This window comes from Urocampus carinirostris, chromosome 13, assembly GCF_059441175.1.
Source record: "Urocampus carinirostris isolate Australia breed hairy pipefish chromosome 13, RoL_Ucar_1.0, whole genome shotgun sequence".
NCBI lineage: Eukaryota > Metazoa > Chordata > Actinopteri > Syngnathiformes > Syngnathidae > Urocampus > Urocampus carinirostris.
This window is the reverse complement of record NC_142361.1, coordinates 34721176-34789431: the sequence shown is the minus strand read 5'-3', so window position 1 is coordinate 34789431 and position 68256 is coordinate 34721176. Positions and strand designations below refer to the sequence as shown.

The window sequence follows — 68256 nt, the reverse complement described above, 5'->3', positions numbered from 1 at the left end:
GGCTTCCTGTTTTCCCTCGCCTGACTTCTTCTTCCCAGTAATGAGTTGAATCGCTGGTGTTTATGTTTCTGCGCATGGCTGCCCCACTCCCGTAAAATACAGCTTGGTGTGAAAACGTTACGCGTGTGGGTCCACTGTTGGTTCGGGTTCTGACAGCTATTACTATGTTGTTAATATGCTATTACCAGAAGCAGGGTCAAAAATACTCAGTTAACCACTAGAAAATCTCACTGATCCAGCACTGGTTAGCTATTTTCAGAACAGGCCTGCAAGCACCTCTGCTGTCCTTGGTGGGACACGCTGGTGCCCAGGAGGACCACATTGGAGACCGCTGCATTAGTGAATAAGTCCATAAAAAATGCGTTCAAAATGTGGTATAATGTAATTCACAGTTAAACATATAATATTAAGGAAAAAACATCCGCAATTAAATTATGGTAAAGATATAGTTTGGAATGATAAACAAGTGTCATGATTACTGATATGCATCACCTGTGCCAACCGCCTCGGACTCTGATTGGCTCACTGTCCCTATTTAAACCCACTCCTATCCGTCCCCTTTTGTCAGTCCATCTGCGAACCTCAGTTAACTCTAGGCAAGCCTTTTTCAAACCTGACTCCCACTTTTTTTGCTCCTGTCTGTCCCCCGGCTTCGACCTGTTTTTGATCCTGACCACGTCTACTCTCCCGTCCGGGCTTCCGACCTCTTTTGTCTCCGACCACGTCTTTTCTCCTTTCCTGGCTTACGACTCGCTTACGACTTCGACCACGTTTTTGCTCTCCTGTCCCGGCCACTGACCCGTTTTTCCGTCCCCGACACCGCCATCGCTCGTCAAGGAAGATCCACTTCTGCGTTCAGAGCGACTTGCTTCCCGCCTCCAGCAACCACCGGATCGTGGGTGCAACCCTTTCTCTTTCTTCCAATAAAACGCAACGCAAGTGGGTCCTGTCTCCGTTCTGGTCCTGACAACAAGATTTAACACATACATATAAAACAGGCATCAAAATAAATTTGACACATAAATAAAAATAATTTTCATTCAGGGCAGCACGGCGGCAAAGTGGTTTGCACATGTGCGGCACAGTTCATGTCTTGGGAACCTCCTGCGTGGGTTCAAATCCAGCTCCAGACTTCCTGTGCGGAGTTTGTATGTTCTCCCCGTGCTTGCGTGGGTTTCCTCCGGGCACTCCGGTTTCCTCCCACATTCCAAAAACATGCATTTCAGGTGAATTGGCCGGTCCAAATTGTCCCTAGGTGCGAATGAGCGAATGAGTTGTCTGTCCCCGTGTGCCCTGCGATTGGCTGGCAACCAGTTCAGGGTGTCCCCTGCCCACTGCCCGATGATTGCTGGGATGGGCTCCAGCACCCCCGCAACCCTACTGAGGAGAAGCGGTGTAGCTAATGAGATGAGAACATTTACACAACACACTCTTCTGTTCAACAGCTTTCACTGGTTTACCCCTGCCGTATCAAACAGGTGCCCTGCCTATCCCTTAGAACACATCTAAAAATCCCATTATCCTTTCACAATACCCCTCCACTCATCCCTATCACCAACAAATGATTTTATAGCATTTCTTTTTATCAACTTTGCCCTCCTGGATTTGAGTCTGTTAAAAGAAGCTCATGATATACATAATTAAAGCCTTAAGTAACAACATTTTTTAAAAACACTACTCCAGACTGTCAGCAGTTAAATGGGTTTAATTTTAATAACACTTTAAGAATGTAATTCAGTCTCTCCCCACTTTATAAAGAAACCTCCCCATTAGACAATCACACTCTATAGCGGGAAGACGGCTGTCAATACATTAACCTGCGTGCAAGTGTTTTATATTCATTATCCTCTTTACGTCGGTAAATCAAGGATTTATATTTGATTGATTTATTTCTTCAACTTCAGCATAGGTAATCCGCCTCTTAATTGATAGTCCTGACGATAAAAATAGCCGACAATTAAATCTTTTTTTTCGGAATGGAAATTTCCGTAATTGTCACAAACCAACCAAATCTCACTTTAGGGTATTCGTAGGAAATAATACTGACTTTTAGCGGCTTATTGTTTAATTTAAAGATATGTAACATGTTTTCTTTTCTAGTGAAATAACAATATTCATGTTTTAAGGTTCTGTTGGTAGTATAGAAAATCATGCATGGACTTGCTCCTATCAGGAGACCAGAACAGACCAGGAAACCCCAGAGCATTCGTTTCAGTTCTTTATTTAAGGAAGCGTTCAGGGCTTGCGGGAGACGTGATGGCCGTCAGACGTCAGCAGCGGAGCCGGAGAGATAGCTTCAGATTAAGTGGCCAATCGGAGTGCGGAAGTCTGGCAGTTTACCGGGGCTGGAGAGGAGATCGAAGCGTGGGACGGAAACAGGTCGGATCGGAGGCAGGCAGAAACAGGTAAGCCGAGTTCTTTGACGAACGGCAAATCAGGAGAGTCACACAGAGTTACAAATGTACACTCTGGAGAGGAGGTCTGGGCGCAGCGCGCTTAAGAGCGAAGTGCCAGCCAATCAGAAGGCGCCCACATGATTGCTCCAGGTGATCAGAGTTAATCATGACAGCTCCCTCATATCTTTCAGATTTAATTTCCCCCTGTGTTCCGGTCCGGAGCCTTCACTCTGAAAATGCTGGTCTACTAGTGATCCCAAGAGCCAAGAAGAGTTCCGCAGGTTCGAGAGCGTTCCCCATCCGGGCCACGGTGCAGTGGAATGCTCTTCCCCCAGAGATTCGATCTGCAACTTCAGTGGAACTGTTTAAATCTGGGCTTAACACACACTTATATTCTATAGCATATGAATAACCTATATTTTATGTTTACAATATCTGTGTATCATTTGTGTCATGATTGCTGATTCGAGGCACCTACGAATGCCCCGTTGGCCCCAACAGCCCCCTGCGCTGATTGGTTCATTGACCCTTTTTAAACCCCCGGCTTGCAAGAGGAAGCCGTCAGACCGTCCTGCGAACCTACACTTTTGCTAGGCAAGCACCGTACCCTCCGACAATCTCCTGCTCGGTTTTCTCCTTCCTGATTACCTGTTGCCGACCTGTTTCTGGACCTGTTTCTGCCCTGCTCTTCCGTCCCAGCCATCAACCTGTTTTGCCCTGTTTCCTGCCTGATAATTGTTGCCGACCTTTTTTTGATTACTGCCCTTGCTCCCCTGTCCCGGCTACCGACGAGCTTTTCTGCCACCCACGACTATCCTCGCGTTCCTGCCATCAGCCACCCGTGTCGGACGATCATCTGATCGTGGAAGCAAGCACTGGTCTCTATTTCAATAAAACTGAGTTTAACGAACGCTTTTGGGTCCAGTCTCCGTTTCTGGCTTGCGACAATTTGCCCTCATGTAAGTTTTAGATCAGGGGATGGTGTCATAATAGTCTGTGGTTTGCAATAATCTGTAGTCTGTGCAGCCCTTTGAGACTCCTTGTGATTAAGGGTGTCTCAAATACACATGACTTGACTGTCCTTATGTTGAAGTTTTTGAGTTTTTCCTTGCCCTTATGTAGGTTTTAGATCAGGGGATGGTGTCATAATAGTCTGTGGTTTGCAATAATCTGTGGTCTGTGCAGCCCTTTGAGACTCCTTGTGATTAAGGGTGTCTAAAATACACATGCCTTGACTGTCCTTATGTTGAAGTTTTTGAGTTTTTCCTTGCCCTCATGTAGGTTTTAGATCAGGGGATGGTGTCATAATAGTCTGTGGTTTGCAATAATCTGTGGTCTGTGCAGCCCTTTGAGACTCCTTGTGATTAAGGGTGTCTCAAATACACATGACTTGACTGTCCTTATGTTGAAGTTTTTGAGTTTTTCCTTGCCCTTATGTAGGTTTTAGATCAGGGGATGGTGTCATAATAGTCTGTGGTTTGCAATAATCTGTGGTCTGTGCAGCCCTTTGAGACTCCTTGTGATTAAGGGTGTCTCAAATACACATGCCTTGACTGTCCTTATGTTGAAGTTTTTGAGTTTTTCCTTGCCCTCATGTAGGTTTTAGATCAGGGGATGGTGTCATAATAGTCTGTGGTTTGCAATAATCTGTGGTCTGTGCAGCCCTTTGAGACTCCTTGTGATTAAGGGTGTCTCAAATACACATGACTTGACTGTCCATATGTTGAAGTTTTTGAGTTTTTCCTTGCCCTGATGTAGGTTTTAGATCAGGGGATGGTGTCATGATAGTCTGTGGTTTGCAATAATCTGTGGTCTGTGCAGCCCTTAGAGACTCCTTGTGATTAAGGCCTATACAAATAAACATGACTTGACTTGACTTGAGGTTTTTGAGCTTTTCCTTGCCCTTATGTAGGTTTTGGATCGGGGATGGTGTCATAATAGTCTGTGGTTTGCAATAATCTGTGGTCTGTGCAGCCCTTTGAGACTCCTGGTGATTTAGGCCTATACAAATAAACATGACTCGACTAGCCTTGTTAAAATTAACTGAATTTGGAGATACAGTGGAACCTCGGTTTTCGAACACCTCTCAGTTCGGACAAATCGGTGTTCGACCCAAAATTTCGAGAAATTTTTGCTTCGCTGTTCGGTCAAAAAATCGGAGTTCGAACGCCGGTACGCTAGGGTGCGATGCTGAGCGGCGTACGGGTGTTTTAGCCCCTAATTATGCCTCCGAAGAAGGTCGGTGCACGCAGGACAGGTGAAAAAAAAACCAAGTTGTTCGTCCAACTATTGCCTTTAAGAAAGACATAATAGCTAAATATGAAAGAGGTGTACGAATTTCCGATCTTGCTCGTGAATACAGCATGGCTAAATCTACTATCAGTACGTTAGTAAAGAATAAGGAAGCTGTGAAATCGAGTGATGCGGCTAAGGAAGTTAGCGCTATAAGCAAGCAACTGCCGCAAGTTTTGGAAGAGGTTGAAAAACTTTTGATGATTTTTCTCTCCCCACTGTCCACCACAAAGGTAAGAAATCCTATTCATAATCCTTTTTTATTTTTACACGTTCATGTTAGCGTAATCTTTCGTACGGAAGATTACGCTAACGCGAACGTACGATTAGCCTGGGTTAGCTTCATGTTTACGTGCATGGTAAGCGTTCAGGGTGTTGGAACGGATTAAAATGATTTTACATTACGTTTAATGGGAAAAACGATTTTCCGTGATCGACCAAATCGGTTTTCGAACAGGGTTCTGGAACGGATTATGGTCGAGAACCGAGGTTCCACTGTATAGGGGTTTGTTTATTTGAAGAAAATGACATTCAATTCACATCACATAGCATCAACATCACATTACATGAGTCTATCCCTAGAATGCATTCACTCTTCCCAAATTGTTTTGAGTGCTTAAGACTTCCCCATCATTCTTCTTTTCCTTTGCAATGATGTCGAGCAACCTTCCACAAACTTCTAAGGTCCGTGTGGCAGGCAAGAATCGGAACAGAACTTTTCGGAATTGTGCGTATAAGTGTGTCCAATGAAGAGCTTGGCTCAAGGAGGGGAAGTTGATAAGAGGTCTTGTAATGGCAAAGAGAGTGCAAGAAAAAGGATATTGAGGGAGGAGGTAAAAGGAAAGGCCGTACAGTTCTGATAGATATTGATAGAGATTGTAATGAATGTGGCGAAGGCACGGCACCCGAAAGCTCTGCAGCGGTAATGCAGGGTGACAGTGTATTTGTACTAATAACCCTTAAAAGTGGTGATAAAATACTCCACTCCCCTACCAGAGCCCCTGATGGATGCGCTGGGAGTAATTAAACTCCATTAGGCTGTGGGACTACTTACCATGCATCTGTGAATGTGTGTATGTGTGAGCTAGCGAGGGGTTTGACCATCTTAAAGCAATACTCCTCTCCTGGATCATGCTTTTTACGGTAGAAGGGCAAGTGCGGGGCTATTGTCTGCAGATTTAAGCTACATATATAACGGGTGTAATAATAACTTTTGTTTTGTTAAAATTCCTGCTGAAATATGTTTGTATAGTTTGTGTATACGTGTCCTGCAATGACCAACAGTGCCACCTGCTGGTATGGGGTAAGGTCAGGGTTGGGTAGGGTTACTTTAACTGGATTACTTTTAATTACTTTTGGATAACTCCAATACCAAATATGCTAATAAAAGACAAAAGAAACTAAATATGAATAAAATGATGACTCACAAAACGTGGTAAGCTTTCTCTCCTGGCTTTGATCTCTTTGATCTCCGGGAAAACTAACATCAAATGCGACAGAAACAAAATGAAAATAAATCCAAACAGCTTGCCGACATCATTTTTGCCGTTCCATGTATTCCGTTACTACCCAAGCCTGCACAAAATGTGGTCATTTTATTCATATTTAGTTTCTTTTGTCTTTTATTAGCATATTTGGTATTGGAGTAATCCAAAAGTCATTGAAAGTAATCCAGTTAAAGTAACCCTACCCAACCCTGCAAACTCCCTGTGACAATAAGTGACTGTCATGGCTTTGACAAGAAAAACTACCGTATTTTCCGCACTACAAGGCGCACCTAAAAGTCTTAATTTTTTTCAAAAGCTGACCATGCGCCTTATAATACAGTGCGCCTTATATATGGCTCAATATTAAATTGCAAGGTCTCGCAACTTACGCAACAGCCGCCGACTCGATTTTCCCCCGAACGTGGAGTAGTCCGCGGTATATGCTGGGATTTATATACCGGCATTTCATTGGCTAACCAATGTGTCAATCATTATTTGAATCAATCGCTATTGGCTAAAGTTATTCGAGCCTCGGATAGGCTAGAGGGCCGAAAAAAACCTTGCAATTGGCCGAAAAAGATGTGTCAATCATCAGTCAAATCGATCGCTATTGGCTGAAGTTATTCGGAGCCTCGGATAGGCTAGAGGACCAAAACAAACCCTGCAATTGGCCGAAAAAGATGTGTCAATCATCCGTTAAATCGATCGCTATTGGCTAAAGTTATTCGGAGCCTCGGATAGGCTAGAGGACCAAAACAAACCCTGCAATTGGCCGAAAAAGATGACTGAATAGCAAGCTTGCTAAACTACGCCATTAAGAAACATGTTCCATTAGTCTGTATTTGTAAACATTTTACTCTCCTGGATTTACTACACTCACGGTTGTAAGAAGACCATGATTGCGTATCATTATTGAACGTGAGAACTTAGGTAAGCTATGCGGCTTTATATTTTCCCGGTATCTTGTTTTAGAACGATCTTGATGTTGCTGTGATGAGTTGAGTGAATTAAACTCAATTCCAAGTGTTTATTGTCATATGATCAGTAAAGTTGCGAGCGAAAAAGAAAATAGAAACTAAGGAATGGTTGGCATTTCTTGAATCCCAAGACTTTAACCTTCCGAATGATGGAACGATGCATTTGAGTGACATCGTACGGACACCGCATCCGCACGTGTTCTCGACACGTACTTGCTCCTTTGCAAGCTTTGGGAATGTTAAGGGGGTAATCAGTTTGACTGAATCATCTGACTGTTTTGTCGACGTTCCCATTGTAGCGCCTTATAATCCGGTGCGCCTTATCTATGGAAGATATAGGACCAAAAACTATTTTTTGGGGGTGCGCCCTATAACCCGGTGCGCCCTATAGTGCCCAAAATACGGTAAACACTCATGATTGAACCTCTAACTTTACATTTGTTTGTTCTTTTATCAACAGTGCGTTTTGGAGTTTGGCAATGCTTTACACATGAGTGCCACATCTGGTGAAAAGTGTAACTACAGCAACATCTGTTTCATGCACCAAGTACAATTGAGGCTCTTGACCTCTCTGCGTCTTTTAGTATTTTTAAACTAAATATTTTGATAAATCCACAATTTTAACTAGGACAAAAAAGTCCGATCACATCACGCCGATTTAAGCTAACCTGCATTGGCTCCCTGTTAGCCTAAGATGTGATTCTAAGGTTCTCTTAGTATTATACAAAATCATACATGGACTTGCTCCCTCATATCTTTCAGATCTGATTTCCCCCTATGTTCCGGTCTGAAGCCTTCGTTCTGAGATCGCCGGTCTTCTGGTGATCCCAAGAACCAAGAAGTGTTCCGCTGGTTCAAGAGCGTTCTCCATCCGGGCACCGGTGCTGTGGAATGCTCTTACTTTTCGCGGCCAATATCTGTATTATTTGTGATTGCAACATCCTTTGCTGTCTGGTCATCTTGGAAGGGCGATACCACATGTGCGGTCCCTTCTCAAGGTTTCTTCATTTTCCTCATGTTGAGGGTTTTGGGTTTTTCCTTGCCCTCATGTTGGGTCCAGATCAGGGGATGGTGTAATAATAGTCTGAAAAAATAGTCTGTGTAATAACCTGTGAAGCCCTTTGAGGCTTTTTGTGATTAAGGGCGATACAAATAGAAATGACTTGATTTGACTTGACTTTACTAAGACTCTCATAGCAGAAGGTCTCTTTGGTAAAACCATTAATTGTTTCTGAGCTCCAGTGGCGCAATCGGTCAGCGCGCGGTACTTATATAACAGTACTCTGTAGAGCAATGCCGAGGTTGTGAGTTCGAGCCTCACCTGGAGCACGGTTTTTATCCTACTTACTAAACAATGTTTACTATCTTATCTCGTAATATAATTCTAATTTAAATTCATATGTGATCAAGATTTTAAATGCCTTTATTCCCGCCCGAATTAACAATTTTCAATTCTTTAATTTTAATAAATCAAAAGAAAATTTCCCACTTATCTGTGCGTTTTTCTTAATGATTGACCAAACGGCGTACGCCAAAAATTTTAACAGTTTTTTTCATCAGCAGGCCGAACAACAATCTTTTTGTTTTGACTTTTTTTGTAGGGTTTAGCACTTTAATTAGGATTTCCAGGTATATAATGTGGACTGAAAGTTTCTCTTTTTTATTTATTTAAAAAAATGAGGACAATAGTCCTGCCATGTAGGCTTTTTTTTAAGAAATGCTGGTTGAACAAAAACATGTGATGCTTAGTTATGAAACTCATCTGGTAAAGGGTTCAGGTTAGTCACATTTTGACAACATTTACATATTTTTCTTGGAAAAATCTAACGATACTCAATCCCCATGCTACAAGAAATAAATTACTGGATTACTTGATTTGCTAATTCTGTCATTATTTCTATTGTTTGGGAATGAGGTGTATGCCAAATCAGAATCCTTTGTTTCATGATCGCCTCAGACATGAGGCAATAGAATTGTGTGCCTCACTCGGCATCTGCAGATGATCAGCACAGTCACTCGTTGCTAATACTAATTGTATGAATAATATTTATAATACAATGTGAAAATTCAGCATTTTTCCAGGAGAGAATACAAAAATAGGGAAGTTCAATAATTAAAAAAAAAAAGTATAAAAACGACAGTTTATACATACATGTTAAAAGGTGAGGCACAGCCTAACCTGCCTACCCTGACTGCAACTGACTGTATGGTAAAATAAATGGCTTTGCTTATTGTTAGGTGTAGCATAGTGAATTTTGAATACTACCAAAACTATTCATTTCTATCAACAATCTATCTATCTATCTATCTATCTATCTATCTATCTATCTATCTATCTATCTATCTATCTATCTATCTATCTATCTATCTATCTATCTATCTATCTATCTATCTATCTATCTATCTATCTATCTATCTATCTATCTATCTATCTATCTATCTATCTATCCATCCATCCATCCATCCATCCATCTATCCATCTATCTATCTATCTATCTATCTATCTATCTATCTATCTATCTATCTATCTATCTATCTATCTATCTATCTATCTATCTATCTATCTATCTATCTATCTATCTATCTATCTATCTATCTATCTATCTATCTATCTATCTATCTATCTATCTATCTATCTCTCTATCGTTATATTTAAAAACAAATGACAATTAGGCCTCAAACTGATTACCTCTCCTCATGAGTAAAAATTACCCTGACTGTAATTATGGTATATGAAATGGCTTTGCTCATTGTTAGCTGTAGCATAGTGAATTTTGAATATTACCAAAACATAAACATATAAACAATCTATTGTTATATTGAAAAATAGATGAGAATCAGGCCTAAAACTGATTACCTCTCCTCATGAGCTAAAATGAATGTTTTTCTCTCTTATTGTTGGTTTTATTCAGAGATGAAAGGTGATTGACCCAACATAATGATGAAAGTAATCAACAAACACGGTTTTAAGGAAATCAACTCATTTCAATGGTCAGGAATTATTTTCCTTGCGTGTAGTCATGGAATATTTGCTTGAAAAAACAAAAACAGTTTGTTGGGTTATCTTTTCTTGCGTTCCTCTGAGAACAAAAGGGAGCCCCTCGGGAGGGTCGTGTGAGATGTAGTACTTGGGGTTCTTATCCCTTTTGGCGGTGGACTTTACAGCGGTTGTTCTCATCCAGACAACAGGAACCGAGAGAACCACAGGCTCTCCAAGCCTCTTGGCTCTCGGTATGCCAGGCCCCAAGCCTGGGGACCTTGGTCGGCCATTTTCCCCCCGATTTGAACACTTTGGGGTTTCAAATCCCTATTATACAGCTGGAGATTCCTGTCACTTCTTGTGAATGGATTGTGGTTTTGCGACGTGTTGGCAGACTCAGTGGTTGGAAAAAGGTTAGGGTAAATTGATTTTTTGCAATGTAACTCCTCTACACAATATAATGTAAGGATCAGTGCTCCCTCTAAGCTGCGCGCGTGCGCAATTGCGCACTGCTTGCACATTCTCAGCGCACAAGAAAATCTAGCCAGCGCACAAAAATGAGGGCTCAAAATCATTAATTAAGAAGCGACTTAAGTCAAAGTTACAGTGCATGAAGGTAAAAATACACGGGTTCCCCTGACGTTGTGTCCTAAATGCGGTATTTTAAAGTCAATGTCGAACGAAGTTAAAAAGTAAAGTCAGTTTTTGAGAACCGGCTCCTTCGGCTCGGCTCACTAAAAGGAACCGGCTCTTTTGGGTCCTAAATGTCTTCAGGTTGTTTTTGCTTCTTTAATCCCAACATGACCAAATATTATGTAAAATTATGCACAAAATGACTTAAAGGAATGGGGGGTAATAGAACAAAAAAGAAAAAAAATACCAAAATGAAAAAGTAGTGAAAATCTGAGAAAAAAAGAAACAAAAGGAAAAGAAAAAAGAATTAAAAATTTAGAAAAGCCAGAAAAAAAAGAAAAGAAAGAAATTTAGGAAAAAAGTAAATAGAGAAGAAAAAGAAAAAGTAACAGCTCGTAAAAAATAAACACAATGAGATTTTTTTAAAGGAATTTAAAAAAAAGTAGAAAAAAACACAGAAAAAATAAGAAAAAGTTTGTGTTGCATTCAAATAATTTCCAATTATATCAAGTGAATCTTGTTGCCAACATTGTAATTCCACAAAAAATGAGATTAAGTACAGTTCTGCATCTTGCAACCGACTAAATAAGCCCCCAAAAATGTTAATATTATGCGACAAAATATATCAGGAAATAAAAAGAAATGGATATCTTGTGAAAGAATTGAAGAACAAACGACGTTCGTAGGCCATACAACCTTTCTATGTTTAATGCTCAAATTGCACAATGTCTGACCATTTCCTGTTTCATGCTGACTATTTTTGCACTATGATGACTTTGCACCAAATGCAATATTGCACAACCGTTACGATACCAACGTTATCACGACAACCCTGTATGTAACATCCCACATGCCGACATTTCTTGTGTAAATACCATGTAAATTATAACTATAGCCTTATCCCCCTTGTCTTATAACATTATCTTCTCTGTTCCTTTATCTTCTTGCTCATACCTCACTATGAATGTGTAAAACTGGAGTGTCATGCCCAATTTCGTTGTCACAATATGTTAGCCCATTTGTAACAATGACAATAAAGGTATATTCTATTCTATTCTATTCTATTCTTTGCAATAGTACAACTCAGCAAAATGTAACTTGATGTCAAGTTTTGGACAAGTTTGATAATGATTTAGTTGCCACACTTGGGATTATGGTTGCTCACTGTTGTTTCAAGCGTTGCTCACCGACTTTATGTGAACGCTCAGACCCGTGGAAAATGACAGTGAACATTGGTAAAGATCGCCTTTTGGTTTAAAAAAACATTTTTTAGTGTTAGTCAATTACTGGAGACATCAGGTTACTGACCAACTCAAGCATCTGCAAACTGCTGAGTAACAAATGTTCCATAATCGTAATAGACCTGCTCACCCATAACTTACATAATTGAACAAATTAATGTAAAGATGTAATGTACATAAACCCGAATAACGACAGATGGAAAGATAGTGCTTAGCCTCTCGTCGGTAATTAGACACCATAAAGAAACAAACCCAAAAAAATGATGAAAGACTACGAACACACGTACACAGGAATCCATTTTAAGAGATGCATATGCCTTTACTGCAGGTGCTTCTGGAGGCCTCACAGAACAGCCTGGCACCCTGGCAGGTCCGGTATGCGCCGCATATCTACTTTTAATGACCCTCAGGGGAACCCTTACCTGATGGACCAGTCGAGCCAACGTGCCCAGGTGCGGCAACACAAGTGTTTCATTAAAAATTAAAGCCAGCGTTTTGGAGAAAAGCTCTCGGTTGGCACGGAGAAGAGCCTTGGGAGAGAGTAGAATGATTAAAAAAAAAGTTGATCCGTGGCAAGGGTCCAAAACTGTATGTACGTGAGCCCCCTTTTTTTTTTTTACCCGACAAAAAAATGTGCGTCCTTAGTTTCTTTCAAATCACAATGACAAGATTTGATCTGCGAGTAATTAGTCGGCCATGGCAAAGGATTGTGGGTATTTCTTTGGGTATGGATGAGGACTGTGCTGTGTTAATGCTTTGCTAAAATACCACCACACCTCATCTCATCTCATCAGCCGTACCGCTTATCCTCATTAGGGTCGCGGGGGGGCTGGAGTCCAGGAGGTAGAGAACATACAAACTCCGCACAGGAAGTCTGGAGCTGGATTTGAACCCACGACAGGTTCCCATGACATGAACTGTGCCGCACAAGCGCTAACCACTGCGCCGCCGTGCTGCCCATACCACCACACATTTACCGTAAATTCCGGACTACAGTGGAACCTCGGTTTTCGAACGCCTCTCAGTTCGAAGGAATCGGTTCTCGACCAAAAATTTCGAGAAATTCTCGCTTCGCTTTTCGTTCAAAAAAATCGGAGCTTGAACGCCGGTAGGCTAGGGGCGATGCTGAGCGGCGTACGGGTGTGGATTGCCCCCACCCCTCGTGAAGAACTGTTATGACGTGCGCACGCACGTCTTTTCGCTTTCGCTTTAAATATCGGTGAACGGAGTGTTTTAGCCCCTAATTATGCATCCGAAGAAGGTCGGTGCAAGCAGCAAAGTTGCTACAGGTGAAAAAAGAAGAGTAGTGCGTACAACTATTGCATTTAAGAAAAAAATAATAGCAAAATGAAGAAGGTGTGCGAGTTTCCCTTCTTTCGAGGGAATAGAGCATGGCTTCTGCAGACCACCACAAAGGTAAGAAATCCTATTCATAATTATTTTCTTTATCCTTTAACCGCTCACAACTTTTTGTGGAGACCCGGGTGCTAAATGATGAGTAAACGACCTGATTTTTTTATTTTTTCATGTTCATGTTAGCGTAATCTTTCGTACGGAAGATTACGCTAACGCGAACGTACGATTAGCCTGTGTCAGCTTCATGTTTACGTTCATGGTAAACGTTCAGGGTGTTGGAACGGATTAAAACGATTTTACATTACTTTTAATGGGAAAAACGATTTCGGTGATCGAACAAATCGGTTTTTGAACAGGGTTCTGGACACGTTTTGCTAGCGTGTTGCTACCATTAACTGCCCTGTCACAGGCACCGTTTGGGATGAAAGTTATATTATTATTATTAAAACTTTGAAAACTCTCTCGGAGTACCGTCTTTCTTTGTAAATATGTGTAACCATGTATAATATGTATTTGCAACTGTATATTTTTGTTATGTATTTATTTGTATTTAGACACTTATTCTGATATGTTTTGCACGGGCGAATGAAAAAGAAGGGGCGGAACAAACGCGGGGTGACGGAAGGTGGGGTAAAGGTGAGACCTGTTTGTGGACGCGGCGGACAATAGTGGATATATATTTTTCCCACCCTTACCTTTGGAAATATAGACTTTTTTCCTTGGATTACTTTCAACGGGACCCGGACTCTGCAGGTCTGTATCAAACCTTACCAGTATCATTTTCCGTTCATTTTGCCGGCTGTGATTTTTGGACTGTGTACTTTAATGAAGGACATTCAGTTTCAATCGCGGGACTATATAAACTATCTCATCTCATCTCATCTCATTAGCCGTACCGCTTATCCTCAGTAGGGTCGCGGGGGGCTGGAGCCCATCCCAGCAATCATCGGGCAGTGGGCAGGGGACACCCTGAACTGGTTGCCAGCCAATCGCATATACTATTTAAAACAAACAAACACCTACTTCTCATAAAAAACAGTGACAATTCGTGATCCGCGTACAATTTCCGAGTTGGACGTTACGTAATGGCGCGTTTCAAACGTACACCTTAGCGGAGGTCTACACTCTCTCGGCGCCACTCCCCGAATAATTAGCCAGCTCTTCAGAGAAATCATTTTCCACGATCACACAGTGTTTCAATAACAAAGTCATTTAATCCACTGTTAGTTTCGCTAGCTACGATCGCCGAGCGAATGTAGGACGTGAGTGACACTTTCATCCTTTAAAGTCATATCGCCGATTTTTCTCATGGGGAAAATCACTGTTGATTGCGTCAGTTGTAATGAGGGTGGAAGCGTGCCATTAGAGAGAATACTTTTATCGCTTTAATGATATCAATTCTTTACTCTTGTATTCATGCTCAATCACAGCCAGGAATGATTTAGTGTCCGCCTGGTTGACTGTGTGTGTAAACAGGGTTGGGTAGGGTTACTTTAACTGGATTACTTTCAATTACTTTTGGATGACAAAAGGAACTAAATATGAATAAAATGACTAAATTTTGTGCAGGCTTGGGTACCGTAATACATGGAACGGCAAAAATGATCTCGGCAAGCTGTTTGGATTTATTTTCATTTTATTTCTGTCGCATTTTATGTTCGTTTTGCCGGAGATCAAAGAGATCAAAGCCAGGAGAGAAAGCTTACCACGTGTTGTGAGTCACAATTTTATTCCTATTTAGTTTCTTTTGTCTTTTATTAGCACATTCGGTATTGGAGTAAAGATCAGGCCCACCAATGGTTTAAATCCTGCCCACACGACCACGGTGAGAGAAGCGCAAGAGGAAAATGAGCTGTAGTTTTAAATATTTCCACCGGATGTCACCAAAGTCAGTTAACACTTCCAAAACAATTGTGGTAGTATTTCTCCATTTCTCTCTAACTCACTTCTTTTTTATTTATTTCTCCCCGTCTTTTTCCTTCTCCTGCTCACTCTCTCTTTCTCGCTCTTTTCCTCTCTTTTACTCTTTTCTCTATTTCTCTCTTACTCTCTCTTTCTTTTTCTCTGTCTTGCTCTCTTTCTATTTTCTCCCTCTAATTTACAATTTAATTCTCTTTCTTTCCCTTTATTGACCTCTCTCTCTCTCTCTCTTTCTCTCTCTCTCACCTCACTTTGTCTCTCTTTCTCTTTTTTCCCTTTCCTTTTCTCTCGATATTCATTTCCCCCTTCTTCTCTATTCATATCTCTATTCTGCTCTCTCTTTTTCTCTCACTGTTACTCTGTCTCCCTTGTTTTCCCTATCTGATTATTGCAACCTGGTTGTGGATATGAACAACTCATGCATAAATATTTTTGAGGCAAATCTGATATATGACGGGTAATATGTAGCTTACTTTTTCAGTTACAGGAAGTTCTTCCCATTAAAATTTACCACTGGGAAACGCTACATTAATTTATGCATGGACAATGATAAATGGTCATAATTGATATGTAATCCTCGCACCAATACACATTTCCAGGGTTGGGTAGGGTTACTTTAACTCGATTACTTTCAATTACTTTTGGACTACTCCAATACCAAATATGCTAATTAAAGACAAAAGAAACTAAATATGAATAAAATGACTACATTTTGTGCAGGCTTGGGAAGTAACGGAATACATGGAACGGCAAAAATGATGTTGGCAAGCTGTTTGGATTTATTTTCATTTCGTTTCTGTCGCATTTTATGTTGGTTGGAGATCAAAGAGATCAAAGCCAGGAGAGAAAGCTTACTACGTGTTGTGAGTCATCATTTTATTCATATTTAGTTTCTTTTGTCTTTTATTAGGATATTTGGTATTGGAGTAATCCAAAAGTCATTGAAAGTAATCAAGTTAAAGTTACCCTACCCAACCCTGTGTGTGTAAACATCTGGATGCGACTCAAGTCTTGAGCTGACGGCTCTTCTGGCATGTTGACGTGTGCCTTCAGGTGCATAGTGTTCACAGTTTCACGCATAAAAGCGTTAGCTTGAGCTTGCACGCACACACACAAATACGGAGACGACGTAAATGCATGCAAAAACATCTACCCACGTACAGAGTACCGCTAGGGAGAGGAGTGCTACAAAGTAGGTGTGGAGATCAGATCCTCAAAGCCAATCCTGTTTGACGGTGTGTCTGATGTTGCTGGTGTCTGCTGCTTCATTATTACAACTTGCTGTTTTCCGGGATGGATAATTGATTCATTGTGAGGTACTGGATTATTATATTTATTTCAGGTATCTAGAATTAATCCTGAAATCCGAATGTCAATACTACATAAATAGAGTATGTGACCCAATACACACACACACACACATACCAATATATATGTATATATATATATATAAATATATATATATACACATATATATATCCAGTGGAACCTTGGTTCTCGACCATAATCCGTTCCAGAACCCTATTCGAAAACCGATTTCTTCGATCACCGAAATCATTTTTCCCATTAAAAATAATGTAAATAGTTTTAATCCGTTCCAACACCCTGAATGTTTACCTGGAATGTTTAACGTAAACATAAAGCTAACCCAGGCTAATCGTACGTCCGCGTTATCGTAATCTTCCGTACGAAAGATTACGCTAACATGAGCGTGTAAAAATAAAAAAATCAGTCATTTAGCACCCGGGTCTCCACAACAAGTGGTGAGCGGTTCATTGGAAAGGGGCCTCCGTTCCAATACCCTGAAAGTTGGGCTCCGTTCCAACACCCTGAATGTTTACTTTGAATGTTCAACGTAAACATAAAGCTAACCCAGGCTAATCGTACGTTCGCGTTATCGTGTTCACAAGGGTTTTTAAGCATTTTTAGGGTTTCTAAAGTTTGGGCCTTATCCTAGGGTTTAAAATCATTTTTAGGATTTCTAGCAAGGGTTTTAACTAGGATTTGGGCCTGGAGTTAAAAACAGTTTTAGGGTTTCCATCTAGGGTTTGGGATTTGGGCCTATTACAAGGGTTTCAAAGCATTTTTGGAGTTTTCAGGTTGTGTTTTAAACCAATGTTTGGGCTATAAAGAAGGGATTTAAAGCATTTTTACTGTTTCCAGTTAAGGTCTTAAAGTAGGATTTAGGCTTGATACCAGGGTTTGAGAGCATTTTTAGGGTTTCCAACTCTGGTTTCTAACGACTGTTGGGTCTATACTAATGGGCTTTAGAGCATTATTAGGGTTTTAAGTGAGTGTTCATCAGTGGGGTTTTGGCAAGAGACTAGTGTTTTAAAGCATTTTAAAGCTACCTTGGGTCTTTATACTCCGGTTTAAAGTGTTTTTAGTTTATAACGAAAATGTGGGCCTTGTACTAGGGTTCTTAAAGTGTTTTCGGGTTTCCACCATAGGTTTCAAACTAATGTTTGAGCTGTGTGCTAGGGATTAAAATTGTTTTTAGGGTTATCAGGAAGGGTTTTGAACTGGATCTTGAAATACACAAAAGGGTTCAAAGTATTTTTCTAAGAATTCTAAGATAATATTTACAATGAGGATCTTGACTTGATAAATTGTTTTTAAAGCATTTTTAGGGTTTCCAACTAAAGACTTGAACAATTGATTGAGCTACATTCTAGGATTAAAATCATTGTTAGGGTTTTGAGCTTGGGTTTTGAACTAGAGTTTGAGTTTAATACCAGGGTTTTGGAAGCATTTTAGGGAATACAACTGCTAGGGCAGGGGTCGGGAACATTTTTGACTCAAAGAGCCATAAAAGCAAAAAATATTAATTTTATTTTGGGAAAGAGCCACACCATGTATTATGAGACAAATTTCCTAAATTGCTAAACCCGCGCCCCAGACAAAAGCTTAGTCTTCAGCACATTTATTTTTGATGATTTGATAAAAATTATGAAAAGAGAATAATGCCAGAGCCCGTGTCCCAAAATCAACAAACATACCACTTTAAACTTGTCTCTTTCTTGCAATTACTCAAGATCGGTTCAACTCCTTTTGACCCTTTTTTTCATACATATTAGTTTCAAAACCAGATGCAAGCAGTTATTGTGTAAAAACGGCACAACATTCTGCAAATAGGGAGCCTGATGAGCTCACTTTTGGCGCAGACAGCGTAGGGCGAGAGATGGGAGGGAGTGCTTGCACTTTTTGCATAGCTCCACCCATCCCTCCCACTCACCCAATCAAATGACTAAGTTCTCTTCCGGTGTTTTGGCGTATTTACAGTTCTGTGGATTCATCATAAGGTATCTGAACACTGAACACAGATTATATAGTGAACTTTTATATAAAGGATTCTTTAGCGTTGTACAGCCAAAACAAGTTTTTTTTCCCCCCTTTTTTTGTGTGACACCTTGACTGTAAATTGTAGTGAAAAACGTGCGCTATATATACTGCGAAGTAATACTGTATCATTTAGATTTGGTTTGGCTTTGCGTGTACCTGAATAGATTAGTAAACTCAAGTTTTGAACAAGATGGAGAAATTTTGCACGCAATCAAATTTGTCTCTGAGCCACAGATACTCATAGAAAGAGCCATATATGGCTCGCGAGCCATAGGTTCCCGACCCCTGTGCTAGGGTGTCCGGCTAGGGCTTAAAATTAATACTTGGGTTTTAAATAGTTTTTAGGGTTTCCAGCTAAGGTTTGGGCTTGACACTAGGGTTTTAAAGCATTTTTTGGGTATCCAACTAGCCAATTACACCAATTCAAGAGCATAGCCCATTTTTTCTTAAGTTTTCACTTTCTAGTTTCAAAACATTCGGGTTGTGGAAGAGGAAAATGTCCATTCAAAATTGTCTTACCTAGTGGATTGTTAATGCCTTTGTTCATATTAAGTATTTGTTTTCTAATCTTGGCAGATAATACTATGTATAATGAGCAAACCTATCTGGCCTCTGGTCGAATTTTTGTTGCTTATTTTAAGGATGTGATTTCTTATACAGCAGAGCCTCAGTTTTCAAACTCAATCAGTTCAAGGTTGGAGGTCAAGGTTCAATTTTAGTCGTGGTCTGAATTCTTTTTTCCTCATACTAAATAATGCTAAACTCAAAAATCCCTTCGTTTTGTTTCTTGGTGCGGTAAGTAAACAAAAGTATATATTTTTTTCATTGCATGCATGCTACGTATTTACTTGATTGTGTTTCATCATGATAAAACGTATTTCAAACAGAAACTGAAACTGTCTAAGGATATACCTGCTAATCTCAATCAACTATGAAACAATCAGCGTGATACGATGAGAAAGGACGCTCTATAGTTGGGAGGATTTATTCAATTACCATGCGTAATTGTGTATAATTTACAAACTCATTATTTTACAATTTAGTGCATTTAACAGCAGCTGGAGGGCAGATAATAGAGGGACTACAGGGGGCTAGCGCGGGCCCCTGACGGACCCCAAACGTGATGTGAAGCACTAAAATAATGATGTTCGTCTGTTTCTTCTTAAAACGTCAGATTTCTGCAGGGAGAACCGTGAATAATAACACACCTCCTTTTCAGCAGGGAGAAAAATGAAAAGACAAAGAGCTTTGAAATGTCGAACTTTGTGACGACGGATTGCAATAAAATTCTCTCCAGATTTGAAGGTTTTGGGTTGAATTATTTTCTTCAGTTTTGCGACGAGTCGATAAAGATGAATTTAATGCACTCTGTTTTCAAAACAAATGTGTTTATTTTTAAGGGAGCAACTGTCTTTCTGTAGCTAAGACCGAGTGAACAGCTAAACTTACTCCTTCTCTTCTCAGGTCTTTGGATTCAGACGATGCCATAGGTGCTTACACTTCTTTAGCACGTGAGCTAGTCCGAATGCAAAACATCAAATTATTTTCAATGTTTTGAAAAAAATTCTACATTCTACGCCCAGACAAAAAAATATTCAAGAGCAGTCTAGCATTTAAAAAAAATCAAAGCTTCGTATTTGTGTGATTGGATGCCGGCGAAATTGGATAAATCAACTCTTTAATCACATTGGAAGTACCGTAAATTCCGGACTATAGAGTGCACCTGATTATTAGCCGCACCCACCACATTTTAAGAGGAAAACCGATTTTGTACATGTCTTGACAAACGAAAAATACAAATCGCAACTATATCGAAGACATTTTGCAAGATACACCTGTGAACTTAAATGTCCAACGTCGATTTTTTTTCTTTTGCTTTAACCTGCACAATCCTTTCATTGGCTAAGTGGAAATGTGTTTTATATTTGGCTCGCAATAGGTTATTTGGACAGACTGGTGGGTTCTAAAGTCAGTCCCGTTGATAATCAAGGCATTAAAGGGTGCAACAGAGGGCACCTATGCCCTATCATGGCGTGCGCCCTGTGGAATTGTTAAATACAGAAACAGAGGCAGCGACAGAGTCTGCGGCTTTTACCATGTTGCGCCCTAGGGTCATGAAAATACGGTATTTATTTTGTTTTATTGTTTTCATATTGTTTCACTCTTTACCTTATTGGAAGCTGAGGAATCGTTCACAATACCAGCAAAAACTGATGTCTAAATTTCTAAATTTGAGTATTTTTAGACACAAGACTGCATATGTTTATCGTTTGCAGTTTGTGTTCGTGTCAGGTTGGGTTCGGGTCCCCTTTTTAAAAAAGCAAAGAAATAAGGGGGAAAAACAGACAAGTGTCATATCTCTGTCACCGTCAGGGTTGGGTAGGGTTACTTTAACTGGATTACTTTCAATGACTTTTGGATTACTCCAATACCAAATATGCTAATAAAAGACCAAAGAAACTAAATATGAATAAAATGACTACATTTTGTGCAGGCTCGGGGAGTAACGGAATACATGGAACGGCAAAAATGATGTTGGCAAGCTGTTTGGATTTATTTTCATTTTGTTTCTGTCGCATTTTATCTTAGTTTTGCCGGAGATCAAAGAGATCAAAGCCAGGAGAGAAAGCTTACCACGTGTTGTGAGTCATCATTTGATTCATATTTAGTTTCTTTTGTCTTTTATTAGCATATTTGGTATTGGAGTAATCCAAAAGTAATTGAAAGTAATCAAGTTAAAGTAACTCTACCCAACCCTGGTCACCGTGACGGTGCCCTGTGGGCATTATGGGTTGAGATTGTGAGAAACACAACGCAACTGGGTCCTGTCTCCGTTCTGGTCTTGACAAAAAAAATACTAATTGAAACTATATCAAAGACATTTTGCAAGGTACACCTGTGAACTTAGATGTCCATCGTCAATTTTCTTTCTATCGCCATCGGAATCGATCCGTTTTTCCACTTGAACGCCACGTGTCCTCAAATGTGTCGGTAAGCAGAAACTATAGCGCTCCACACCAAAAGAAAAGAAGCAGATTTAAGAGCACTGTCGCTCGCTTTGAGCCAAACATCTCCATAAATCCTAATACATCGGCTTTCCCCGTGGAACAAAAAAAAAGAATAGCGTGGAAAGTGGGGTGGGGGTGAATGCGTTTCTTATCTATCCGTCTTTCACTCTTTCCCCGGTGTGAGAGACAGAAGGGAATAAATGGCTCTTCTCTCCTCTGCTCTCTCCTCGGTGTGGGCTGACAGCGCAGCAGATGGTGGTTTAAGCATTGAATTTATGAGCGCGGCGATCTTAATGTTGCAGAAAGAAAAGAAAAGAAGTCGCATCAAACGCCTCTGACAAATGCACTTGCTAATATTAATGCACTCCTCGTTCATCCAATATGCCGCCTAATTGCTTTTCTGTACACCGTAATACGGCACCTGCTGCTCAGTCCGGCTCGAGGATGAGGACGTGGAAAAAAAAGATGACAAAGTGTCTCGCTCGCACGATTTCTTGCAACTTCTCTCGCTTCTTTCTTTATTTTAATTGCAGATCATACACCAGGCCTGTCAGCTCTTCTAATTAAAATGTCTTACCTTTGCATGCTGGAAGAAAAGATTCAAAGCAAACAATCAATTATGAGTTTTGCGGCAGTAGCAAACACAAATAACACCTTTAAACACTGAAACAGTGTTTCGCAACTGGTGGGTCGGGACCCAAAAGCAGGTCGTGGACCTGTTTCTGTTGGGCCTTTACCTTGACAAAATAATGCTAAGAAGAGCAAAATATGGAGGGTCGATTACACTCCTCAACAGTAGATGGCAATAATGCCGGTTCAGTCACTCAACGCGTTTGCCAGGGATCATGTTTCGTTTTATTGTGAAGTAGTTTGTTTCTTTTCCTTTTTATGCTGATAGAAATGGGTGCTAAGCAATGTTCGCTCTAATTTTCCACGGGTATGAGCGTTCACACAAAATCGGTGAGCAACGAATCACCTGTGCCCGCTCCTTTGACTCTGATTGGCTCCCTGTCCCTATTTAAACCCACTCCTATCTGTCCCCTTGTCAGTCCGTCTGCGAACCTCAGTTAACTCTAGGCAAGCCCTTTTCGACCTTGACTCCCACCTGGTCTTTGCTCCCGTCTGTCCCCCGGCTTCGACCCGTTTTTGATCTTGACCATGTCCACTCTCCCGTCCCGGCTTTCGACCTCTTTTTGTCCCTGACCATGTCAACTCTCTTTTCCTGGCTTAGGACTCACTTCCGACCACGTTTTTGCTCTCCTGTCCCAGCTACTGACCCGTTTTTCCATTCCGCTCGCCACGAAAGAACCACTTATGTTTACGTACACGCTTAATTAATATTTTGAATTACTTTTGATATGTAGCGGTTTTAAAAGAGTTTAGTGGGTCGCTTATATGCGAGTATATAAGGTATTTGAAGTCATTTTGGCCAGGGTTGGGTAGGGTTACTTTAACTGGATTACTTTCAATTACTTTTGGATTACTCCAATACCAAATATGCTAATAAAAGACGAAATAAACTAAATATGAATAAAATGACTAAATTTTGTGCAGGCTTGGGGAGTAACGGAATACATGGAACGGCAAAAATGATGTTGGCAAGCTGTTTGGATTTATTTTCATTTTGTTTCTGTCGCATTTTATGTTAGTTTTCCCGGAGATCAAAGAGATCAATAATTATTTTCATATTTAGTTTCTTTTGTCTTTAATTAGCATATTTGGTATTGGAGTAATCCAAAAGTAATTGAAAGTAATCCAGTTAAAGTAACCCTACCCAACCCTGATTTTGGCTGAGCTGTTTATTTTCTTTTGGAAAAAAGTGTGAATATATTTTTCTATATCTGCTTTAACCTGCACAATCCTTTCATTGGCTAAGTGGAAATGTGTTTTATATTTGGGTCGCAATTGGTTATTTGGACAGACTGGTGGGTTATGAAGTCAGTCCCGTTGATAATCAAGGCATTAAAGGCCGCAACAGAGGGCACCTATGCCCTATCATGGCATGCGCCCTGTGTAATTGTTAAATACAGAAACAGAAGCAGCGACAGAGTCTGCGGCTTTTACCATGTTGCGCCCTAGGGTCGTGAAAATACGGTACAGTGGAACCTCGGTTCTCGACCATAATCCGTTCCAGAACCCTGTTCGAAAACCGATTTGTTCGATCACCGAAATAATTTTTCCACTTAAAAATAATGTAAATTGTTTTAATCCGTTCCAACACCCTGAATGTTTACCTTGAATGTTTAACGTAAACATAAAGCTAAACCAGGCTAATCGTACGTCCGCGTTACCGTAATCTTCCGTACGAAAGATTACGCTAATATGAACGTGTAAAAATGAAAAAAAAGGTTGAAGAAAAGAATAATGAATAGGATTTCTTACCTTTGTGGTGGTCAGCAGAAGGCGCAGGTGGACAGTGGGGAGAGGGATAGAGGAGGAAGGAAAATGATTGTGCTCTCGCACAAATCATCTCTTCACTAGCTTTATCTCCCGCTAACTGTTTTTCATTTATGAAAATCATCAAAAGTTTTTCAACCTCTTCCAAAACTTGTGGCCGTTGCTTGCTTATAGCACTCACTCCCCTAGCCACATCACTAGATTTCACAGCCTCCTTATTCTTTAGTATCGTACTGATCGTAGATTTAGCCATGCTGTATTCCCTAGCAAGATCAGACACTTGCACACCTCTTTCATATTTTGAAAATACCAAGTAAATTATAACTAAAGCCTTATCCCCCTCGTTTTATAATCTTATCTTCTCTGTTCCTTTATCTTCTTGGCTCATACCTCACTGCTAATGTGTAAAACTGGAGTGTCATGCCCAATTTCGTTGTCACAATATGTTAACCCACTTTGTAACAATGACAATAAAGGTATATTCTATTCTATTCTATTCTATTCTATTCTATTCTATTCTATTATTTCTTTCTTAAATACAATAGTTGTACGCACTACTTTTCTTTTTTCACCTGTAGCAACTTTGCTGCTTGCACTGACTTTCTTTGGAGGCATAATAAGGGGCTAAAACACCTGTACGCCGCTCAGCATCGCACCCTAGCGTACCCACTCACGCATTACCGGCGTTCGAACTCCAATTTTCGGACCGAACAGCGAAGCAAGAATTTCTCGAAATTTTTGGTCGGGCTCCGATTTGTTCGAACTGAGAGGCGTTTGAAAACCGAGGTTCCACTGAATTTATTTTGTTTCATGTTTTTATATTGTTTCACTGTTTACCTTATTGGAAGCTGAGGAATCGTTCACAATACCAGCAAAAACTGATGTCAGGTTCTAAATAAGAGTATTTTTAGACACAAGACTGCAAATGTTTTCCGTTTTCAGTGTCAGGTTGGGTTCGCATCCCCTTTTTAAAAATAGGCAAACAAATAAGGGGAAAAAACAGACAAGTGTCGGTGCAAGATTACTGTCATATCTCTGTCAGCGTGACGGTGCCCTGTGGGCATTATGGGTTGAGATTGGTGGGGGTAGGATGGTTGAACTGGGTTTTTTAAAAGGGTTTGGAGGGGTTGTGCTTACCACTCTGTCTCTTTGTTTTTTCTCCTCGGCCCCCACCCTGCACACCCCTTTTATTTCCTTATGATTAGCTTGCCCTGCGGTGAGCGCTTAGCAGCCTAATCTGTAACACTGAGGTGGTGGGAGGAAGCGGAATGACAGACAGATAACAATAAGTGTAATAAATGCACAAACACACTATTAGTACATTTCGATGTCAAAGTATTTTTTCTTCCTTAAAAACTACAAAGAACACATGCAAATGAGGCAGCCATATAATTCTATGTGGCCCGCAAGAGCTTAGAATGTCTTTGCTACGACCAAATACTACATGTCCCACAATGCCTGTCGACTATGATATCAGTAAAATGATGGTTCGGAGTCATTACACGCCGGTATATTGATGAGTGGTATTAAGAAATAAATTATCTTAAAAATGGACATTTGACTATAAAGGATTTTATACATTTGACTATAAAGGATTTTGTACGATTGACTCATAATGCAATGAAGATTTTCACTGAGTAGGCTTTAGTTCAATGACAGGTCAGGCTGTTCCAAATGCAGAATATTTTGTCTAGTTCTGTTGATAACATGACTCTGACGGCGTTGTTTTGAGAAACGCTCTGTGTTGTTTTGAGTACGCCAGACATCGGGACGCTCATCTACGAGATGGTGAAGCCCAGGGGGCTTCCTTGGCACGCCCATGGGAGAAGCCGGCACACCATTATGCGGGGAAAAGATGGCCAATAAGAGAAAGCTAAAGGACTTCAGAAAAAGGCTTCCCAGAGACTCCAACATCACTAATTCGGCCGTTTTCGATGGAGTACACTTAGTTAGTTTAATTGTTGGAGAAAATAAATCTGCCCCCATGTGGAAATGTCAGATTCCTGTTCATCTTTTCCCTCAAAAAACGAGCGTGCATATATTGTGGGGTGAATGTAGGTTGTGTTTGGTTAATGGAGTTAGATAACTAATTCGAACAATTTGGTAAACGGTACTTTTAGATATTTGTCCAAAAAGATTTGGTTATTTTGTTATACAGTGATGTGTCTATGTAATACATTAATTAATTTCAGTATTGTGCTCGTATCTCAGGATACAAAGTGGTTAGCGCGTGTTCAGGCACAGTTCTAAGGTCTTGGGAACCTCCTGTGTGGGTTCAAATCCAGCTACCGGACTTCCTGTGCGGAGTTTGTATGTTCTCCCCGTGCTTGCGTGGGTTTCCTCCGGGCACTCCGGTTTCCTCCCACATTCCAAAGACATGCATTTCAGGTGGATTGGCCGGTCCAAATTGTCCCTAGGTGTGAATGAGCTAGTGAGTTGTCTGTCCCTGTGTGCCCTCCGATTGGCTGGCAACCAGTTCAGGGTGTCCCCTGCCCACTGCCCGAAGATTGCTGGGATGGGCTCCAGCAACCCCGCGACCCTACTGAGGATAAGCGGTGCAGCTAATGAGATGAGATGAGATATAAGGTATATGCATAAGTTAATTTAGTTTATCACGAATGATAATACACTGGTCCCTTTGGTTTAAGTCATTTTTATTCTTGATTGCTAACTGGCTGAATTCCTGCCTGATAAACAGTGATGAAAAACAAACTTTTCTACGCCTTCTTGAGGACTTATTTTTGATTGGGATCGTTTCGTTATAAGCTACATCTAGATGACTGCCAACTTGTTTGAACTATTGACGACAGGGACTCTTGGATCAAGAGAAGAGCATCTGCTCATGGCTGCCCCCACATTTTTGCCATGTGTCCGTTAAAGTCAGTGGGAGGGAAACAGATGTCTGAGAATTGAGTGGCCCGAGTGCAATCGCCCAAGTTTTTGCCCGCCAACATGGCTGGTGCCTTGACAGTATAAAGAGAATAAAATAAACTAAAACAACAAAACTGGATGTACATTTAATGGCAAAGGCTATCAGGGATTTTATTTAGTATGCGGTTATTTTTAGTCGATGCAGGAGTGCAGGGGTGTGCAAACTACAGTTAGGCTATTTCATCCATCCTGCCAAATGAAAGTTTTCACAATACAATGAGATTATGTATATTTCAAGAACCAGAACAGGATCAGGACCCAAATGCGTGACCTTTTCAAACAAGCCTTTTATTTTATGGGAAATGGGTAGTCAGGCACATTAGGCAGAGGTCTGGCGTGGAAAGACAGGAAGCCAGTGACCGACGATTGATTCCAAATGCCGAGATTGGACAGATGGGGGTAATACCAGACAGGACGGGAGAGACAGGATTGCTAATGAAACAGGATATCAAAATAAAGCAGGACAAACTAGACGAAAACAAACTGGAAACTGAACTTAAACAGGACAAAATAAACGGGAACAATACCAGACTGGAAATACCAACAGGAACAGGACCGAGTCGAAACCCACGTCTTGCGGGGCAGAAGTTTGTTGACGGGCTGACAAAGGAAGCGTGACAGCGCTAAGCCTAAATAGACAGAAAGCCAATCTGGCAACGAGCCGCAGCTGGCGCCACACGGGCGGGGCCAATTGGGCGCCGTGGCAACCGTGACAGTATAAAATCCGAAAAAACTACTACTACTACTACTACTACTATTACTACTATTACTACTACTACTCCTACTTCTACTGATAATGTGTATGTTTGGTGTTGGTGCCACTCTTGTTCCCAGTGTCCCAAGCGTTTAAATAGCAGGCTACATTTTTTAAGATATTTATCAAGATATTCATCAAAATAAATAGGAAATCAGCGCGAGCATTATGAGGTTTTCAATTCATATGATCAAATTTGGTGATTTAAAAAGGGGCATAATTTATTACTTTGCCTAAATTGAGTGCTTCAAAACCATCCATTCATTTCTGCGCCGCTTTTCCACGCTAGGGTCACAGGGGGCTGGAGCCCATTCCTACTAACTTGAAGTGGTTGCCACCCAGTTGCAGGGCACACAGGAGGAAACTCTTATAGGCATGGGGAGAACATGCAAACTCCGCACAGGAAGACTGCTAGCTGGATTTGAACCTGGGACTTAAAAATCTTATGTGGTTGACGCGCTGACCACTCATCTGCCGTGCCGCCACTTCAAAACCAATTTGATCAAATTGTTTATTTATAGAAAAAATATAACTACAGTATGTACTTGTAAACGTCTGCATTTTCTAAAAAGACATCATCTTTTATAGTTTTTTATTATTTTCCTGAATAAAATATGCAAAAAAATTTGCACGGGAATTCTGCTGATTCACCTGAAAAATTATAATCAAATTCAGAATCTTGTCACAGTTCTACGGGTAGATATTTTTTGCTCATTTTAAGTCTCATTCTTGTTATTTTTGTAGAATAAAGCGAATAAATATATAGTAAAACTTGAAAAACTGGTTAAAAATTGTAAAGTCTATAGATATATATTTTGTGTATTTCTCTGACCATTCCCCTAATATTCACTGTCTATATATCTTTTGCTGTTTTAGTAAAATGTCCGCCCAATGATGTGTCAGTCTAAAGTCCACCCAACGATGTGTCAGTCTAAAGTCCACCATACTTGTACTAAATAAAGCCGGCTGCGGAGGGGAAGAGAGAGGAGGACGTTTGTGGAGCCGAGAACACATCCCCTGTGTTTCTCCCCGTTTCTCCCCCGCTGCAGCGGAACGAAAATGTACATTGTCTCTGCCTGAATTTCCTTTTATATCTGATGACCGGCCACACGCGGTTTACCCAAAAAATACAGTAAATCCAAACTTACAGAAACACGACGAACCAAAATGAATTATACGTATTACTTCCTGAGCCACGGTGTAAAAGGTTATCGTGTAGATTGAGGCCACAGGACAGTTTAAGCTCTAAATGAGGAAACATGATGTCATAATGACGTGTGAAACAAGATTTTTTAGAAAATTAAGTGTGCCTGGGGTCCAAAAAGGTTAGAAAACACTGCCATTATAATATGAGAATTATGAATTAAGAATTATGAATGACAGCTTCGGGCACCACTGCAACGCAGTGGTTAGCACGTGTGCGGCACAGTTTTGAGGTCATGAGATCGAACCTCTAGTGCGGAGTTTGCATGTTCTCCCCGTGCTTGCGTGGGTTTCCTTCGGGCACTCCGGTTTCCTCCCACATTCCAAAAACATGCGTGTCAAGTTAATTGGCTGGTCCAAATTGTCCCGACGTGTTAAATGAGCGAGCGAATTGTCTGTCCCTGTGTGCCCTGCGACTGGCTGGCAACCAGTTCAGGGTGACCCCTGCCCACTACCCCAGGATGGCTGGATTGGGCTCCAGGACCCCCCCGACCCTACTGAGGATAAGCGGTGCAGATAATGGATGGATGGATGGATTACAGCTTCAAAAAACTTTGTTTGTTTGTTGTAAAATATATATTTCTATTGATCTTACATTCAAAAATACTGCTCAAAGGGCAGTTTGAAATGTAAAATATCAACATCCATCCAACTGTCTGTCTGTCTGTCTCTGTCTCTCTGTCTCTCTGTCTGCCTCTCTATCTATCTATCTATCTATCTATCTATCTATCTATCTATCTATCTATCTATCTATCTATCTATCTATCTATCTATCTATCTATCTATCTATCTATCTATCTATCTATCTATCTATCTATCTATCTATCTATCTATCTATCTATCTATCTATCTATCTATCTATCTATCTATCTATCTATCTATCTGTCTGTCTGTCTGTCTGTCTGTCTGTCTGTCTGTCTGTCTGCCTGCCTGCCTGCCTGCCTGCCTGCCTGCCTGCCTGCCTGCCTGACCGCCCGCCCGCCCTCCGTCCCTCATACCCTCATACCCTCATACCCTCATACCCTCATACCCTCTTTGCCTCCCTCCATTCATCATCCATCCATCCATTTCCCCACATCCCTTTTTAAACTGGATGGAAGTTTCTTTGTACCACCAGGAACCACTAAATATTACACACTGTCCCTTTAATGATTACTTGTGTCAGTATCAATCGATCTCAGGGACCCTTGGTAGGTTTCACCATCATCTACTTTCAAACACATTTCAATGACCTTCTCAATGTACCATTCAGGCCCATTGGATTTTATATTTCCTGACTCGACTTTGTCTTTTCTTTTAGCCAAAGCAGCTCTAATTCTGCTGCCAGTTTTTTTTTCCCAGTCTGTATAGATTTAACCACCTTGCCAGTAGCACAGCCGTCCTAATCTCTAAACCAGGCTCAAGATGGCCCTCAAGGAGTGATGAAACAGGGAATGAATGTCAAAGTTTCTTTTATGTCCTTTTTAATGTTTCCAAAACAAGCAAATGAGCAACCAAGTTCAGGTATTAGGCTAGCAGCAGTATGTTTATGCAACCTCCACTTGGTCCTTTGAGAGACAGAGTCTTGGAATGGAAGTTGGAGGTGAGTTCCAAGATCTCTTTTCATTTTCACCCCCCACTTCTGCTCCTCTTTGCATGGCCATTTTTGGGTCATCATAAAAAAAGGAGTAAAATCCTTCTCTAAAGCACCCACATTGTGTGAGATCACATCTTGAGGGTATAATTTGGATGCCTCTTTTATGAAAGTTTTTTTTCCCTTGAAAAATATCAACAAGCTTACAGTTTAGGTATAATTATTATAATTTGTGGATGACCCCATTTCAGGCCTCGGGCTGCTGCGAACACAACGTTTTTCTTAGAGATTCCAAAGTGGACGGTGACAATTTTGGACTTTAATATCGGTATCCTTTTCAGACCACCTTTGCGGAGAAACATTTTCTTATTCTTCGTGGGCATCGTATGAATACAGGTCTTGACTTTTGTAGCTTCACAAAAAAAAACAAGGTCCTGGAAAAAAAATTGTTCTTATTACGTACAGGCACCAGTATCTATACTTATGCAGATACTCAAAGTGTTCAGAATCTTGAGAAGCATTCATGGTAAATGGTAAATGGTCTGCATTTATATATCCCTGTTCAAGTCAATGAAGACCTCCCAAGCGCTTTACAATGCGCTTCACACTTACTCATTCACACATATATGCAGGGCGCCTACCTGCTTATTGGGGGCATTAAGGATTCAGTGCCTTGTCCAAGGACATTTCGACATATAACGATCTTTTGATCCCTAGACGAGCGCTCTACCTCCTGAGCTAATCCATCTCATTAGCTGCACCGCTTATCCTCAGTAGGGTCTTGGGAGTGCTGGAGCCCATCCCAGCAATCATCGGGCAGTGGGCAGGGGACACCCTGAACTGGTTGCCAGCCAATCGCAGGGCAAATGGGGACAGACAACTCACTCGCTCATTCACACCTAGGGACAATTTGGACCGGCCAATTCACCTGAAATGCATGTTTTTGGAATGTGGGAGGAAACCGGAGTGCCCAGTGGAAACCCACGCAAGCACGGGGAGAACATATAAACTCCACACAGGAAGTCTGGAGCTGAGCCGCCGTGCTGCCCACGTTCAGAAGTGTTAAAGTTAATTTTTATCTTTAAAAAAAGAAAAGATGAGCAACTTTCAGTCCACATTAATTATCTGATAGTCACAATGGTGAGTGCTAAACTCAACAATAGTCAAAATAAAAAGTTTATTTTTTGGCCTGCTGATGAAAAAAGCTGTTCTCACCACGTTCTGCGGCATTTGGCCAATTAATAAAGACAAACTCAAGAACAAGTGAGAAATATATTCTTTATTTTGGGCAGCACGGCGGCGCAGTGGTTAGCGCGTGTGCAGGCACAGTTCTGAGGTCTTGGGAACCTCCTGTGTGGGTTCAAATCCAGCTACTGGATTTCCTGTGCGGAGTTTGTATGTTCTCCCCGTGTTTGCGTGGGTTTCCTCCGGGCACTCCGGTTTCCTCCCACATTCCAAAGACATGCATTTCAGGTGTTTAGGTGTGAATGATGGAGTGAGTTTTCTGTCCCTGTGTGCCCTGTGATTGGCTGGCAACCAGTTCAGGGTGTCCCCTGCCCGCTGCCCGATGATTGCTGGGATGGGTTTCCAGCACCCCCGCGACCCTACTGAGGATAAACGGGGCAGCTGATGAGATGAGATATTTTATTTTTTTATTGAAATTGCTAAGGTGTAATTAGAAAGTTTAGTGAAAAAATAAGGCATCCGATACCTTGATTACATATGGATTTATAGTATTTGGATTATATTAAAAAATGAGACAGTAAACATTGTTTACTTGGTAGAATGAAAATAGTGCTCCAGGTGAGGCTCGAACTCACAACCTCGGCATTGCTCTACAAATTACTGTCATATAAGTACCGTGCGCTGACCGATTGCGCCACTGGAGCTCAAAAATCAATGAATATATAACATTTTTAGCGGTTTTACCTAGCAAGCCTGCTTAGAATTTTAGAAATTAATGGCGGATTTATCAAATATTTTTGTTTTAAAAACTAAAATATGCACAGAGGTCAAGAACCCCTGGCTCAATTGTACTTGATTGAACAGAGGTTGCTGCAGTTACACTTTTCACCAGATGTGGCACTCATGTGTAAAGCATTGCCAAACTGAATGGATTTATATTATGTATATAATTGACAGGGTTGGGTAGGGTTACTTTAACTTGATTACTTTCAACTACTTTTGGATTACTCCAATACCAAATATGCTAATAAAAGACAAAATAAACGAAATATGAATAAAATTATGACTCACAACACGTGGTAAGCTTTCTCTCCTGCCTTTGATCTCTTTGATCTCCGGCAAAACTAACATAAAATGTGACAGAAACTAAATGAAAATAAATCCAAACAGCTTGCCAACATCATTTTTGCCATTCCATGTATTCCGTTATTCCCCAAGCCTGCACAAAATTTAGTCATTTTATTCATATTTCGTTTCTTTTGTCTTTTATTAGCATATTTGGTATTGGAGTAATCCAAAAGTGATTGAAAGTAATCAAGTTAGAGAAACCCTACCCAACCCTGCAGACGACAGATTATGATTACACCATGCCCTGATCTAAAACCCACATGAGGGCAAGGAAAAACTCAAAAACCTCAAAAAAAGAAAAATATTGAAATGTTTACCAGATGAGTTTCAAAACGAGGCATTATATTTTTTTGTTTCATAAATAAATAAATAATAATAATAATAAACTTTTAATCCTCATTGATTATCTGATAATCCTGATCTAAGTGTTAAACTCAACGACACTAGTCAACAAAAACAAAAACTTTATTGTTCGGCCTGCTGATGAAAAAAGCTGTTCAATTGTTGTGGCTTACCACGTTCTGCGGTGTTTGGCCAAATAATAAATAAGAACTCATGAATAAGTAAGAAATACCTTTTTTATTTTGATCTATTAAAATTGCTACGGTGAAAATAGAAACCTTAGTCAACAATTTAGCCATTTAAAACCTTGATTAGATATGGATTTATCAGATTTGGATCATATTAGGGGAAAATCAAGAAAACATGGTTAACCAATTTGGATAAAAAACGTGCTCCAGGTGAGGCTCGAACTCACAACTTCGGCATTGCTCTACAGAGTGCTGCTATATAAGTACCGTGCACTGACCGATTGCGCCACTGGAGCTTGTGAACCAACAAATAGTTGAAAATTTTGACGGTTTTGCTCAGCAGGTCTGCTGCTCTAATGGTTTTAGAAATAAATGGCAGATTTATCAAACAATTTTGCCAATGACCCGGACTCTGCAGGTCTGCGTCATATCTTAACTACCGGTATCATTTTACGTTCAATTTGCCGGCTGTTGTTTTCGGACCGTTCACTTCATATTCAGTCACAATTGCGGGACTCAAAGTTGGGTTTGGGTCAACTTCGTGATTGTGTTGTATTGGGCGCATGCGGCTTATATACAGGTGCGGCTTGTGTAAGTACAAAGGCGGTTATCCTCCTAAAATGTGATGGGTGCGGCTTATAATCAGGTGCACTCTATAGTCCGGAATTTACGGTAAATGATGTCAAAATATGACTAACATTAACCCTTTACCAGATGAGTTACAGAACTAAGCATCACATTTTTTGTTCAATCAGCGTTTCTTGAAACGGCAGGACTATTGTGTTTAAAAAAAAAAAAAAAAAAAAAAATAAGCAACTTTCAGTCCACATCATGTATCTGATAATCCTAATTTAAGTGCTAAACCCAACAAAAAAAAAAGGCAAAACAAAAAGCTTGTTGTTCGGCCTGCCGATGAAAAAAACTGTTTAGTTTTTTGGCTTACCACGTCCTGCGGCGTTTGGCCAATTATTAAGAGAGACTCATGAATAAGTGAGAAATATATTTTTTCTTTTGATTTATCAAAATTGCTGGATTGAAAATTGTTAGTTCGGTCGAGAATTAAGGCATTTTAAATCTTGAACACATATGGATTTAATAAATTTGAATTAAATTACGAGATAAGATAGTAAACATTGTTTAGTAAGTAGGACTAAAACAGTGCTCCAGGTGAGGCTCGAACTCACAACCTCGGCATTGCTCCACAGAGTACTGCTATATAAGTACCGTGCGCTGACCGATTGCGCCACTGGAGCTCTTGATCCATTAAATAGTTAAAACTCTTGACAGTTTTGCTCAGTAGGTCTGCTGCTCTAATGGTTTTAGAAAAAAATGGCAGATTTATCAAACAATTTTGTTTTAAAAAATTAAAGACGCACAGAGGTCAAGAAGCCCTGCCTCAATTGTACTTGGTGCATTAAACAGAGATTGCTGCAGTCACACTTTTCACCAGATGTGGCACTCATGTGTAAAGCATTGCCAAACTGAATGGATTTATATTATAAATATTGTTTATACAATTAGTATGTAACGAGTGACTGTGCTGATCATCTGCAGATGCAGAGTGAGGCACACAATTCTATTGCCTCACGTCAGAGGCGATCGTGAGACCAAGGATTCTGATTCGGCGCACACCTCATTCCCAGACAATAGAAATAATGACAGAATTAGAAAATCAAGTCATCCAGTAATTTATTTCTTGTAGCATGGGAATTGAGTGTAGTTCGATTTTTTTAACGAAAAACATATGTAAATTATGTCAAAATGTGAGTAACCCTAACCCTTTACCAGATGAGTTTCAGAACTAAGCATCACATTTTTTTGTTCAACCAGCGTTTCTTGAAAAAAAAAAAGCCTACACGGCAGGACTATTGTGTTTTTTCTTTAAATAAATAAAAAGAAGCAATTTTCAGTCCACATCATGTATCTGATAATCCTAATTTAAGTGCTAAACCCAACAAAAAAATGTCAAAACAAAAAGCTTGTTGTTCGGCCTGCTGATGAAAAAAACTGTAGAGAGGTAGAGAGGTGACGCAACAAAGTTCTGGTATTACTTCTATAAAAAATCCAAATATAATCTACTGAGAAAATGTCTCGAATCTGTTTAACAGGCAGTGTTGGCCCAGTACTATAATATAGCGTCAATTGACAACCAGGTCTTTGTTTTCTATCTAACCTTGTCATATTTGCGTGAATTGGGTTTTTTGGCTTACCACGTCCTGCGGCGTTTGGCCAATTATAAAGAATAACTCATGAATAAGTGAGAAATATATTTTTTCTTTTGATTTATCAAAATTGCTGGATTGAAAATTGTTAGTTCGGTCGAGAATTAAGGCATTTTAAATCTTGATCACATATGGATTTAATTTGAATTAAATTATGAGATAAGATAGTAGACATTGTTTAGTAAGTAGGATAAAAATCTTGCTCCAGGTGAGGCTCGAACTCACAACCTCGGCATTGCTCTACTGAGTACTGCTATATAAGTACCGTGCGCTGACCGATTGCGCCACTGGAGCTCAGAATTTGGCATCTAGTTACATTTTTTTTATTGTTTAACTCAGTAGGTATGCTGCTATGAGAATTTTCCCCAAAAAGTGCGGATTTAAGAACTGTTTTTGTTTTAAAAACTAAAACATGCGCAGAGGTCAAGAACCCCTGGCTCAATTGTACTTGATGCTTTAAACAGAGGTTGCTGCAGTTACACTTTTCACCAGATGTGGCACTCATGTGTAAAGCATTGCCAAACTCCAAAATTCACTGTACGAAAAAATGTGAAGTTCCTTATCAAAAGCCATGACGGTCACCTACTGTCACAAGGTAGTTTGTTTATAGAAAGGAACAAGTTTTGGTAAAATTCACTATGCTAGAAGTAACAATGAACAAAGCCATTTCATTTACCAAAATTACAGTCACTTGCAGTCAGTGAGGCAGAGCCTCACCTTTTCTCAATGTATGTACAAACGGTTATATTTATAATACAGTTGAACCTCGGTTTTCGAACGCCTCTCAGTTTGAACAAATCGGAGTCTGACCAAAAACTTCGAGAAATTTTTGCTCCGCTGTTCGGTCAAAAAATCGGAGATCGAACGCCGGTAATGCGTGTGTGCGATGCTGAGCGGCGTACAAGTGTAGATCGCTCTTTTCGTGACCAACTGTTATCGCGTGCGGACGTGCTTCGTTTTGCCTTCGCTTTTAATATAGATGTACGAAGTGTTTTAGCCCCTAATTATGCCTCCCAAGAAAGTCAGTGCAAGCAGCAAAGTTGCTACAGGTGAAAAAAGAAAAATAGTGCATACAACTATTGCTGATCTTGCCTGCGCCTTCTGCTGACCACCACAAAGGTAAGAAATCCTATTCATAATTATTTTCGTTATCATTTTTTTAAAAATTTTTACACATTCATGTTAGCGTAATCTTTCGTACGGAAGATTACGATAACGCAAACGTACGAATAGCCTGGGTTAGCTTTAAGTTTACGTTAAACATTCAGTAAACATTCAGGGTGTTGGAACGGAGCCCAACATTGAGGGTGTTGGAACGGAGCCCCCTTTCCAATGAACCGCTCACCACTTGTTGTGGAGACCCGGGTGCTAAATGACTCTTTTTTTAATTTTTACACGTTCGTGTTAGCGTAATCTTTCGTACGGAAGATTACGATAACGCGAACGTACGATTAGCCTGGGTTAGCTTTAAGTTTACGTTAAATATTCAAGGTAAGCATTCAGGGTGTTGGAACGGATTAAAACAATTTACATTATTTTTAATGGGAAAAATGATTTCGGTGATCGAACAAATCGGTTTTCGAATAGGGTTCTGGAACGGATTATGGTCGAAAACCGAGGTTCCACTGTACTTTCATTTTAATTATTTAACTTCACTCTTTTTTCAATCTCTCAAAAATGCTCATTTTTCCCATTATATAATGAATATTATTAATACATTATTATGTAATGTATGACTATGCTGATCATCTGAAAACGCAGTGAGGCACACAATTCTGTTGCCTCATGTCAGAGGCGATCGTGAGACCAAGGATTCTGATTCGGCGCACACCTCATTCCCAGACAATAGAAATAATGACAGAATTAGCAAATCAAGTCATCCAGTAATTTATTTCTTGTAGCATGGAAATTGAGTGTAGTTCGATTTTTGTAACGAAAAACATATGTAAATTATGTCAAAATGTGAGTAACCCTAACCCTTTACCAGATGAGTTTCAGAACTAAGCATCACATTTTTTTGTTCAACCAGCGTTTCTTGAAAAAAAAAAGCCTACATGGCAGGACTATTGTGTTTTTTTTTTAAATAAATAAAAATAATCAATTTTCAGTCCACATCATGTATCTGATAATCCCAATTTAAGTGCTAAACCCAACAAAAAAATGTCAAAACAAAAAGCTTGTTGTTCGGCCTGCTGATGAAAAAAACTGTAGAGAGGTAGAGAGCTGACGCAACAAAGTTCTGGTATTACTTCTATAAAAAATCCAAATATAATCTACTGAGAAAATGTCTCGAATCTGTTTAACAGGCAGTGTTGGCCCAGTACTATAATATAGCGTCAATTGACAACCAGGTCTTTGTTTTCTATCTAACCTTGTCATATTTGCGTGAATTGGGTTTTTTGGCTTACCACGTCCTGCGGCGTTTGGCCAATTATAAAGAATAACTCATGAATAAGTGAGAAATATATTTTTTCTTTTGATTTATCAAAATTGCTGGATTGAAAATTGTTAGTTCGGTCGAGAATTAAGGCATTTTAAATCTTGATCACATATGGATTTAATTTGAATTAAATTATGAGATAAGATAGTAGACATTGTTTAGTAAGTAGGATAAAAATCTTGCTCCAGGTGAGGCTCGAACTCACAACCTCGGCATTGCTCTACTGAGTACTGCTATATAAGTACCGTGCGCTGACCGATTGCGCCACTGGAGCTCAGAATTTGGCATCTAGTTACATTTTTTTATTGTTTAACTCAGTAGGTATGCTGCTATGAGAATTTTCCCCAAAAAGTGCGGATTTAAGAACTGTTTTTGTTTTAAAAACTAAAACATGCGCAGAGGTCAAGAACCCCTGGCTCAATTGTACTTGATGCTTTAAACAGAGGTTGCTGCAGTTACACTTTTCACCAGATGTGGCACTCATGTGTAAAGCATTGCCAAACTCCAAAATTCACTGTACGAAAAAATGTAAAGTTCCTTATCAAAAGCCATGACGGTCACCTACTGTCACAAGGTAGTTTGTTTATAGAAAGGAACAAGTTTTGGTAAAATTCAAAATTCACTATGCTAGAAGTAACAATGAACAAAGCCATTTCATTTACCAAAATTACAGTCACTTGCAGTCAGTGAGGCAGAGCCTCACCTTTTCTCAACGTATGTAAAAACGGTTATATTTATAATACAGTGGAACCTCGGTTTTCGAACGCCTCTCAGTTTGAACAAATCGGAGTCCGACCAAAAATTTTTGCTCCGCTGTTCGGTCAAAAAATCGGAGATCGAACGCCGGTAATGCGTGTGTGCGATGCTGAGCGGCGTACAAGTGTAGATCGCTCTTTTCGTGACCAACTGTTTTTGCGTGCGGACGTGCTTCGTTTTGCCTTCGCCTTTAATATAGATGTACGAAGTGTTTTAGCCCCTAATTATGCCTGCAAAGAAAGTCAGTGCAAGCAGCAAAGTTGCTACAGGTGAAAAAAGAAAAATAGTGCATACAACTATTGCTGATCTTGCCTGCGCCTTCTGCTGACCACCACAAAGGTAAGAAATCCTATTCATAATTATTTTCGTTATCATTTTTTTTTTAATTTTTACACATTCATGTTAGCGTAATCTTTCGTACGGAAGATTACGATAACGCAAACGTACGAATAGCCTGGGTTAGCTTTAAGTTTACGTTAAACATTCAGTAAACATTCAGGGTGTTGGAACGGAGCCCAACATTGAGGGTGTTGGAACGGAGCCCCCTTTCCAATGAACCGCTCACCACTTGTTGTGGAGACCCGGGTGCTAAATGACTCTTTTTTTAATTTTTACACGTTCATGTTAGCGTAATCTTTCGTACGGAAGATTACGATAACGCGAACGTACGATTAGGCTGGGTTAGCTTTATGTTTACGTTAAACATTCAGGGTGTTGGAACGGATTAAAACGATTTACATTATTTTTAATGGGAAAAATGATTTCGGTGATCGAACAAATCGGTTTTCGAATAGGGTTCTGGAACGGATTATGGTCGAAAACCGAGGTCCCGCTGTACTTTCATTTTAATTATTTAACTTCACTCTTTTTTCAATCTCTCAAAAATGCTCATTTTTCCCATTATATAATGAATATTATTAATACATTAGTATGTAATGTATGACTATGCTGATCATCTGAAAATGCAGTGAGGCACACAATTCTGTTGCCTCATGTCAGAGGCGATCGTGAGACTTAGGATTAATTAATTAATGATAGAATTAGCAAGTCAAGCCATCCAGTAATTTATTTTTTGTTGCATGGACATTTTTTTTAATAATGGGGATTGATTATAGATAGATTATTAGGTAAGATCAGGTAATTGTGTAATTGTAATCCTGTGCAGTCCTTTTTTGTGATTAAGGGCTATATGAATAAATGTGACTTGACTTGACTTGAATGATTCCAAGAAAAATAAGTACGTTTTGCCAACAACACAAACCCTTTGCCTGATAAGATTCACAATTAAGCATAAAATATTTTTGTTCAACCAGCATTTCTTGAAAAAAAAATGCTGTCCTGGCTTCCAGAAATGTTAAGTTTAATTTTAATAAAAAATAAATAAATACATGAATAAATAAACACCCCGCCACCCTACTGAGGATAAGCGGTACAGCTAATGAGATGAGATGAGCTAAATAAACAAAACAATCCATATTAATTACCTGATAGTCCTAATTGTGAGTGCTAAACTCAACAACAGTAGTCAAAACAAAAAGGTTATTGTTTGGCCTGCTGATGAAAAAAAACTGTTAATATTTTGGCTGCGGCGTTTGGCCAATTAATAAAGAGAAACTCATAAATAAGTGAAGATCACATATTTTCGTTAGATTTATTAAAATTACCAAGGTGAAAATAGAGAATTAAGTCAATGATTGAGGCATTTAAAATAATAACCGCATATGGATTATTTAATTGGTATTTTATGACGAGATGACATGATAAACATTGTTCACCAGTTAAAATGAAAATAGTACTCCAGGTGAGGCTCGAACTCACAACCTCGGCATTGCTCCACAGAGTACTGCTATATAAGTACCGTGCGCTAACCGATTGCGCCACTGGAGCCTATGATCCAGAATATCAGTTTAGAAAAAATGTTTGTAATAAGGAAAAAAATTTGGGAAAATTCAAAGTTCACTATGCTAGAGCTAACAATGAGCGAAGCTAAAATTACCATTAAACCAACCAATTTACCATAATTATAGTCACCTGCAGTCAAGGGAGGCAGGTGAGACTGTGCCTCACCTTTCAAAATTCAGATTCAGATTCAGATTCAGATTCAGATCTACTTTAATGTCATTCTAGTACACGTGTATACGGAACGAAATGTCGATACATCTGACCCGCACAGTTTCCTTGAATGTACAGATATAAATAAAGTGTTGTATTGAGTTGGAGTATTGAGTACTAATAATATACTAATAATTATGGCTATGTATAGTATTTTACAGTAGCGCAAATAGTGCAAGAGGAGCAGCTAACCAGATGTGCAAAAAGGGCAGTCAGGTAAACAAGTCAGGTAAACAGTAACAATAACACTGTAACAATAACGCTGTAAGTACAATAGTGCAGAGAAACAGATGTGCAAGGAGTGGCTAGCTATAAAGAACTGCCAGTAGTGCAAAAAGTCAAACAAAACCAACAGATGTACAGATTAGCACCAGTTAGATTTACTATGTGTTTGATTTACCATTTAACAGTCTAATGGCCAGGGGGACACGACTATTGCGGAACCTGGTGGTCCTGCACCGCACACTGCAGTACCTCCTCCCAGAGGCTAGCAGAGTGAACAGTCCATGATGGGGGTGAGAGGGGTCACTGATAATGTTCTTAGCTTGGCATAGGCAGCGCTTCTGGCCAATGTCCTGAATGGAGGGGAGAGATGTCCCGATGATTTTCTCTGCTGTCCTCGTCACCCTCCTCACAAAATGTAGGTATACACGGTCATACATATAGGTTTTTAAATATTTAACTTTACTGGTTGGCACAGTTCTGAGGTCATTGGTTCAAATCCAGTTACCAGCTCTCCTGTGCAAAGTTTGCATGTTCTCCCCATGCTTGCCTGGGTTCCCCCTGGGCACTCTGGTTTCCTCCAACATTCCAAAAACATGCAGATCAGGTTAATTGGCCGGTCCAAATTGTCCCTAGGTGTGAATAAGAGAGTGAATGGTTTCTCTGTGTGCCCTGTGATTGACTGGAAACCAGTTCAGGGTGTCCCCTGCCCACTGGCTGAAGACAGCTGGGATAGGCTCCAGTTCCTCTGCAACCCTACTGTCGATACGCGGTGCAGATAACAGATGGAACTTAACTATTATTGGATTCTCCCTTTCATGCTGTATTTTTACATTATATTATGTATATTATTAATTCAATTAGTAGGTAACATATTACTGTGCTTTGATTGTTTTTTAAATTGCTAAATTGAAAATTGAAAGTTTAGACGAGATTTAAGGCATTTAAAATCTTGATCATTTATGGATTTATTAAATTTGAATTTTATTATAAGACTGGCTGGCAACCAGTACAGGGTGTCCCCTGCCCACTGCCCGAATATAGCTGGGATGGGCTCCTGCACCCCCGTGACCCAACTGAGGATAAGCGGTGTGGATCATGGATGGAGGATGTATTGTGAGATAAGATGGTAAACATTGTTTACCTGTGAGGCTGAAAATAATGCTCCAGGTGAGGCTCGAACTCACAACCTCGGCATTGCTCTACAGAGTACTGCTATATAAGTACCGTGCGCTAACCGATTGCGCCACTGGAACACAGAAAGATTCATCATATGTCTTTGTTTTAAAAACTAAAAGATGCACAGAAGTCAAGAACCCCCACCTCACTTGTACTTGGTGCATTAAACAGAGGTTGCTGCAGTTACACTTTTCACCAGATGTGGCACTCATGTGTAAAGCATTGCCAAACTGAATGGATTTAAATTTTAAATACAGGGTTGAGTAGGGATACTTTAACTTGATTACTTTCAATGACTTTTGGATTACTCCAATACCAAATATGCTAATAAAAGACAAAAGAAACTAAATATGAATAAAATGATGACTCACAACATGTGGTAAGCTTTCTCTCCTGGCTTTGATCTCTTTGATCTCCAGAAAAACTAACATAAAATGCGACAGAAACAAAATGAAAATAAATCCAAACAGCTTGCCAACATCATTTTTGCCGTTCCATGTGTTCCGTTACTCCCCAAGCCTGCACAAAATTTAGTCATTTTATTCATATTTACTTTCTTAAGTTAAAGTAACCCTACCCAACCCTCATCTCATCTCTCATCTCATCAGCTGCACCGCTTATCCTCAGTAGGGTCACGGGGGTGCTGGAGCCCATCCCAGCAATCATCGGGCAGTGGGCAGGGGACACCCTGAACTGGTTGCCAGCCAATCGCAGGGCACACAGGGACAGACAACTCGCTCGCTCATTCACACCTAGGCACAATTTGGACCGGCCAATCCACCTGAAATGCATGTCTTTGGAATGTGGGAGGAAACCGGAGTGCCCGGAGTAAACATACGCAAGCACAGGGAGAACATGCAAACTCCGCACAGGAAGTCCGGTAGCTGGATTTGAACCCACACAGGAGGCCTACCCAACCCGGTTCAAATATAATTAATACAATTAGAAGTTAAATTCTACTGTACTAATCGTCTTTCTTTTGATTTTTTGAAATTTCTAAATTGAAAATTGAAAGTTTAGTCGAGAATCAAGTGATTTAAAATCTTGATCAAATATGGACTATTGAATTTGAATTGTATTACGAGATAAGCAGGGTTGGGTAGGGTTACTTTTACTTGATGACTTTCAATTACTTTTGGATTACTCCAATACCAAATATGCTAATAAAAGACAAAAGAAACTAAATATGAATAAAATTACAAAATTTTGTGCAGGCTTGGAATACATGGAACGGCAAAAATGATGTTGGCAAGCTGTTTGGATTCATTTTCATTTTGTTTCTGACGCATTTTATGTTAGTTTTTCTGGAGATCAAAGAGATCAAAAGTCAGGAGAGAAAGCTTACCACGTGTTGTGAGTCATCATTTAATTCATATTTAGTTTCTTTTGTCTTTTATTAGCATATTTGGCAGTGGAGTCCTCCAAAAGTAATTGAAAGTAATCAAGTTAAAGTAACCCTACCCAACCCTGAGCTCATACGTAGCAGGGCCACTGTATGTTCCTGTTTTTCCTCCTCTAGTCAGATGGATTTTCCCAAATGCAGGGATTCCCCACAGTGTTTGATGACACTGCTAGTTTTGGCCAATGAGTGTGGAAAAGTGTGTGTTTACCCTCCAACAATTATTTAAATTTTTTGATTGTTTAACCCAGTAGGTATGCTGCTATGATAAAGTTTTAGAAAACATGGTGGATTCATCAAATGTCTTTGTTAAAACAGAGGATGCTGCAATTACACCTTTCACCAGATGTGGCACTCATGTGTGAAGGACTCATGTAAAGTTAGAGGTTCAATCATAGGTGTTTGCAGGGTTGGGTAGGGTTACTTTAACTTGATTACTTTCAATTACTTTTGGATTATTCCAATACCAAATATGCTAATACAAGACAAAAGCAACTAAATATGAACAAAACGACTAAATTTTGTGCAGGCTTGGGGAGTAACCGAATACATGGAACGGCAAAAATAATGTTGGCAAGCTGTTTGGATTTATATTCATTTTGTTTCTGTCAGATTCAGATTCAGATTCAGATTCAGATCTATTTTATTGTCATTCTAGTACACGTGTCGCATTTTATGTTAGTTTAGCCGGAGATCAAAGAGATCAAAGCCAGGAGAGAAAGCTTACCACGTGTTGTGAGTCATCATTTTATGCACATTTAGTTTTCTTTTGTCTTTTATTAGCATATTTGGTATTGGAGTAATCCAAAAGTAATTGGAAGTAATTAAGTTAAAGTAACCCTACCCAACCCTGGGTGTTTGTTATTATTTGTCTGTTATTATTTTTTAATCTAAAGTCATGACGGTCACAGATTGTCACAAAGTAGTTTGTTTATAGTAACTATTGCTGTTTTATTGACGTAATGGGAATGGCTAGTTCTCAAATCTTATAATTACTACTTATAATTACTTACAGACACCGATGATTACATTAAGACAAAAAAAAAGAAAAAAACGAGATTCATACATTAAAGTTATTAATTTAATATTTAATCCATCCATCCATTATCTGCACCGCTTATCCTCAGTAGGGTCGCAAGGGTGCTGGAGCCCATACCAGCTATCTTCGGGCAGTGGGCAGGGGACACCCTGAACTAGTTGCCAGGTTTTCAGTTGCTCATTCACACCTAGGGACAGGGTTGCGTAGGGTTACTTTAACTTGATGAGTAATCCAAAAGTAATTGAAAGTAATCAAGTAAGGTTTATTGTTCTATATTCTTTATCAATTATCCATTATCGGTCAAATCATAATACGCTACAAAGCAAATGGGCCGAGACACTTGCTCTCAGCCCAGAGGCTGAGTCAAGGTCCTAGCCACAGAGCCAAGCAGCAATCAGTGCGAATGCACCCTTCATTGAAGCACACGTGACTGCACTCGAGGCTACTACCTTGCCCGACCGATAGTACACAATTCTGGAACCACAGTTGGCATCATAAATGGAAAATGATACCCGTAATTAACGTATGATGCAGACTTGTAAAGTCCGGGTCCCGTTGAAAGTAATCCAAGGAAACAAAATGTATATTTGCAAAGTTAAGGGTGGGAAAAATATATATCCACTATTGTCCGCTGCAACAACAGACAGATCTACCGGTAACTCAGCTTTACCCCAATTCCCATCAGCCCGCGTTTGCTCCGCCCCTTCTTTTGGATTCGTCCGTAGAACACATAACAGAATAATTCTCTAAAATAAATACATTACAAAAATATACAGTTGCAAATACATGTTATACATGGTCACACATATTTACGAAGAAAGACGGTACACCGAGAGAGTTTTTTAAAGCTTTGATAATAATAATATAACTTTCATCCCAAACCGTGCCTTTGAAAGGTACCAACACGCTAGTAGCATCACGGTCGCGGTGTATCAAACGTGCCAGTTAAAAAAAGCATACCGTAATTGTGAAATTCGTGGAAGATCGTCTCCAACTTCCTCCCCATAACTATCGCCATCAAGGGCGTCATCCTCATTATCGGAACGTACCTTAACTTATCATACAATGTATGCTTAAACTTAGAGGTTGCAGTCTTTCTTGCCGCACATATTCTACTTGCCTTAACCTTACCTTTTATACTCCAACGCCGCTGGTGACCGTTAGAAAATTTCCATGAATTGGCCACCTCACTGAATAAGCCGCAGGGCTGAACATTTTGGAAAAAAAGTAGCGGCTTATACTGTAGTCCGGAATTTACGGTAGGTTATTCGTATGCTATAGAGTAGAAGTGTGTTTTAAGCTTAGATTTAAATATTTCCACTGAGGTTGCAGATCGGATCTCAGGGGGAAGAGCATTCCACAGCACCGGTGCCCGGATGGAGAACGCTCTCGAACCTGCGGAACACTTCTTGGCTCTTGGGATCACCAGAAGACCGGCGCTCTTAGAACGAAGGCTTTGGACCGGAACATAGGGGGAAACTAAATCTGAAAGATATGAGGGAGCAAAACCTTTTATGATTTCTAAATGACCCTGATGCCAGAGGCAGATTTTTCACAATGAACTAACCTTGATCAATAACCTGCGGTAGAACTATGCAAAAACCTACCGCTCCCCCTACTGCCAGATTTCAATATCACGGCTGTTTGAACACCATAGCCGAAGGCCGTCGATGTGTGTGCATGCAAAACTCGACTGTTGCCGCCGCATGAATTCCGGAGAGCCGGGAGCACGGGCGATTGTGTTTTTTCTGCGGCATAGCAGCGCCTGAATAAAACTTTTGAGAGTGTGAGCGAATTCTCGTCGGTGTTTGTGTGTTTCGACGGTTGCCTGAGGGTCCGCGGTGAACGGTGCTAACCGGCCCTCTGAACTCTTCCCTGGGATGAAAAAAAAGGAAAGCCACCGGGCATGTGCGAGAGGACAGCATGCCATTTACCTGGGATGTTTTTTTTTTTTTTTTTTTAGAACTGGCAAAGACGGCTGGAGCACGTACACAATAGCAGGCACTCCATCCTTTCGCCTCAAACGCTTCAGCGCACCTTTGCTCCCTTGTCTCCAACACAAAACCACTTGAAACGTTTTCACGTTTACTAGCCTTACGTTTAAAAAAAAGCCAAAGTGTTTTCTTCACGTGCCCTTTTTTTCCCTTCCTGTTAAAAAGCCTTTTTTTTTTTTGGCGTCTGGGGGACTTGTTAGCTTCTGAGATGAAGCTTAGCGGTAAATGCTTGGAAATAAAATACAGACGATATTTCAACTCAAGAGTGTGAGTGTGTCAAGTAAATACGACTTTATTTATCAGTAGTCTTTAGTTTTTGACAAGAAAATAACTTTTTTTGATATATAAATCTCTGTCAGGTGAAAGAAGCCAGTATTTTTCAGGAACCAATGGCCAGGGTTGGGTAGGGTTACTTTAACTGGATTACTTTCAATTACTTTTGGATTACTCCAATACCAAATATGCTAATAAAAGACAAAAGAAACTAAAATTTTGTGCAGGCTTGGGGAGTAACGGAATACATGGAACGGCAAAAATGATGTCGGCAAGCTGTTTGGATTTATTTTCATGTTGTTTCTGTCGCATTTTATGTTAGTTTTGCCGGAGATCAAAGAGATCAAAGCCAGGAGAGAAAGCTTACCACGTGTTGTGAGTCATCATTTTTTTCATATTTAGTTTCTTTTGTCTTGGGCTAAAGTGACTTCAAAGAATACAATTGAACCTATTTTCTGTCATTCACTCAACTGAAACATTTTCTAAACTAGAACTGGATTCAAATATAGTAAAACACAGCCAAATCAAAACAATAGGAACGTAATGTAAAAAATAAAAATAAAGGAGATAATGAAAATAATAATTCACCTTTTTGCCTGGTGTTTCTTGAAAAACTAAACGATACGTACGATTAAGATAACGCGGACGTACGATTAGCCTGGGTTAGTTTATGTTTACGTTAAACATTCAGTAAACATTCAGGGTGTTGGAACGGAGCCCAACATTCAGGGTGTTGGAACGGAGCCCCCTTTCCAATGAACCGCTCACCACTTGTTGTGGAGACCCGGGTGCTAAATGACTTGTAAACGACCTGATTTTTTTTATTTTCACACGTTCATGTTAGTGTAATCTTTCGTACGGAAGATTACGATAACGCGAACGTACGATTAGCCTGGGTTAGCTTTGTTTATGTTAAACATTCAAGTTAAACATTCAGGGTGTTGGAACGGATTAAAACGATTTACATTATTTTTAATGGGAAAAATGATTTCGGTGATCGAACAAATCGGTTTTCGAACAGGGTTCTGGAACGGATTATGGTCGAGAACCGAGGTTCCACTGTACTCAGGTGAGTCTTATAGCCAGGAAAATACGTTAAATCATGGATAAAAACCATTCACCTTACACGGTACTTTACCTGTACCTGAGTTTTCCATGTGTGTGTGAGACTAACGGAGTGCGGAGTTGAATACTGCTGACCCAGATGTGTTAATTGGGTCATGGGAACACTACCGCCCACACACGGGGGGTTACCGGGTAGGCTTAGTGCCTTGTGTGTGTATCAATGTGCAGACGGGGTTAGGACACAGGGGCAATGCCCTGATTATACTCAGATTAGTTTTGGGATTTCACTGCTCCTTCTCTTGAGCTTTACTCCTTTCTGATAATGCTGTCTCTTTCTTTTGTTCCCCCCCTTCTGTAATTCTTTATCTCCTAAATCATCTTTAGAGTTATTATGAATGGGTTGAAGTCCGAAATCCTGTTTCTTCTTTTTTAATATACATATTTGATTTTAATTTTTATTGTATCTTAGCTTTTAAATGTATTCTGTTAACTTGGGTTGCAGAGAAAGTTTCATTGGTATATTTATGCTAATGACAATAAAGACGATCTTGAATCTTGAATTCTACCCATCGATTATTTTACCCCCACTTAAAAAATATTGGTCTGTAACCAAAAAATCATAAACATTTGTTGTCACTTTGATTACTGTCTTTATTTTAATTTTATATTTCTTGTTGCCCTGTGATTGGCTGGCAACCAGTTCAGGGTGTCCCCTGCCCACTGCCCGGAGATGGCTGGGATGGGCTCCAGCCCCCCCACGACCCTAATGAGGATAAGCGGTACGGCTAATGAGATGAGATGAGATTTCTTGTTTTATGATAACAGTTTTACAAAAAATATTCTTAAATTTATAGTATTTTCCCCTTAATTTTTTAAATTTTTACTTAGGCCCAGAAATATTATAAAAACATTTATTTTCTATTAAAATATAGTAAAATGTGAAACCTTATTAAAAATATCTGACATTTAAACATATGTATTATAGTGTTTTTTGTGTTTTTCCTTTTGTAATTTATTAAAAAATATTTTTCTTTGGATTGGATTGGATTGAGGCACAAAACAAATCGTCATTAAAAAAATATAGTTAATAAAATATGTTTTTCTCATGAAATATAAAAAGATGCAAGATTGTAAATAATTGCTGCACTATCATCTGCCATCAGAATTCATATCGCATGTTTGGTGATTTTTGACTTTTCCTATTTAAATAAAAAAAACTTTTTATATTGGATTAAAGAAAAACAGGTTTTTATTTTTCCTATTTAATTTAATTTTTTCTTTGGATTGACGCAAACTGTCTTAAAAAAAGTAGTAATAAACATATCATTAGAACTTTCTGCAGAGAAAAGAACATATCATATGGAATACTATTATATTATTAATATATTTTTAAACTATGATTTGTTCTTTTTTTTCGAATGTGAGTTGTTGAACTTTTTCTAACCAAAACAAATAATTAATTAAAAAACCTAGTACGTTTCCTAAATAAATAAAAGTAACAGCATTTTTTCTTGTATTGGTCTAAAATAAATACTTATTACAGTTATTTACCCACAGATCAGACACATTTACTATAAAACAGCATTTTTTTTTTTTTCAAATTTCCCTTTTTCTTACCCCCAAAAATGTCCAATTACAGTATAGCAAATATTTCACTAAATACAACCAATTAATATAATTTTCTTTTATTAAGTCTAAAATATATATTCAACTTACTAAAATTACAGTAATGACAACAGACAAAGAACATTTTACAATAAAAGATTGTTTACATTTTAATAGTTTTACTTATTATTTTCAACTATAATTTTGCTCATTTCTTTCAAATTTGCCTTTTTTTCTTACCCAAAACAAAGGTTTACTTTCCAAATACAGCAAATGGCTTGACTAAATAATTCAAAGTAATAACATTTGATTTATATGTTCTTAAAATATATTTTGCAGTGCGGGTTTTGAGAAATTAAGACAATTGTCCTTTTGTGTGTGACAAGCCTTTAGGAGTGTGGAACTTCTACTATTTTTGCTGAGTAAGTTACTTTTTTTCTGAATATCAATATTTTAAGCACAATTTAAGACAGTCATTCACTCTGAATGTGTTTTATAATGACACCAAATGAGGTTGGAGCTGTTTTTGTATGGCTGCAAAGCAATATGCAGAAAAGAAATATGAAAACAAACAACTTTCTCACCTTTCCAGTCTTCTGTTTTGTTAATCGAAGATGATTCATGCGAGTCGGTGTATAAATTGGATTCGGTAGCAGTAAATTAACACGCGGGTTGCATCTTCACGTACACTATCATTCAAAAGTTTGGGGGCACTCTGACAATGTTGTGCTTTCGGTGAAAAAGTCACACTTTTATTCATCGAATGAGTCTGATCTCTGTGTTATTTTGCCCGTATTGATTTTTTCCTTTCTCAGATATGACTTTTTCACTGTAGATGTTGACACTGGTATTTTGCGGGCAGGGTTGGGTAGGGTTACTTTAACTTGATTACTTTCAATGACTTTTGGATTACTCCAATACCAAATATGCTAATAAAAGACAAAAGAAACTAAATATGAATAAAATGACTAAATTTTGTGCTGGCTTTATGGAGTAACGGAATACACGGAACGGCAAAAATGATGTTGGCAAGCTGTTTGAATTTATTTTTATTTTGTTTCCGTCGCATTTTATGTTCGTTTTGCCGGAGATCAAAGAGATCAAAGCCAGGAGAGAAAGCTTACCACGTGTTGTGAGACATCATTTTCTTCATATTTTGTTTCTCTTGTCTTTTATTAGCATATTTGGTAGTGGAGTAATCCAAAGGTAATTGAAAGTAATCAAGTTAAAGTAACCCTACCCAACACTGCATATTTATATAAACCTTAAACAAACAGAATATAGCAATGAATCAACTTACAAACAAATTCAACTTAAGAACGATTGTCCGGAACCTTGTTCGTAAGTAGGGCAGCGTTTGTATTGAATTTCACACTCTGTATCTTTTTCATTTCTCCCATTCTGATCCCGATCCCATTCTTTTTTCAACCCAATGCAGCAATGTTGTGAGTCATAATTTTATTCATATTTTGTTTCTTTTGTCTTTTATTAGCATATTTGGTAGTGGAGTAATCCAAAAGTAATTGAAATTAATCAAGTTAAAGTAACCCTACCCAACCCTGTTTGCGGGTACGATTTAACCAAGCTGGTAGTTGAAAACTTTTAAGGTATTTCATATTCTTTCGGTTCAAGCCTTTTTGTTGTGTTCTCAGAAGAAAGTAATACACACCGATGGAGAAAATCTTCATTTTTGGGCAATTTCTTGCATAGCCTTCATTTCTCAGCACAAGAATAGACTGTTGGGTTTCTCGAGGAACTTTCCTTTTTTCTGGTTGTTCTGAAAGTGTTATAACATTCATAAATGTGTTGTTCCGGATGTTTTTTTTTTTTATAAAATGGGCAAAAAGGATCAGAATGCGGACAAAAGTGTCAAGTTGACAGTCTTTGATGGGAACAAGGGAAGTAACAAAAGGCACTCCGGAGAAGCAGGACATTGAAAAATAGGTAACAAAAACACAGAAAAGAATAGATGAATACAAAGTCTGCTAATCAGCTGATGGAGTTTTAATGAGGACTAAATATGACTAATCAGGTAATCAATCTCCAAAGCGCCCTCTGGAGGTCGTTGACGTGCTTGGCCCTCACAGTTTTCTCTGTGTTTTATATGTTTTGTGATCATTTCAAATTAGTATCACAATTTTTGTACAGATTTTTTTAACCAATTTTTTGTAAGACTGATCTCTGCCCATTTTGGTTCTAATCCTCGGTCTCTGATAGCAGACGGCAATTTTATCGTAGATTGCTAATATTGTTGCGCCGTTTTCAAATATCCATTAGCCTACTAAAGCAGTTAGCAAGCACAATGTACAACTAGAAAACTGGAGTAATGTAGAAATTGCAGTAAAAAGCCGAAAAAGTCATCTTACCCCGGTAACAATGTAAGGCACAAGTTTCAAACTCACGGTCCACGGGCCAAATGTGGCCTGCCACATAATTTTATGCGGCCCAATAGTCAAACATGAGTCAAACAACGATCCGCAGTTTTAGACATGACTACTGGATGTTGCCAAAGAAAGGCACCACTTGCAAAGCACCCACTGTAGCTGTATTTTATGACTACCATTAATCAACTAGAGAACATTGAGGAAACCAAATCGATGTTGTTTTAGTTTAAATATAAGTCAAAGATTTACTGTTTGAGGCTATACGAACATAACAACATTTTAAAAAATAACCCTCGGTGTTTTTGCAGAAGTTTAAATACGCTTTAACTCCGTTCTATAATAAATGAAATCTAAGAGCAAAAATCCCATATTCAGGTAAATATTTCCTTTAAAAAAAAAAAAAAAAAGCAGAAATTCATTAGTCCGCTCCCCATCAGAGTGATTTTTCTACCAGTAGGGCTCCTGAGCCAAATTGAGTTTGACACTTGTGATATTTGGGTTGTATTTCCGAATATTTTTGTGTTATAGTCATGAACCGGAGCAGGAGGAGAACCCAATTGCGTGACTTTTCTCAAACAAGGTTTTATTTAATGGAAAATTGGGAGTCATGCACGTTAGGCAGCAGTCTGGTGTGGAATGACAGGAAGCCAGAGGCCGGCAAGATCGATATGAATAGCTCGAGCAGATATCGGACAGATGGAGCGATACTGGACAGGACGGGACAGATAGGATTGATAATGAAGCAGGATATTGAAGTAAAACAGGACAAACTAGACAGGAAAAAACTGGAGATCGATACTAAACAGGACAAAATAGACGGGAACGATACCGGACAAGAAACAAAGGCAGGGAACCGGACAGACTCAAAACCCACGTCTTGCGGGGCAGAGGTTCGTTGACGGACTGACAAAGGGTGAGTGAGAACAGAGCTTAAATAGAAGGGAAGCTAATATGTCAACGAGCTGCATCTGGCACCACACGGGCGGGGCCAATTGGGCGCCATGGCAACCGTGACAGTTATCTCCATTGGAAAAAAAAACAGTGCTTTTCCAAGTTAGGACCTTTCTAAGCGGACCCAAACTTTGAAACGGTCGTGTATACAACATTTGTTCCTGTTTTGCAACTTCACACAGGAAAACTATCGCTTTAAACTATCAATTTTGAATAAATTACACAAAGTTATTGACTGCCAAACGCGTCCCCTCGGCATAAAGGTCAGTGTAAAAACCTAGACACAAATTACCGGCCTGCCAAATGAGAGAAACTTGTGGCCAGACGGTGAACATTGAGTGGTCACTCACAGCCAAGTTGTGTCCAGTGAGACGCAGAAACACGCAGGCCAAACAAAACCCTCGGGCGGCATAGCAGTCTGCTGCCAATACACAAGCAAGGTCCTCACGTGACCTTTCGCTCCACTCGGAGATATTTTCAATTACCTACGCACACAAACGCAACAGAGGTGGTCAGTTCCTCCCTTTGGCTGCTTGGTTTGCATCCAGTCCTTGAGGTAAGATGGCATTCGCAACAAACACAAGCACCGCCAAAGCTATGTTTACAGCCAAGACCACTTACAGGCCATTGGAGGGTAAACACACACTTTTCCACACTCATTGGCCAAAACTAGCAGTGTCATCAAACACTGTGGGGAATCCCGGCATTTGGGAAAATCCATCTGACTAGAGGAGGAAAAACAGGAACATACAGTGGCCCTGCTACGTATGAGCTCAGGGTTGGGTAGGGTTACTTTAACTTGATTACTTTCAATTACTTTTGGAGGACTCCACTGCCAAATATGCTAATAAAAGACAAAAGAAACTAAATATGAATTAAATGATGACTCACAACACGTGGTAAGCTTTCTCTCCTGGCTTTGATCTCTTTGATCTCCGGCAAAACTAACAAAAAATGCGACAGAAACAAAATGAAAATAAATCCAAACAGCTTGCCAACATCATTTTTGCCGTTCCATGTATTCCGTTACTCCCCGAGCCTGCAAAAAATTTAGTCATTTTATTCATATTTAGTTTATTTGGTTTTTTTAGCATATTTAGTATTGGAGTAATCCAAAAGTAATTGAAAGTAATCCAGTTAAAGTAACCCTACCCAACCCTGTATGAGCTACTTTAGTCATGGGTCATTTGACATATGAGATGTTTTTTGTGCAAATATTTCAGCCAAACAAATCCAAGTCACAATTCCAAACGCTACCACTAGAGGGCCAGGTGTTCGATACCATTCACAGTGTCTGAAATAACGTCTTTTAAGTCGGGCGTACAACTTACAAAACGTCTCCGCCCGGGTGGCCAACAACTTTTTCAAAACAAATTTTGAAAATTTTGGAGTTTCGGGTTCGGGTTAGGGTTAGGGTTAGGGGTTTGGGTTAGGGTTAGGGTTAGGGGTTAGGGGTTAGGGGTTAGGGGTTAGGGGTTAGGGTTAGGGTTGGGTTAGGGTTAGGGTTAGGGTTAGGGTTAGGGTTAGGGTTAGGCAATTTGCATACTCGGTAGCCAATCAGAAGCCTGCATCGAATAACGTCATGCTTCCGGACTTTCCCGAGCATTTTAATGTTGTGCATTTGCATATCATTTTCCAAAGTAGAAGCACAGAAAAATAGATACGTGGTTAGGAATCAAGCCAAAACGTCAGCCCCAGAAGAAAGATTCAAAAGAAGCTAAAAAAAATTTTGACGCTACAAAACGAAAACGAAAAAGCAGTGAAGCCAAAAACGTAACGTTTCACACAATGCTTTATTAAGGGATCGGGGAAGTCAGGGAGAGAGGAAAAAGACAGTGATCTGGTGCTCAATGGGCAGGAGGAGCAGGAAGTCCTCGCAGGTGGTAGGTCGGGTAGCCGGAACAGGAGAACCAAGCGTGGTTGTGGATCAGAAGCAAGGTGGGTAGCCGGGACAGGAGAACGAAGCGTGGTCGGGGATCGAAAGCAGGTCGGGTAACCGAACATGAGCGGAAAGCAAGGGACAGGGGATTGATACAGGAAACAGGGGACGGAATCAGGTAAGATGCAGGAACATGTCCGAATCAAAACGGGAGCCAGAGTCAAAAAGTGCTTGCCTTGCATGTGCTGAGGTTCCCTAACGGAATGACAAAGAGTGACCAAAAATGAAGTGCTTGAATAGGGAGAGGGATAATTAGGAAGCGAGTGGCAGCTGGGGCTGAAAGAGTGAGTGCAGGTAAGGGCAATTAGCGGGCAAGTGACAGAATCGTGACACCATTAGCGACCGTCGATTTGCTCACACTAAAGTTAATATAATTTATCTTATTGCTGTATTTTTATTTTCCAGTACTATTTGAATGTGTTTTATTTATCAGTTGTTTGGGGTTAATTTGATCATTTAGGGCAGGGGTGGGGAACACGCGGCTCTTGGCCAATAAGAATGCGTCTCTTTGCCTCATCATATTTTCTATATACTGTGGCTCTTTGCCTTGTTTCATGTTTAGGTTTTTTGTGTGTATTGAGGGTGGACACTTTCCTTGAAATCAACACAAGAACAATACTTGTTGTATTGTAAGGAGAAGAGTGTGTTATGGGAAATAATACGTTTTTAATTGTGTGTGTTTGTGTGTGTCTGTCTGTCATGGCAGGTCAGTGAGTGAATGTGGCTCTTTGACTCTCACGGTTAAAAATTTCGGCTTTTTGTGTCAAACTTGCCCTGATTTAGGGGGTCAGGAACGAATTACCGTAAATTCTGGACTATAGAGCGCACCTGAATATAAGCCGCACCCGCCACTTTTCAAGTGATCTGACACATTTGTACTTACACAAGCCGCACCCATGTATAAGCCGCGGGCGCCCGCAGCAAAGCTTGCAACACAGTCACAAGTTTATCCTGGTCCAGAATGTGAGTCCTACAATTGTAAGTTTGCAGGTAGTTCATTAACCTGGAATCACAGTAGACATCACAGACAGAAAATGATACCCGTAATTAAGGTATGATGCAGACTTGTAAAGTCCGGGTCCCGTTGAAAGTAATCCAAGGAAACAAAATGTATATTTCCAAAGTTAAGGGTGGGAAAAATATATATCCACTATTGTCCGCTGCGACAACAGACAGATCTACCGGTAACTCAGCTTTACTCAGCTTTACCACATTTCCCATCAGCCCGCGTTTGCCTCCCCTTATTTTTGATTTGTCCGTAGAACATAACAGAATAAATCTCTAAAATAAATACATTACAAAAATATACGGTTGCAAATACATATTATACATGGTTACACATATTTAAGAAGAAAGACGGCACACCGACAGAGTTTTCAAAGCTTTAATAAAAATAATATAACTTTGGAGCCCATCCCAGCCATTTCCAGGCAGTGGGCAGGGGACACCCTGAACTGGTTGCCAGCCAATCACAGGGCACACAGGGACAGACAACTCATTCGCTCATTCACACCTAGGGACAATTTGGACCGGCCAATTCACCTGAAATGTATGTTTTTTGGAACATGGGAGGAAACCGGAGAGCCCAGAGGAAACCCACGCAAGCACGCGGAGAACATACAAACCCCGCACAGGAAGTCTGGAGCTGGATTTGAACCCACGACAGGTTCCCATGACATGAACTGTGCCTCACAAGCGCTAACGACTTCCGAAGTTCACAGAAGAACGTCTTCAACATCCTCCTCGTAACTAACGCCATCAAGGGCGTCATCCTCATTATCGGAACGTACCTTATCTTTACAGAAAATGTATGAATATACTTAGAGGTTTCAGTCTTTGTTGGCGCACATATTCTGCTGGTCTTAATCTTCCAGCGTTGCTTGTGGCCGTTGGAAAAATTAAATAAATTGGCCGCTTCGCTGAATAAGCCGCAGGGCTGAACATTTGGGAAAAAAGTAGCGGCTTATAGTCCGGAATTTACGGTAATTGGTTTTCAGTTATTTCTTATGGGGAAAACTCGTTCCAGATCAGAGCAATTTTAGATATGAGCTCAGTGCGGGAACAATTTTATCTCGTATGTAGAAGGGCCACTGTGGTTGGAAAATCTGGACAATCAAATATTACACGATGTTTAACACAATCCCAGCCGAATTCAGTGTTAATTGCCGCTGCGCTACCTGCCACCAGTGGTCCTTTATAAAATGACTTCCGAATCGAAGCATATGGACAAGAAGCCGCGACGGGAGTCTGGAACGACTGGAGGAAGGGTCCCATTAAATAAGAGCCGGCTAATTACTTTGTCCTCCCTTTTGTCCGGGATGCCGCCGCCGTTCATATATCTTACTGTAATGAGCAAAGCCAGGGCCTGCCACCTCCGCTTGGTAATTAAACATATAAATTCTCCCCGCACGGAAATATTTGCACTTACTGGGATTGATTTACACAGCTCTCTAAATTGCCCTGGTGAGTTTCGTTTTATTGGCTTTTTTTGGGGGGAGCAGAAACTCATCACACCAAAGCTGAAAGGCCAATATTTGAAAGTTAGCAGTGGAACGAGGATTTCAGGGGAATTCCTTTTCACATTAAAATATTAAAAATAGACTATTTTAATTATATTACAATGTGTTAGCTTTTAATTCTTTTTCAGTTTAGCTCAGGAAGATCAACCCGAAACCGAAACTTCTGGTGACAGAATAACTTTATAAAGAGTCATCATCACAGCCCAGAAAATCATTGGATGCTCTCTGCCTGACTCAATGTATCACTAAATGCGTATTCATATTTCATTTCCTGACTCTTATTTTGTGAGTAAGTTGCTGCTAATATCAATGCAATATTTTTCATTGTTCTGATACACTTTTAAAAGTCTCCAAGCATTACCTTATTGATGTTTACCTATTTATCCTTGCAATCTTCTTTACCTTATGTTTCTCTATAAATCTTTCATTTACATGTTTATTTTTAAACGCCTCGTCTAATTTCACTGAAAAAACTGTTACTACTTGTTATCGATGGCAATAAAAACAATTCTATTCTCAATTTTGTCATTTTCATCATTTCTACCTCTAATATTTGGTTAGGAATTGCTTTTTGGGGGGCAGAGTTTAGTAAAAAAACAACAACGAACAACCAACAAAAACAAATATAAATTAAGATTAAATCATCTTTGCAATAATCTGTACATGGCCTTGAGTTTAAACCAGGAGTTATTCTTGCTACCGTATTTTTTCAGGCTGGACTCACTCAAAGTGAGAAAAAAACAAACAATGTAAATAAATAAATCATCATGTATATCATACAAAGTTAATGAGATCGACGGCTAAACATCTCTTGATGTATTACTTTTCTTTGGTATATTATTTCAAATACCTATTTAATATAATTATTTCAGGTTGGTAAATATTTTATAGAGCTACAATTGTCACGAACCAGGACAGAAAACAGGAATGGAGAACCCAATCGCGTAACGTACTCACAGTTTATTAGGGAGAGGAGGAATCGACGGTCGCGGAAGTGGATTGAAATCCGAACAAAAGAGTTGTCAAAATCAAACGGATCAGGCCAAAAATAAAACAGGATCAAACACAGGCAAATTCACAGAACTAGGCATTTCACAGGGGGGGATTTTGTAAGGTTTATTGTTCTATATTCTTTATCAATTATCCATTATCCGTTATCGGTCAAATCATAATACGCTACAAAGCCAAGGGGCTGAGACATTTGCTCTCAGCCAAGAGGCCGAGTCAAGGTCCTAGCCACCTTCAAAGATAATACCCAAATCTAGTACCACAGCTGACATCGACACATGCCGACACAGCCTGTTTCTCACAGTCGGCGTCTTGCAGAAGCTCTGACAACTAACGGCTCAAAGGACCGCGTTTAAATACTCGCAGTGAGCAATCTGTCAACGCGTTTCAGCCGGTGTCCATGGGCGGGGCCAATTGGGCGCCGTTGCTCCGTGACAGAACCTGGCCCCACACGGCTGGGACCAATTGGGCGCCATGGCAACCGTGACAGCAATAATGAATCGATAAAATTGATGATGAAAAGCAACAAATTAATTCATCGATTCCTTTTTTCGCACAATTTAGCACATCTAAGCTCAAGAATTTCTTGATAAGAGTCCTTTATTTCTTTTATTGTACGTCGTTTTGCGTGTCTTGGGTCCTCTTCAACTTAACAACGCATGTCAAATAAAAGTTGCACTTGTGATAATAAACAAGCACTAACATTCAGCTTCGATGAATCTCTTGGAGAGTGTCTTTGATCTCTTGTTGCAGCTTATCTACGCTAGTTCTCGGTGAGGGTCTCAGAAAGCTTGCATGTTTCATATTCGATGCACTTGGTTAATTCATTTTAATAGTACCCCTTACTGAGATCTTTTCCCCCTTGCAATTATGCTTTTAAATTTGATGGAACCATTAAAGATGATAGTTTTTTAAATTCAAGCATAAAGGCGCCATGGTGCATATAAAAATGTTCAGAGGTGGTGTGTGGGTTACTGAAAAAACAAATAGAAACCTGACCTCAATTTCATAATGAACCATTTCCTTTTTATGTTACTTTTTTCTGAATTACAAATAGATAAGTATGATGGTACAAATGCTTCAATATACAGTGGCACCTTTAATCAGTTCTGGGAGTAGCTTCGTAACCTGAAAACTTTGTAAGTAGAGACACATTTTGAATGTAAATGCACTAATCTGTTACAAGACCTGCAAAAGTACAGTATTTTAATTTTTTAATAAATCATGAAAGAGCATCAGAACATAATACAAATTCATGTTAAAATTGGATTACCACACAATAAACATAAAATGAGAGGCACATAATGTAAAAAAAATGTAAAAAAACTCATAATAATAAATAATAATTATAAAGTAAATAATAAAAATATTCGTTTTTGCCCTACGTTTTAAAAAAAAACTGATTCAATGACGTCTGCTTATGCCTAGTTTTGACGATCCTTCGGAAATGCGCTACATAGATAGATAGATAGATAGATAGATAGATAGATAGATAGATAGATAGATAGATAGATAGATAGATAGATAGATAGATAGATAGATAGATAGATAGATAGATACATAGATACATAGATACATAGATGGATAGATAAATACTTTATTCATCCCCGTAGCAAAATTCATGTCATCATAATGAGCAATAGCCCGACCTGTCAACCCCTTTTCCGGGTGATTCCCTTCAATTTTGAGACTTTGTAGAATATTGCTAAAATGTATTTAACTTTAATTTGGGCTGTTTCCTCCTCCCCACAATATTACCTGAACCCCCCTTCCTTGACTCTGAATTCTGAACTGTAACGGTGACGTGAAGAGCATGCTGGCTTAGCGCATGCGCACTGGGTTGCCAGGCAAATTTTAAGTAGTAGCTAGTTTGTTTATATTTGGGAAACTCTGGGAGTGGCTAATATCGATCAATTTGAATGGCAGTTTTTGTTTTCACTTGACTGATAGTTTAAACATATGAAACAACTTTAGAAACTCTTGTATATACTTTATATGTATAACTACCCCTATCTATCTATCTATCTATCTATCTATCTATCTATCTATCTATCTATCTATCTATCTATCTATCTATCTATCTATCTATCTATCTATCTATCTATCTATCTATCTATCTATCTATCTATCTATCTATCTATCTATCTATCTATCTATCTATCTATCTATCTATCTATCTATCCAACTTCCTATCTATCCAACTTCCTATCTATCTATCTATCTATCTATCTATCTATCTATCTATCTATCTATCTATCTATCTATCTATCTATCTATCTATCTATCTATCTATCTATCTATCTATCTATCTATCTATCTATCTATCTATCTATCTATCTATCTATCTATCTATCTAGCTATCTAGCTATCTAGCTATCCAACTCCCTACCCACCTATCTATCTATCCAACTTCCTATCTATCTATCTATCTATCTATCTATCTATCTATCTATCTATCTATCTATCTATCTATCTATCTATCTATCTATCTATCTATCTATCTATCTATCTATCTATCTATCTATCTATCTATCTATCTATCTATCTATCTATCTATCTATCTATCTATCTATCTATCTATCTATCTATCTATCTATCTATCTATCTATCTATCTATCTATCTATCTATCTATCTATCTATCTATCTATCTATCTATCTATCTATCTATCAAAACAAATTTGGCTAAGCTGTCTCTAGCACCGTATTAAAATAAATGTCAGATTGTAACAAAATTATTTCATTTGCGCGTCGCATTATCCATCGGTTATTAATTCGTTTGGATGTCATCGCTAAACGAGCAAGCCAAAGGGTCATTGCCTTTGCTCTCCTCATTTCCCTTACTGTACGCCAGCTCGCAAAATCTTTATATAAAACCGCATGAGCCCCAATTTCCTCCACGGCTGGCGGAATTCCCTATTAAGCGAGGCTGGAACGTCTCCCAGCTGGGAGCCCCGCTTGGAAAAGCTCGCCGCTAAAACCTAATGAATGTCATATTTAACTAGATATACTTTACATTCTGAACAGAATCGGCGCTTATAAAACAATATAGCCTTTAACCCAGGGGTGGGCAAACTTTTTGAGTCGCGGGCCGCTTTGGGTTGAAAAAAGAAAGGGATCAGAATGGGAGAAATGAAAAATATACAGAGTGTGAAATTCAATACAGACGCTGCCCTACTTACGAACAAGGTTCCGGACAATCGTTCTTAAGTTGAATTGGTTTGTAAGTTGATTCAGTGCTATATTTTGTTTGTTTAAGGTTTATATAAATATGCAGGGTTGGGTAGGGTTACTTTAACTTGATTACTTTCAATTACTTTTGGATTACTCCAATAGCAAATATGCTAATAAAAGACAAGAGAAACTAAATGTGAATAAAATTATGACTCACAACACGTGGTAAGCTTTCTCTCCTGCCTTTGATCTCTTTGATCTCCGGCAAAACGAACATAAAATGTGACAGAAACAAAATGAAAATAAATCCAAACAGCTTGCCAACATCATTTTTGCCGTTCCATGTATTCCGTTACTCCCCGAGCCTGCACAAAATTTTGTAATTTTATTCATATTTAATTTCTTTTGTCTTTTATTAGCATATTTGGTATTGGAGTAATCCAAAAGTAATTGAAAGTAATCCAGTTAAAGTAACCCTACCCAACCCTGTAAATATATAATATATAATAAGTAACCTGTATTGTTTTGTACAAAAATATCTTAAAAATTTGTTGTAAAGTTGAGTTTAACTTACTTTTGGAAGATGTGCTTCAAGAGGTCCTCCTCCGTGGTTAAAAGTGGCCGGAAAAAAGCGTTCCGACCATTTTCTCAACCGCATCAAGCTTTCTTACTCCACTTTGATTTCAAAAGAAACGCCTCGCCTCTTCTTTATACTTTACACCAACCACATTGAACGGATGCATGAGATATTAAACAATAAAAACGCCAAAGGTCTCAGCGCACTAGAGATACAGTACATGTAATATGGTTTAGACATGAACTAGGAAGGAGAAGCCGGATTTCTTCTTCGACATCCCGACAATTTTTTTCTTATCTACCGTTTTACGTAAGTTGAATAGTCGTAAGTAGGGTAACGTCTGTACCTCCACAATAGATGAGGAATAAACACCTATCTATTTTTTTTCTATCTAATTTCTTAAGTGATAAATATGCTAATATGAATTGAAAAACTCAAATAAATTAGGACTAGGTCCTAGGTTTTTGTGCCTTTTTGTTTGTTATTTGCAATGTGATTGGTTGACTGACTTGGGCCCCTCTGCAAATAATGGAGCTTTTTATAGGAAACTTAGTTATGCACCTATGTTATTAGAGTGATGATAGATTATCATTATATTTCTACCTTTTCCTGCTTTACCCCCACGCCTAGGGGTCTGCAACAAGCAGCTCTGGAGCCACATGTGGCTAATTGGCGCTCCCTAGTGGGCTGCTTGGCCATTTTTAACAATGTTTTAGGATATAAATCGAAATGGTTTCTGTATAAGGATAAACATGACGCCAATATTATTAACATTTTCCAATGAATCTCTTTCTTTCTATATCCCTCTCTCTCTCTCTCTCGATAGATATACAGATATAGATATATCTAGATATAAATATAGATAGTTAGATACATAGGTATCAGTGTTCATTTTACCTCTGAAAAGTGATGGGTCCCGGGGACTCGCATGCTCAAAAATCTATGGGTCCCAACGGAAAAATATGGGTCCCCAAAATTTTGTGTTATTAAGGTTGAAATTGTAAATCGACGACAAAAATGTAATATAAATCCATATATTCATTCAGTTTTAATCATCACAGTTTATTGGTAATACAAATCAGTTATCACTTCAAGATTTTTCAGTTCACAACAATATTGTAAATTATACAAAAAAATATTGCTGAAATGATTATATAAATCTATATTTTCATTCAGTTTTAACCATCACAGTTAATTGGTAATACAAAGCAGTTATCGCATCAGATTTTTCAGTTCACAATATTGTACATTATACAAAATACTGAAAATACTGCCATCCACTTAACTATTTTTAGCAGTGAAAGCATGGCCAAGTCTTCTTCTTGATGTTGTATCCGTTCATACTTGCCTCTCTCTTCCTGCAGCAACATAATTTCCATAGCTAGCTTGTGGTTTTCATTGTCGTTGTGCCGATCCCATGTGCTTTTCTGAAAGTTCGTATTGCAAAATGATTTATGCGATCTAGTTTTTTTGTCACGCTGGGTACATGCATCACAGAACATGTAGCCTCCATTATCATCCTCCTCATAGCATAACCAGGAATATAATTTAGTCCGTTTTGGCATAAAAGTCATTTTCTTGCTACGAGTATTATTTTCTTTTCTTTCTTGGAATCGCTTCAACGCACGTGTTTTCCTTGCCTTCGCGATTTTTTGAAGAATTTCTCCACCGCTTTTTCGTGCCGGAATTATTACCGTTGTTATCACTTTCTGCATTATGTTTCTACTTATTAGTGACACCGAAGAATTTTGTGTTGATTTTCACCTTAACTCGACGACAAGCACCACAACAATGACTAATCGAAGCAACGAGATTTCGTTCGCCGAGATCGGCGTGCAGACGAAAATTCGAACCGCGAGACCAAAACAACAAGGGCGGATCTGCCTGACGAAAAGTTTGAAGTGCGGTAAATCTTTGTTTGAAAAAAATGTAATCGGGTAATAATGACAACTTTGTGTGAAAAAAGTTGCATCCCGGGGACGCACGTTGATTTGAGACTATGCGTCCCCAGCAAAAATGATGCATCTAGGACGCAGGGACGCAGGCAAACGAGAACACTGGGGTATATATGGGGTTACCAAGCCTACCCTTGTGTCATTATCCGTCTTCAAAGATGACATTTCCCTAGCTTGCCTCACTATAGTTCTTCTTTCTAACTTTTCTAATTTCTTGTAATTTCTCCTTTTTTTTGCCCGACATTTTTCCCGTCACAGTATTCCTGACACTTTTGTTAATAAATCATGGCGAAGTTAATGAAAACGGCGTTCAGGCATAACCAAAATGATTGTGTTCTTTGTCATGCTAATAAAGTGAAAGATGTTCATCCGCTGGTGAATGTCTGCACATTACCAACAATTTCAGATGGTGTGTCTTTGTGTGTGTCTTTGTGTGTGTCTTTGAGGGTGTCTTAATGTGTGTGTGTGTGTCACAATCACCCCATCCTTGTGTTCTCTCACCCGTTCGGTTTTCAAAGACGAATGCTTTTTGCATATTTATCCCATAGGTTATCAAGGAGAATGCAAAAGGTTCTTGGAGCAGATGCTCACGCAGCATTGAATTGCTAGGGAGGGAAATAAAAAGCGATGGTCGCCGTGACTTGTTGTTGACCTCAACGTACTTTTTCTTTTTTTTCCCTCGGCGCCCTCGCCTTGCTTTCCTCTCCATTTAGCACCTTTGTGTCTTCGCTGTACATGCAGGAGAGCGGAACTTCATTTACTGAGCCGGTTTGCAATCAATCAATCGTTGGCAGCTTCTGAGGGGAAGTGACATGAGAGGCTGGACCCGTACATCTTCAAGAATGGCATATGGTTGCGTGATATTTTTGCACCCCGACATTTTGGTAATAAGAAAGAAACTTTTGATTGCGGTACAGTGGAACCTCGGTTCTCGACCATAATCCGTTCCAGAACCCTGTTCAAAAACCGATTTGTTCGATCACCGAAATCATTTTTCCCATTAAAAATAATGTAAATCGTTTTAATCCGTTCCGACACCCTGAATGTTTACCTTGAATGTTTAACATAAACATAAAGCTAACCCAGGCTAATCGTACGTTCGCGTTATCGTAATCTTCCGTACAAAAGATTACGCTAACATGAACGTGTAAAAATAAAAAAAAGGATAAAGAAAATAATTATGAATAGGATTTCTTACCTTTGTGGTGGTCAGCAGAAGGCGCAGGCAAGATCAGACACTCGCACACCTCCTTCATATTTTGCTATTATTTCTTTCTTAAATGCAATAGTTGTACGCACTACTTTTTTTTTCACCTGTAGCAACTTTGCCGCTTGCACTGACTTTCTCCGGAGGCATAATAAGGGGCTAAAACACCCGTACGCCGTTTAGCATCGCACCCCAGCGTACGCACTCACGTATTACCGGCGTTCGAACTCTGATTTTTTGACCAAACAGCGAAGCAAGAATTTCTCGAAATTTTTGGTCGGACTCCGATTTGTTCAAACTGAGAGGCGTTCGAAAACCGAGGTTCCACTGTACTTCTTTAGGCAGTGTCTGAAATAATGTCTGCCCGGACGCCCGGGGCGTGCATCTTTTACGTCGGGCGTACAACTTACACAACATCTCCGCCCGGGGGGCCGATGACTTTTTCAAATGAAATATAACATTTGCTTCATCCGGATTTCGAAATCTTTGGAAATTTGGGTTAGGGTTAGGGTTAGGGTTAGGGTTAGGGATAGTGGTTAGGGTTAGGGTTAGGGTTAGTTTGGCAATTTGCATACTCGGCAGCCAATCAGAAGCCTGCATCGAATAACTTCATGCTTCCGGACTTTCCTGAGCGTTATAAAGTCGTGCATTTGCATATCATTTCACAAAGTAGACGCACAAAAAACGTAAAGTGGTTGGGAATCAAGCCAAAACCTCAACCCCAGAAGAAAGATTCAAAAGAAGCTAACAAAATCTATGACGCTACAAAACATAAACATACATTAAAAGCATGGTGGAAAGAGGAGTTCACGTGGCTTGTAGCAGACAACGCAACGCAAACATTGCATGAATGAAGATGAGTAAATACAGGTACATACTGATGGCAGATGGAAAACACAGATGTCATATACAATGAATGTTATAAGTAGATTTATAATAAACTTAATTTCAAAGGGTTGTTCTGTTATATATTCTGATTATCAATCCTTAATATTTTGCAACAATGTTGTTGTTTTTTTTGCAATTAGTCGTCTTATTGTGTTTAAATTTGTGAAAAACGGGGCAGGCAACTTTTAGGCTGGGAGGGCAACTTTTCAGGGTTGTCTGCCCTGGTGTCCGCTAACTTTTTCTCATGAGTTTCAGACACTGCTTTTGGAGATGAAGTACTTATAGAATTTGATGTCTTGCGTAGGTCACCAATATGCTTTACAAGGGCACCCGGGTACTCACCAGCAGATCAGTTCTAAAAATGGGGCTTTTGAAAGAGTCACATCAGTTATGATGACAGCTTTAATTAGAGTACAGTGGAACCTTGGTTTTCGAACGCCTCTCAGTTCCAACAAATCGGAGTGCGACCAAAAATTTCGAGAAATTCTTGCTTTGCTGTTTGGTCAAAAAATCGGAGTTCGAACGCCGGTAATGCGTGAGTGCGTACGCTAGGGTGCGATGCTGAGCGGCGTACAGGTGTAGATCGCTCTTTTCCTGACCGACTGTTATCACGTGCTTCGTTTTGCTTTCACTTTTAATATAGTGTTTTAGCCCCAAAGGTAAGAAATCCTATTCAAAATTCTTTTCTTTGTCCTTTTTTTTATTTTTACACGTTCATGTTAGCGTAATCTTTCGTACGGATTAAAACGATTTACATTATTTTTAATGGGAAAAATTATTTTGGTGATGGAACAAATCGGTTTTCGAACAGGGTTCTGGAACGGATTATGGTCGAGAACCGAGGTTCCACTGTAGTTCAATTTTATCAAGGATTACTTCCTAATTGAGGTTCTGTCTTCAATTAAGCATTTTTCCACATGGTTGTGATAATTAAATAGTCAAAAAATATCAACAACTGATTATAAACATAATACAGTATTGACATAACACTTGATAACACATTTTATTTTTCATTTTATTTTTTTTATCAAATTGAATGCTTCACCAGACTATTCAGGGCCAATAAATAGCTCTAACTCAAAATTTGCTGGCAACACATTTTTGCATAGGATTTATGACAAAAATGTAATCACATTTTTGTAATCATTATGTAATCACATTTTTGTCATGATTACTGATGCGAAGACCCTGAGTCTGCTCCTTTGGCGCCAACTGCCTCGGAATTGCTGCTTGTCTCTTTTCAAACCTCCCGTCTTCCTGTCACCAGTTGTCAGTCCGTCTGCAAACCTTAGCTCCCGCTAGGCAAGCCCTTTTGACTCTGTCCTGTCCTGATTCCTGTTTGATTCCCGGCTCTGACCCTTTTTCTGAACGTTTTTGCTCCCCGTCCAGGCCATCGATCTGTTTTTCCTCGCTTTCGACACTGCCTTCGCTCGCCACGGAAATACCACTTCCGCGTCTGGGTGACCTGCTCCCACGGTCAACAATCTACGGATCCTGTATTCTACCCTTTCCCTTTTTCCTGATAAAACTCAGATAATTAGTGGGTCCTGTCTTTGTTCTGGTCCTGACAAGTTTATATTATAGGTAGCAGATTTATTGTTCATTTAAAAATAAATGAAAAAATAAATTCAGGTCTATATTAAGGAAAAATAAAATGTGTTCTGTTCCAGAAACATTAGTCTAATCAAGTAAAATATGTTCTCCTTTCAAACAGCCCAAAAAAGGAAATACACATAATAGCGGTTAAGTGCCTTTGCCCTAATCTCATTTTCTCCCTTTTCTGTCTCTTTTTTTCTCATAGATTGCTCAGTCAACCCTCATCACCAGGTACAATTTGTCTTTTTCAAGAAGGCTGAATATCGAAAAAAAGGAATGAAATTTCTGATAGGCATGGGCTCCAACCTTGAAGCTGAAATCTCCATCATTTTCCTGGATCAGCCAGTTCCTTTTTAAGTAGCCGACTTGCTGCTGTTTTGCATAAATTTGAGCGCTATTTTTTTCGGGTCGTTGTGCCCGA

At 39.4% G+C, this 68256-nt stretch overlaps 8 non-coding genes across 8 annotated transcripts; 1 reads left to right on the top strand and 7 right to left on the bottom strand.

The window, feature by feature from the left end:
* The first annotated feature begins 8387 nt into the window (after nucleotides 1–8387).
* On the top strand, nucleotides 8388–8481 carry trnai-uau (transfer RNA isoleucine (anticodon UAU)). Its single transcript has 2 exons — nucleotides 8388–8425; nucleotides 8446–8481. It is a non-coding gene; the product is annotated as a tRNA-Ile (tRNA).
* A 23804-nt stretch (nucleotides 8482–32285) lies between these two features.
* Nucleotides 32286–32379, bottom strand: trnai-uau (transfer RNA isoleucine (anticodon UAU)). Its single transcript has 2 exons — nucleotides 32342–32379; nucleotides 32286–32321 (listed from the first exon to the last, which is right to left on the bottom strand). It is a non-coding gene; the product is annotated as a tRNA-Ile (tRNA).
* A 1156-nt stretch (nucleotides 32380–33535) lies between these two features.
* On the bottom strand, nucleotides 33536–33629 carry trnai-uau (transfer RNA isoleucine (anticodon UAU)). Its single transcript has 2 exons — nucleotides 33592–33629; nucleotides 33536–33571 (listed from the first exon to the last, which is right to left on the bottom strand). It is a non-coding gene; the product is annotated as a tRNA-Ile (tRNA).
* Nucleotides 33630–34492: 863 nt separating this feature from the next.
* Nucleotides 34493–34586, bottom strand: trnai-uau (transfer RNA isoleucine (anticodon UAU)). Its single transcript has 2 exons — nucleotides 34549–34586; nucleotides 34493–34528 (listed from the first exon to the last, which is right to left on the bottom strand). It is a non-coding gene; the product is annotated as a tRNA-Ile (tRNA).
* Nucleotides 34587–35755: 1169 nt separating this feature from the next.
* On the bottom strand, nucleotides 35756–35849 carry trnai-uau (transfer RNA isoleucine (anticodon UAU)). The gene is made up of 2 exons: nucleotides 35812–35849; nucleotides 35756–35791 (listed from the first exon to the last, which is right to left on the bottom strand). It is a non-coding gene; the product is annotated as a tRNA-Ile (tRNA).
* Nucleotides 35850–38175: 2326 nt separating this feature from the next.
* On the bottom strand, nucleotides 38176–38269 carry trnai-uau (transfer RNA isoleucine (anticodon UAU)). Its single transcript has 2 exons — nucleotides 38232–38269; nucleotides 38176–38211 (listed from the first exon to the last, which is right to left on the bottom strand). It is a non-coding gene; the product is annotated as a tRNA-Ile (tRNA).
* Nucleotides 38270–40544: 2275 nt separating this feature from the next.
* On the bottom strand, nucleotides 40545–40638 carry trnai-uau (transfer RNA isoleucine (anticodon UAU)). The gene is made up of 2 exons: nucleotides 40601–40638; nucleotides 40545–40580 (listed from the first exon to the last, which is right to left on the bottom strand). It is a non-coding gene; the product is annotated as a tRNA-Ile (tRNA).
* Nucleotides 40639–42247: 1609 nt separating this feature from the next.
* trnai-uau (transfer RNA isoleucine (anticodon UAU)) lies at nucleotides 42248–42341 on the bottom strand. The gene is made up of 2 exons: nucleotides 42304–42341; nucleotides 42248–42283 (listed from the first exon to the last, which is right to left on the bottom strand). It is a non-coding gene; the product is annotated as a tRNA-Ile (tRNA).
* Between the last annotated feature and the right edge of the window lie 25915 nt (nucleotides 42342–68256).